The following is a 70,838-nucleotide window of genomic DNA, read 5'->3' as shown; positions in this document are numbered from 1 at the left end:
TCACTTAAAACCTCCCAAAACTCACACTTTGTTTCCACTGCCTTTCCTCTGTTCCTTCCTTCCCCCTCCACCATGTGATGCAGCACACCCTCGTCCTCCCGCAATACCTGTGTTTCCCCACAAACATCTTAAATCTCAAATCCCCCTCAGCATTGTCAGGCACGTCCCATGCTTCCAACTCCCATATCCCTTGCAAACCCCAGTTCCTTTCTAGGAGTCATGTGAGGGTTCATCACAACAGTCCTGCTTTCCCTCATGCTCCAGCTGCTGCCTTTGGGTGGTTGCTCTACAAGTTGTGTGGGTACCACAAGCTGACTCAAACTGAAAGCAACAGAGGCTCTTTCTTCCCTACTTGTCAATGAAGTTTGAGTAAGGTAGTATCTGCGAGCCTTTCACCTCACAGCTTCATTCAATTTAGCAAGCAGATCCATGTAACAGGAGAGGAGATGGCACCATTGCACCATTGCCTTACTTCTTCTGAAAACCAAGTGGAAACAGTCAAGTTAAAACTGAATTCATAAGCAAAGAGAAGGACTTGAATCCTAAAGCTATGACCCCATACATTCCAAAATAACTCCCTTTTGAAGTTTATCACAGCTGTGGTGGAAGCTGCAGAGAAGTGAGACACTTGTTACAACCCAGTCAGAATGGAGAGGGGCAGCTGAGGGAATTCAGTCATCACAAGTGGCATGGAGGTTACAGAGGGACATCGCATTGACAGCCCAAAGCCAATACCTGGTACCTCTTTAGAAGATTTAACAAAAGGCAAAAGGAAGCTGAAGTGGCTAAAATGTTGAGACAAAGGGATTATTGGTATGCAGTCTTCAACACGCTGACATTGCATCCAGATGAGGAGAAATGGAAAACTGAAAATTATCGCGATGGCCATTAAGTATAAAACCATAACAAAGTCCAGGTAAAAAAAGAGTCTGAAAAACAAGTAGCCAGCAGAACTAGCAATAAATCCTTTCTTATAATTACTGAAAGCAGAAACTTTTTTACAAGCTTTGAAGATAACTGAAGAGCAGAGTATACAAGAAGCGGTCAGAGAGAACAAGGACATAAAAACCCAGCTAGACTAATAATTTGTGACAGTGGAAGACATTGGAGAAATTCCCACATAAGAACCCTGTTCTTTGTGGGACTAAACCAAAGGACCTGTCCAAAATAAAAGTGATTGTGCACAAGGTATTGAATTGCTAGGTCAGGGCAAGACGGTCCCAAGGGTTCCCAAGAAACTCAGGGGTGAAACAGTTCTGACTTTTAATTGGCAAACTGCAGGATGGCAAGGAATATGTCAAAGAGGGGGAAGGGGAGAAGTCTGGGGAAATTTGGGAAATTAAAGGTCTGATATTTGCAGTGGGCAAGGTAATAGAAATGATAACAAAAGAATAAAATGAATAGACATGTGTAAGTATGGTGTAATTTGGGAAGAGTCATGTAGCCATTGCAAGGAAATCCTGTCCGTATAAGTCCTTTGAAGGGGTCAATAGTCATATCCATGAGAGTAGTCTAGCTACCTTGGAAGTTCCTCAGCAAACACTTCTAAGCAAAGTAGAAAGACATAGGGCAAGAAGCCAGATGTTTTCACGGTAAACAGACCAGAAAGGTGTGTAGGAATTAATGGTCAGTTCCTTGAGTGGAGGGAAAGCACCTACAGAACTCTACCAGATCTGTAAGAGGACACATGCCAGCATTTCCTTAAACAGCATAGCAGAGGAATGATCTAACAAAATCTGCTAATGATATCAAATTATTCAGGCAGTTATTCAAGAGCCATTTGTGAAGGATTGCAGAAGAATGAGACTGAGGACACCTGCATATGTAAGCAATGCTCTTTAGTAAAATGGAGAATGCAGCAAAATACTTTAGGAAAATGAGCCCTAACTTTACACTCAAAATAACAGGCCCTGAGATAACTGTTGTCACACATAAAGCCAAATGTCAAATAATAACAGCTGTATTTAAAAAATATGTTCAGAGGTAGAAAGAACAGCAAATCAAACATCAGGAAGAGTGAAAAGAGGCACGAAGAACAGAAAATATTGCTATGGTGCTGTATTGTTATGTTTTCGTAACTCAAATAATCTCAAGTCCAGAAAAAAAGCTCAGAGAAAGGCAAGGCTTAAAAAAGGCATAGCATGACTGCCACACAAAGAACAACAAATTAAGATAGGACATTTCCACCTCAAAGACTGGAGGAGACAGAGGTTTACAAAATCATCAAGTAAAGGCAGAGTGAGGACTTAGTAATTTCTGTTTATTTTATCATGAAAAGTATGGAGCATTGAAAGACAAAAACAGGAGTCAGATAATGAAGGCAGGTGGTTCTTAACAAAATAGAAGGGGGCAATGGACACCTTAACCCAGGATGCTGATCACCCTGAAAGCTTACTTGGCTTAAAGGTGGAAACTGGTTCCCCACCACCTACCAACCTCCTATATCAGACCTCTCGTCAGACAGTGCTGGCCTACCATCTGCCTTGTGCTAGGAAACAGTTCAATTTGGAGCTGCAAACGTTGCTTGAAGCAGGGCTACTTCTGAAGCAAGACTTTGCTGTAAGCAAAGTAAGTAGTAACCCTGCTTCTGTATGGAATATATTGCTGAAGGACTTTTTCTGTTATTCTGCCCAAAAAGTATGCAGGGGTAACTTCCAAGCATGGTTTGTATATGTACCCATGGTATTAACTAAAGCTTTCAGCATTAGTGACAGCAGCCCCTAACTCTAGGCCAGCCATGCAGTCTATCTTTCCGTATGTACAGCCCTTTAGCACATATTCTCCACAGAAAATGCTCTTCTCCACTTCTCTTTTCCAACTGTAAGGGTTCTATGACCCCTACTGGCATTGCTGCTCACCAGAATCCAGCCCCTTGACCCTGACAGCTGACCAAAGCAATGGTTTGTGTAGCAATACCGATGTAGCATATCTATACATCTTTGAACAGTTTCCTTAACACGATAATCAGTGCTTATGGACAAACATTTAGACCTCATTTCTAAAAAGACTGGGAGGAGTTCAGTCTCTCTGGGGTGAACTTTAGAGACAAGAGATATCCACACATGTATGCACACATACAGACCAGAAGAGGAGGTATGTGTCTGCCCAGGGTCATCTCAATTCTGGGCCTTACACGATGCTGTCTGTGTGTGAGGGCACTAAAACACAGAGCATGTTATGATATCAGAACATGCCTACATTTAGCATCACAGAATAGTAGGGTTGGAAGGGACCTTTAGAGATCATCTAGTCCAACCCCCCGGCTGAAATAGGTCTGCCTAGGTCAGGTCACACAGGAATGCATCCAGGCGGGTCTTGAAGACCTCCAAAGAAAGAGACTCCACACCCTCCCTGGGGAACCTGTGCCAGGGCTCCTTCACCCTCACAGGAAAATAGTTTTTCTTTATGTTTGGAACATAATGTTCCATTACATTGTTCCAATGTTCCATTAACATTATGTTTGGAACTTCTTGTCTTCCAGCTTCATCCCATTAACCCTTGTCCTGTTGCTAGATACAATAGAAAAAAAGGGATGTGCCAACCTCCTGACATCCACAATTTATATGCTTGTAAATATTAATGACATCTCCCCTCAGTCTCCTCTTCTCTAAACAGCCCCAGTTCCCACAGCCTTTCTTCATAAGAAAGATGTTCCAGTCCCCTGATCATCTTAGTGGCTCTGCGCTGGACTCTCTCCAGAAGTTCCTGTCCCTCTTGAGCTGAGGAGCCCAGAACTGGACACAGGACTCCAGATGAAGCGTCATCAGGGCAGAGAAGAGGGTGAGAAGAACCTCCCTTGACCTGCTGGCCACACTCTTCTTGATGCACTCCAGGATGCCATTGGCCTTGGCCACGAGGGCACATTGCTGGCTCATGTTTAGTTTATTATCAGTTATGACTCCCAGGTCTCTCTGCAGAGCTGCTCTCCAGCAGGTCAATCTGTGGAGGAGTGGTTAAGGGAGAACGGACATGGACCCCAGGGTATAATGTTAGGCCTGACGGGGCAAGGCAATCTGAGTTCTAGTTATATGAATTTAATGCACAATAAAGACCAGAGTCAGAGCCATGGTTAAAACAGTTGCTGTCACGTAGTCAGTGCAGACAGCAGGCCGCTTTCTGCTCCTTCAAGGTCGGGCTGTTTTCAGCTAACGAGCTAACAGCTCAAGGTGGAAAACAACTACGGGGGAAAAACAAGATGGGAAAATGTGAGGGAGCTTGCTTATCGCAGAAACCGCAAGTAGGATGAACATAAGAATGTAATCTATTAGCTGCTGTTGCTGAGCTAGCTTTGAAGCTGCTGGGTATAAGTTAGAGCCTGCTCTCAATAAAGCGAAGATTTCTGCTATCACTCACATTGAGTAGGACCGATTTTTTCCCACCCAGCTGAGAATCGGACCCTGGGTTGATTGCTGCATGAAGTAGGCTTGGAGCTGGTTGTTCAGGCTTCGAGCCTGGGTTTTTCAGGCTTCGAGCCTGGGTGTTTCAGGCTTCGAGCCTGGGTGTTTCAGGCTTTGAGCCTGGTTTCAGGCTTCGAGCCTGGGTTTTTCAGACTTAGAGTCTGGTTTTTCAGGCCAAGAGTCGAAAACTTCGTGGCATCAATCCCCAGCCTGTACTGGTGCAGGGGGTTGTTCCTTCCAAGATGCAGGACTCTCCACTTGTCCTTGTTGAACCTCATGAGGTTCCTCTCTGTCCAACTCTCAAGCTGCTTGAGATCCTGCTGAATGGCAGCACAGTCTTCTGGTGAATCAGCCAGTCCTCCCAGTTTGGTGCCATCAGCGAACTTGCTGAGGCTACACTGTCCCCTCATCCAGGTCGTTGATGAAGATGTTGAACAAGACTGGCCCTAGAACCGATCCCTGTGGAACTACACTGGCCACAGGCCTTCAACTTGATTCCATGCCTATGCTCATCACCCTCAGTCATTCAGCCAGCTCTTGATCCATTTCACTGTCCACTCATCCAAGCCACACTACTTGAGCTTTCTGATGAGGATGTTGTGGGAGACAGTGTCAAAAGCCTTGCTGAAGACAAGGTAGATGACATCTGCTGCTCTCCCCTCATCCAGCCAGCCAGTTATACGCTCAAAGAAGGCTATCAGGTTGGTCAAACAGATTTCTCCTTGGTGAATCCATGTTGACTCCCCCTGATAACCACCTTTTCCTTCCTATGTTTAGTGATGACACTCAGGATGAGTTGTTCCATCAGCTTTCCAGGGATGGAGGCGAGACTGACCAGCCTGTAGTTTCCTGGGTCGTCCTTCCTGCCCTTTTTGAAGACTGGAGTGTCATTGGCCTTTCTCCAGTTCTCAGGCACCTCGCCTGTCCTCCATGATTGTTCAAAAATGATGGAGAGATGCTTAGCAACCACATCAGCCAGCTCCCTCACCACTCTAGGATGCGTTACATCAGGACCCATTGACTTATAAGTCTTAAGTTTGCCCAACAAGTCTTTAATCTCTTCCTCATCCACCCAGGGTAAGTCCTCTGTTGTCCAGACTGTCCTACTATCCTTGCTGGACTGGGCTTCCCAAGGGCTGGCCTTGACTGTAAAGACCAAAGCAAAGCAAGTAGTTCAGCCTTCTCTGCGTCCTCTGTCACCAGGGCATCGTATGTGTTCAGCAGCAGGCTCACATTCCCCCTAGTCTTCCTTTTGCTCCTGATGTACCTGAAACCTCCTTCTTCTTTTCCTTAACTTTCCTGGCCAGGTTTAATTCTAAAAAGGCTTTAGCCTTCCTGGTTGCACCCCCTGCAATAGAAGCACTATTTGCATTACTGCCAAACTGTCACGAGAGATGAAGGATAAAACAAAAGTCTTCAAATCGTGCTTCTGTAAACTTGACCAGAGGCCTGAAAACTATTTGAATGACATATTATGACACTGGTGCATATGAAGGCAAAGCTGCTATTGGACTGGGGGGAAGCATTCAATAAAAGCTGATATAAACTCTGCTGTCACCCAAAGCTGTTCTGTTCCTTTTTAAACAGATCCACCAATGTTCTTGTTCTGGCATCTCTCAACTGCCTACCTCCTCCTCCTCATTTGTGCTACAGTCAAGACAGCTTTTCTTTTTCCCTCCACTTCAGACACTCTGGAGGACATCTCCAGTTGCTGCAGTTCTGCCTTGTGGCTTGTTACATACCCAGGTCCAGCCCTTGTCAACATCCCTGCTAGGAGGTCACTGCAGGCAGTCAATCCACAAGTCAGCATGCCCTTGCTGACAGATATCAACTGCGATTTCTTTATTTCCAGAGAGCACTTCACCAGTGTTAGCCAGGTCTCAGATGACATTTGCCTGCATGGCTCCCTCCCAACTGCTGGGAGACCAGATGGTCTGTGGAGATGGTGGCTGAACCCAGGGATTGCCAGAAGTCTCACAAGGGGATTCAGCAGCAGTCCATAGCATGTGGTCACAGGTGAGACTGAACTTGCAGGCCCCCACCACATGTGGGCACCAGCCCAGCCAGGCCTTTGGACCAGGCCAGCAGGGCAGGGGAGCACCACACCTCTTCATATCCCTAAAACATAAGACCCAACAAAAGTTACACATAGACCCCCTCCTTCAGGGAATGTCTCTTCAGATTGTTTCAAGGATTGAAAAGTTGGTCTGCTAAGCAAGCCAGCCGCCTCTGCTCCAATACGCAGGAGTTGCAATGGCCTGCTTTCCTTTTTTTGCAGGCATTGCAGGATCACAACTTACCTGTTTGGCCTGCCCCAAACACAAGTGATGCAAGTTCACCACAGGGTCCCAGCAGTGACAGATGGCAAAATATGGCTCTAGTCAGGAGCCATCAGATGCTGCTAAATGATCTTCCCATACTCAGGGGCAGCTTCAAGGAACATCTGTCAGAGGCCCAACTCATGATGAGTACACACAGCTACAGCTAATAGCAGCTGGATTAAAAGATTCATCCTGATGGTCACCAAGAAGGAGGGGAGGACTTATACAAAACATCAAACTACTGCATTCTAACAGACCTCATTGAAAGATATGGGGACCAAGACCTCCTGAGAGGACCAAGGTCTCCCTCATGGACTGTTTCCCAGTCCTCTATCATAAACAAGAGTATATCCCAGCATGCCCCCTTAGGCACACCTCACCTGAAAATCCTCCTACTCTGGAGAAATACCCTTAGGCTATTCAATCTTTTTTGCTGCAATTTACCCTAGTCATCAAAACTGGATAACAGTTTTGCTCCTAGATCTGAAGAAATGTAGAAATATTTTTTTCTGGACACCATAAATGCTAGAATGTTTGACACCACCACCAGTATTTACTGCTGTCAGTCAAACAAATTACTTGAAATGTTAAGACTTCTCATCTTACCCAAGCCACAAGACTTACGCATTTTCAACGCAATCATATGTAGAGCTTTGCTTCCTGGCAGAGGAAAACCAAGCCAGCGTGGCTGTGCACAAAGAGATGGCCATGAGCACGCCTGGTAAAAGAACATCAGGGCCCTGCTCATACTCACCATCTTCTGGGGGACTGGCTGTGGGGACTTGAGTCCAGCTTAAATTATACAGGGGTCTGGTTTTGAGAAACCTCGGCCAGGTTTGCCTGCCAGCTTATATCAGATAAAGTCCTCTACCTATCCCTACCTGAGCTAGTGCAGCCATGCCCATATACCCTCATCTAAACCATCCCAACCTCCTCTGGTTTTCCTGCTTAAGTACTGTGGGACTGCTCCTTTGTTGGCAAGGCCACTGCCCTTGCCTGCCTTACTGTGGCTCAGCTTGGGGCTTGCTCTCCTTCTCAGAGCAGCCTGCACTTGCCGCTCACTGACAAAGGGCCTACTCAGCTCACCATGCTCATCTCTGCAGTCAGCAGAGAGTACCTGCTTCCCATTTACAAGTGTGGCAAGAATCAATTCTGAAAAACATATCCAGGGTGTAGAAGCCTCTAACATCTGAAATGCTAAACAGAAGGGAAGTTTTATCACTTGCTAGTTTTATCCACATTCTTATCGAGCACCACATGCATCTACAATTTCCATGTTGTTGTTTGGGTTTTTTTTACCCTGTTTGGAGCAGTAGTAGATAATTTTTGGGTCCTTCCTTCATGCTTACTTCTTCATCCAGACAGCCTGAGCCTATTCCCTCCTAAAGCTGCTCTTGTCCAGTGTGCAGGCCTTAACATATCTGCAGAAGGATATGCAGGCTACTAGTATCTTGCTGGAGACATAAGGACCTTCAATTTGCAGGGCTTCCAAAGTAACAACAATCTGACAACTTAGAAGACTCATGACATCCTTTCCCCATTATTACTTGTTTAATTACCATTTGCACCAGTACATCTTATGCTTTATATACATATATCTTTAATTTTTGCTTCTTCAGTTTTTCAAATACATAATATATTATCTCCAGAATACTAAGACAATACAGAAGAGGCTCCTAGTTAGTTGTTATGGGTGCCATGAACTTCCTTTGTTTGGGGAACTGATACACAGTTGAAATGACAGGACCTTACATGATTTGAGGGGGAAAAAAAAGAACAACAAAAAGCTCACCAGCAGAGTCCACGACTTTGCCAGCAGATTACAGCCCCCCCAAATTCAGAGGAGGCCAGGAATTTAAGCACAATGAGACCACAGGAGTGACTATGAAGGCAGGGGGAACACCAAGAGATCCAGGGGATCAGGATTAAATGACTACTTAAAATACATCCAGTAGTCTGGTCCCCACTTCCACAAGTGGAACTGCAGCAGCTTTAGAGCCTTATTTCAAGAATTTTGCTTCCCAGAGGGAAGTGGTGCAAGTGAAACTTTGTCTCCAAAATGGCCTCAGTGTAGTAAGACAAAAGAAAAACATACCTTTGCAAGTATAAGGTCCATATAGCTAACTACTCTTGAAAGTCTCACCAGGAAATCTTTGCCCAAAGGGAAAAATATTCTTGCACAGGTGTGCGAGCAGAGCACATCCCAGTTAAAAAAGTGTTACTGCTGGCTGAATGTTCAAAACAGAAAGAAGCCTTCCCAGAAACATACCAAAACCCTTGTGTTCTACTGGGTGGGTATAGCTGTAGATGAGTCACTGAGACCACCTCCCCAGCTGGTATTTTGGGTTCTCAGCTAGCACAGAGGGGAGGGCAGGGCAGTTACCACCGGGAGGTTTCCAGCCTGCCCGTGGGGCTTGGCCAGAGAAACTGGCGGACTTATGTCCCAGATCACCTCCACGGCTGCTAAAGAGGGAATAGTGTCCAGATCAAAGGCCCTCAGGAAGCTCTCCCAAAGGTAACACAGAGAGTAAGGGCCTTTTACCTCTTTTAACCCCCTAAGCCACGCAGGAAATAGAGGGGAGTTGGAGAAGGTTAAATTTTTTTTTAGAAGCACAAATAAAAGAATCCAACTTAGAATAACTGGCTTCTATCCCTGGAAAGTCAGTGTCAGAGAAAAAACCACCAGAAGGAACGCAAGTGGGAGAATTTCACTGCCAGAGTTCTCAAGATCAGGCCTACTACACATTTCTTGCCCAAATGTAAATGTGAGCTGCCAAGGGGAAGGAGACTGTCCCTTCACCAGCAGCTAACCCACTGCCCCACCACTGTTCTCACTCTGGTGTGGGTATGAAATATTTGTAACATGGTGCCAAGTCACAACAAAAGGCCAGGGCTCAGGATAGTGACACAGGAATGTGAAATGCCAAATGGGATTACCAGGTTGTCATCTAATGCAAGGAACTACCAAATTATAAAAACAGGGCTGTGGGTTGGTATGGGTTTTTTTAAGCTATTTCCAATTAAAACAGCTCAATGACAATGAGGCTTTTGCATGAGGCAGGGAGGAGAAAGGGCTGCAAATGACAAGTTCCTCCAGTAAACCTGCAAGCCAAACAAGGAGCCTTAAGATGAGGCACCCACCTAGAGCTAAATAGCAATGGCAACAGGTCTATCCAAGGACTTTCATGACTCCTTCCACAAGAGCACAGGAACATCCAGCACTATCAGGAATTGCACCAAAGAGAGGAAGAGTAGTGCATGCATGGGAAGGCTCTCGCCTCACCGCAGATAAAATTAATCAAAGAGGGGTTTGTGCTGACACAAGACCTATTACCTTACAGCTACCATTTACAAGCTGCAGCCAAATGCAGTTGTCTTCCATCACTGCAGATCAAGCTGCAGAGACTCCAGTTACAAGTGAAAGCAGCCACAGAAAGCAAGTCTAACCAGAGAAAATTTAAAGGACAGGGAACCCAGAGGCACCTACCCAGCCTCCTCCTGTACCCACCATTTTCAGGATTCTTGCTTTCCCTGTAATGGAAAGACAAAGAAAAAAAAAGAGCTGGAATGTACCATGGAACAGCTAAGTGAGTGGAAGAGATGAGACTACCTCTTTCCTCCTTGCTCATCTCGTGAGGAGTCAGCATGTTCTCTTTAGGTTCAGTAGTTTCATTGTGGGATCAAAAATAGTAAGTTTTGACTGAAATGAGCATCTGGTTTAAAAAAGAAAAATTGTCCTGATTTAGTTTTGATTGAAGACTTTTGCGTCCCCTCTGATCCCCTTTGGTGCCTCTAGAGCCTCTTGGTTGTCCCATTCCACTGCTTTGACCATTCAGAACTGGACCCAGTTGGACTGCTGAGGAGCCTGATTGGGAACAGCACTGAAATAAAGAAAGGAGAATCAAAGGAGAAGATCTAATAAGACTTCTTAACTTAGGGCTCCTCCAGTGCCCGTCAGGACACTATCCTTCTTGTGTGCAAGGAGATTTCACCATAGTTTACCTGGATGCAGTGCTGAAGTCTCCCCAGAGGTCTGTGGTAGCTGATGCTGGTGTCTTGGATGCAGATGCAGGAGCATCTAAGTCTAATAGAATATCTAAGGCAGAAGAAAAAATTATTTTTTTTTAAAAAAATCAAGTTAATCAAGAAGAAAACCCCACAGGAATTTGAACCCAGTTTGTCACCTTAGAAAAACTGCTGGATGCATGGGCATAGAATCATTGAAGGGACTCCAGCCCTCCCTTCAGAAGGAAGTTAGGCTTTTTAAGGATTTTGTTACAACAGCTCCTGTTGCTGAATGTGCACGGAGACCCCAGCTTATGCTGCAGGGGTATATTGTCTTCAAGAACTATTCAGTCTCCTCCCAGTATACCAACTAGCAGGTTTGTGACATTTTACCTCTCTAGTAGACTCAACCCAAGCTCAGCAATCATAACTGTTGCCAAACAGGCCTCACCTTAACACTAAAAACCACATACTGGAGCCCAGACCTATTCAGAAGCTTGTGGTCTCTTCTCACACTGATCTCTTTATAGCACTACTAAAATCTCTCCCTTTACAAGAGTGGCATCAGCTCTCCAGACACCTCTGTATGGTCACTTTTAGTACAGCATCGAGAAGACTGCAGCAACCTCTTTGCTATAGAATTACAGAATATTTTGGGTTGGAAGGCATTTAAAGATCACCTCGTTCCACCCTCTTGCCACGGACAGGGACACATTCCACTAGACCAGGTCGCTCAAAACCTCATCCAGCCTGGCCTTGAACACTGTCAGGGATGAGGTATCCACAGCCTCTCTGGAGAAACCTGTCACAGGGTCTCACCACCCCCATTGCAAAGAATTTCTTATATTTAATCTAGATCTAGCTTCTCTCAGCCTAAAAGCTATGCCCCTTGTCTTTTCACTAAAGATGCTTGTAAAAGTCTTTCTCCATCTTTCATGAAAGGTCACACTAAAGTCCCTCTGGTGTCTTCTTTTCAGGCTGAAGAACTCCAACTCTCTCAGCCTTTCTGCATAGCAGAGGGTTCTCCAGCCCTCAGATCATCCTTACATCCTCCTCTGGACCTGCTCTAACAGCTCCGTATCTTTCTTGTACCGAGGACACCAAAGCTGGATGCAGTACTGCAGGTAGAAGGATCTCAAAGAGTGGAGGAGAGGGGAAGAATCATCTCCCTCAATCATCTGGCCACACTTCTTTTGTTGCAGTGCAGGACACAGTTGGCTTTCTGGGCTGCAAGCACAGACTGCTGGCTCGTACCCTATTTTTCATCCACCAGTATCCCTAAGCCCTTAACTGTCAGGCTGCTCTCAACCCATTCATCCTCTAGTGTGTATTGATACTGGTGACTGTCCCACTGCAGGTGCTGGACCTTGAATTTGGCCTTGTTAAATTTAATATATTAAAAGTCTGATGTATGTAAATTACATATATATATATTTATGTGTTTTATACATAAATATTACCACATACATATTTTTAAAATAATCCACTACACTTCCCACATCCTTCTGCTGCTCATACTACAGCTTCCTCTCTTCCTATTCAAAGCCATTCAAGATTTTTTTCTTGCATCTTTCAACAACCACTACAAGTCTATCTGTACTTTTCTGCAGAAAGCAAGTGACTGTGCAGTATTTTTCTGGACACCCTGAAAAGCTTTGCCAGTGTCCCTAAAACACACACAAGTTAAGAAAAATCCCACTATTTAAATTTCACAAACTGCCCCAGAGGTGATTTTGACCAAGTCACTTGGTCAAAGGCTTCTCCTTTTGCATGGACAGGAGTTACAATGTTGTTCTTGCAAGGAGAGGCAGCAGGTATTATAAACAAGCATGGAGATCCTGGGGTCAAAGAGAACAAAGTCCTATGGACACATGATGTCTCACAGGCCACTGCTGGCACTGAACACTGGTTCCTCTGAAACGGGTCTCAGTCCCCTCTATGTATCTACTAGTGTCTGACTGACTGCTTGCTCTATGCTGATATTTACCTGCACTGCTCACATTACTGGATTTCTGCACGGGCGGTGGTGTGACATGGTTGGCAATGGCTGTGGAAGAAGGGGGAGGTATAGGAGGGACTGCAATTTTGCCTCCTGGTGGGGGTGGTAACAGGCTTAGGCCCCCTGATCCAGCCACACGGGGCTTGGCTGCTCCTCCTTTCTTTGTCGTCATGTTCTGTATAACAAGAAAGGGCAAGTGAGGAAGGGTCTCCATTGGTATATCCAGAGAAAGAAGCAGGATAAGCTGGGCTGCTTACCCCAATGTTCAGTTTGATGGTCTGCCCTTCCTTAAACCCTAAGTCTAATTTGGGACGTGTGTCAGCCTCCTGGGACTCCTTAGATATCTCAGTCTCCTGCTTCACCCACCTAAAAAGAAGAAAGGGAGATATAAGTCCCTGTGGCAAAGGGGAACAGAGTCTCAAAAAACCCACATGGCTCCTCTCCCCACCCCATCAAAGAACTACTTTGTCTTGTCAAAACAGCTACCTCCTTACTCCCAGTGTATAGCAACAAAGCTGGAACCATCACAAACCCAAGACACTGTCTAACATTGCACCTGTAGCATCACATGACCTAAGCTTAAGGCTTACAGATCTCACTCTGCAGGGCTTTCAACTTGCACAGCAGTTGGTGGCATACTCAAGCATCCCTGATGGAGTCAGAGTAGGGCTTCGTGACCATCCCAAAGTAACTTGTGCTAAGTGAACATGCACCACCACCCGCCATGTTCTACAGGCCAGAGTTAAACAGAATCCCAGAAAAGCACAACTCACTTGAAGTGATCCTGCAAAGAGACGTTGAAGTCAAAGGCATCACCACGATCCGTGAAGCCAATGCCTATAAAAGCACTTCGTCCTAGCAAGGAGACAGGAGGAGTCATTGGAAGTGCCCTGCAAAAGGGTCCCTGTGTTCATGCATGCCGAAATCCTTCTGCTTCTCCTTAACCATGCTGTGCTGCCTCTCTCTGACACACCTGTAGCTGAATACCAACAGCTCACTGCAGTTCACTATTTCTAGCCTTCAGGATGCATCCTCCTTCCCGTGTGGCACTCTCAGAACACAAACGTGTTCTGGGCTCTGTGAGATGTGGAGAACCCTCCTCTGTTAACCTTGCCTTCCTACCCCTCCAGGCACACTACTCAGCCTATTCAGTGCTCCCAACACCATTTCAATCCACCTGGCATATACCCAGCTCCATCAGGCTAAGTCTCCTCCACCCCTACTTGCTTGTCACATACACAATCCCTCAACTTACCAGTCCCATCTTGAATCCGAATGACAAAATAGCGGCTGGAATCTGTCACAGTCTCTACCGCGATGCCGGGGTATTGATCTATAGGAGCCTGGGCGAAGAGTTCTCCTGCAGACAAAGAATCAGGTGTGAAGGAGAGTAACCTCTTGCTAAAGCATGGCCAGGGCTGCTGCACACAGCTCTAAGCAGGCTTAGAAGCACAGGCTTATAACCAGGAATCACAATCTCAGTCTTGCCAAGCCATGGCCTTTCCCTTACCCGAAACCTTATCCTCCAGCTTTATGTATGCAGTTTTGCCTTTGGAGGTGACACGAAGCCGCCCTGTCCAGTCTGGATGGTCCAGTTTCCAGTCAGATGCCCTAAAATAGAAAAATAACAAAACAACTGTTTGTTGACCACACATTGACCCCTCTACTTCTGCCCAATCGTCTCTGTGAAAGTCTCTGCTCCCAAACCTTCAACACTTGCTGCTGCCTTATTCCACTTCTCAAACAACATTCCACTTCAAGAAGAGTTCGTGGCTCCTCTCTGTTGCTGCCACTTGGCATACATAGCTCTGATTGGCCTCTGTATCCTCTGGGTAAAGGAAAACAGATATAATCCAGAGAAAGTCAACTCAGTCTTTACCTTTATAAACTTATTAACTTTATAAACTTGAGGGGAGACTGAAACTCAAAAACTCACTTGGAACAGTAAACCTAAAAGCAACTAATAAGTGACTTGTGAGCATCAGGAAGATCCCAAAAATTAATCAACAGGATGCTGAAAAGTCGCTCTATTATTCTACCCTATTTCTGTAAAATAACATCATGTACTTCTGAAGCTAGAGGCAGCGAGCTTACGCTGGGTAAAACATCATACACACAGCCATCTTGACTAGCTCTCCAGTATCTTTAGACTCAATCTCTACAGACTGTTGTGAAGATCAAAAATAACTGGAACAAAAGAGAGCTGAAACCTGCAACCTACAGGACTTTATACCTGGAAACAAACCCCCGTGGCCAGACACAACACCCAGAGCAGCCACAGTTTGCTGAGTTCAGTCTGTACCCGCAATATCCATCAGAGCACAAACCCCTTTCTTCAGCACAGCTTTGAGAGTCACACTCCACCGTCTCCCATCTAAAGCGAGGGAAGGCATTTCTGTACTGCCAGTCCTACAGCCTTCTCTATAAAATCATGCTGAGCTCCTTCTGCCTCCTTCCCTGATGCTGCGAGAGCAAACAGGGCCCCATTCAAGGCTCCAGTTGTACCGCATCAAACTCGCACCCCAGAGAAGCAAGAAAACTGTGAGCGGAGGTCAGCTCTCCCTCTGCAAAGGGCAAGTCGCTCGGCTGCGAGCTATTACCGGAGCAGCCTCCGCTCCTCCACGGCACGGAGCAAGGGCTCCAGGTTTTTAGGCACTCGTCTCCTGCCTGCAAGGGACACCTCGAGCTTTGAGGGCCTCAGGGAACAGACCTGACCTGCCTGCGGCCGCGGGCCACGGCATCTCAAGGCGAGGGCACTCCTTCCCGGCCCCAGCCCCGGGCTGCCCTGCCCGCCCTGTCCGCGGGGCAGTGTCCGCTGCCCTGCCGGCAGGTCGGGCAGGGCAGCCCGGGGCTGGGGCAGGGCAGCCCGGGGCTGGGGCCGAACCGAGCCAGGGCAATCCCGGGCATTGTATGCTCCCCTCACCTGTATCCGCGGTTGGAAGTCCGCGGCGGAATGCGATAGACGTTAACATCGGACTTCACGCAGAGGACAGACTCATACTCCAGCTCAGCCGCCGCCATCTCGGCAGCGATCTCTGGCAAGGAGAGCGAGGGGTGGGAGCCTAGTAACCAGGACCGCTTCCGACCGCCATCTTTGATGAAGGCGGACACAGCCTAAGGGTGCCGGGGCGGCAAAGCGAGGGACGTCGAAAGCGCGGAGGAAGTCATCTTGGACCCTGGCAGCAGAGCGCGCGGGGGCGGGATGGCGGCCATCTTGGAGTCGGTTCTGACACAGCAGCGGGGATCCGGCGCCATCTTAGCGCCTGGCAGTTCCCCCCACGCAGCCTGGCGCGGCCATGTTTGGTTCGGGCTGATGATAGTGGTGGTTGCCGTCCCGGACCGCAGTCGTGCCAGGAGCGGGAAGAACCGGGCGGCGTGCTGAGGAGGCCTGGAGCTGCACGGTGGGGGAGGGGGGCTGGGCCTGGCGAGGCCTTCAGCTGCTGGCCTGCCGCCAGGCTGCGGTGGCCCGGTGCGCAAGGCACTAGTGTCACGCCGAGAGCTGGGAAGCCACAGCTGGGTCGTGCCCAAACAAGGGGATGGGGCGTGTGCCACCGCTCCAACATCGCCCGGGGAGGGGAACCTTGTGGATCCGTGCATATGCTCAGCAATGTGGGGCTTTTATTCCTGCAGCCTTGTGCCGAAGGTTGGGTTTTAAGTAAAGATGGCTTTTTGAGTGGCCTGCGGTGGTGGGATTGGGAGGCCTATGGTAAAACAACAAACCGAAGAGAAAGCACGGCATGAGTGGTTGCAAGTTTTGCAGCTAGAAGCAGTGAAGATGCCAGCTACAGAAAAGTTAATCTCAGGAGGTGTGGCTTTGCAGAAGTGCGTCCAAAATAAGTGTACAGATCCACGCTTATTTATGAAAGATGGTCAGACTGGTAGCATTTAAATAGTTTTTTTTTTAAATAGTGACTTCCCAAGGAAGACTGATGCTGACATTTACTGCTATGCAGTAGCCTGTGAGACTGCATAAGTGCTAAATGCTGGAAAACTGGAGGAAAAGGCATAAGAAAAGTTGGAAACAAGGTTATATACCAACAGCCAGGGGTAGGCATAGCATGGGCTAATTGTGCTAAGTAATTTAAGCTAAGTAATAGAAGGCTGAAGAAGCACAGATTATTGCTGAGTGAGCAGAGTTTATTGCAGTTTATTATTTTAAGCAAAAAGTGAATGAAGCATCACTAACTTTGAGGAAACTTCTTTTTTTTTTTTTCCTGGTGTAGAACAGTGTTAGTTACTGCAGTGACAGCTAAAGCAGTGTCTGGAGATTTGTTTCTTGCTGCTTCCAGGGATAAGTGGAACAGGATGATGATGAACCTCAGTCATAGTAGTCCAACAAGCCATCCTTCTGTTCACAGCACTGTGTTTCTGACAGTACGCAGTGCAGAAAAACTTTGAAACAAAAGGAGAGTCTGTGCTGCTGATCCCACAGATCTGGTAAGTGAAGCTGTTTTTAAGCCAAGGACAGGAATGATCTGGGATCGTTAAGTAGGATACTTGTAATTTAACTAGTATATCTAACTGTAACTGGCATCATTTTCCCTCAAAATTATGTTGACAGCTGTATGAGTGGAAACATAGGAGAGATGCGTGACTGGTGTGAGCCAAGTACCAGAACAGAGAGGGAACGATGCAAATAACAGAGCTTCCTTTTCCCTTTCCCCCCTGTCAGCTTGCTCTGCCTCCCTGCGGAGGGAGGGAGGCACAGGCTGACATGCTTGGTCTGACTTGTGGCAGTTCTTGATACCCCAGGAAGAGGAGGCACACCCTGCTGTGTGGGTGCCCTGCCAGGCTGCACGCTAGGGCAGACAAATACCTGCCTGGGAAGAGATTTGAAGCCTTTGATGCAGCCTGTGCAAGAACTAGCAGGAATACACCCTCCCTGGGCAGCCTGTGCCAGGGCTCCTTCACCCTCACAGGAAAATAGTTTTTTCTTATATTTAAGTGGAACTTCTTGTCTTCCAGCTTCATCCCATTAACCCTTGTCCTGTTGCTAGATACAATAGAAAAAAAGGGATGTGCCAACCTCCTGACATCCACAATTTATATACCTGTAAGTATTAATGAGATCTCCCCTCAGTCTCCTCTTCTCCAGACTAAACAGCCCCAGTTCCCACAGCCTTTCCTCATAAGAAAGATGTTCCAGTCCCCTGATCATCTTGGTGTACTGGACTTTCTCTAGAAGTTCCCTGTCCCTCTTGAGCTGAGGAGCCCAGAACTGGACACAGGACTCAGATGAGGCCTCATCAGGGCAGAGTAGAGGGGTAGCAAAACCTCCCTTGACCTGCTGGCCACAATCTTCTTGATGCATCCCAGGATGCCATTGGCCTTCTTGGCCATGAGGGCATATGGCTGGCTCATGATTTACCTTTTGAATAGTGGTGTATGTTGACACGTTTTTTCTTAGAACTTTCTGCCATGTTTTTCTGCTGTTTTTCTCTGAATGATAATAACATCACTCTGTACAATCATGGTTGCAAATCTAGTAGTTCTCAATTAGCAATATTAATTTTTGCTTGCCTCTTTATTATGCTGTCCTTTGGTGTGACACAATCCTCCTGGAGTTCTTCTAGAAGGAGAACATTCAAGATGAGAGAGTGGGAAAGGAACAACTTTTTAAAGGCACGTGAGGAAAGGTGCACAAGCAGCACCAGGACATTACGAATACATGTCCCATTCAATTCCACTTAACCAGCAAAGAAGGTAATGTTCTTCTGTCTTTTTTGAGCAAGTATCCCTGGACCAACAAAATACAAAGCACTGCCAATAACAGCTGAAGTTTGGAGTTCATTATTTGAAAACTTTTTTTAAAGGGTTAAACTATGAGGTTGAAATCTTGAAGGAGAACCTATTTAAAATCTGACCATGAAAGCAAGGGAGGATCCATATTCCTCTCACATGTAAGTCTTCAGTGAATGAAACTCAAGGAAAAGCGGAAATCTTGGATGGAACTCCACAGTGTTCAATTGTATAAGATATGATGAATAAACAGGCTTACACAAGTAGGGTAGGATGCAAGGTTTGTGTCAATCTGTAGGCAGCCTCATAATAAACCACGAAGAAGAATCATTTGGGCTTTTGCTTTTTTTATTACTTAAGAAAAAAACATAAGGTATTGTCCAGGAATGTACTTAATGGACAGACCCAACGTTGAGAGTTTTCCTTCTCTGCACAGAAGAAACTAGTCTCACAAAGCTACTCATTAGATAGTTGTCCTGGTTTAGCAAGGAGCAGCTTTTGGCTTAGTAACAGGGGGAGCGGGTTGCAGTGAAGACCCGGTAAAGAGTTTGCGGACTCTCCCCCGGCTCCTGGATTCAGACCCACCTCCGGCCCGTCTGGGCCAATCTGGCGCCTCTGCGATCACTATTTAAGGGACGGAAATTGGAATGTGAGTCAGGAGGTGTAAGAGTGATACAAGATGGAGGCGACCACGCGGACTCTTCAGCCAGAGAAGGAGGAAGGAAGGAGGAGCAGTAGACCGGAGACCCTTCTGCAAGCCGTGGTGAGAATGCAAGCTGTGCCCCTGAAACCTATGGAGATCCGTGGCAGGACTGAGAGCCACCAGCAGCTCCATGTGAGTGAGCCCGGACGGGCGAGGGACTGTGTCGGGAGACGGCCATGGCCCAGGCTGTACTGGAGAGCCTGTGTGCCTCAGAGCAGCCCCACACGAGAGGCAGAGAGGAGCTGCAGCCTTTGGAATGGGCGCGCGTCGGAGCAGCCCGTGCAGGGCTGCCATGTGTGTGAGTTACCCCACGGACTTGCAGGGAGGACTGGTGTGGAGTTCACCCGTCCTGAGGAGGGACAAACAGCAGAAGCTATCGGGAACAGACTAACTGAAACCCCCACTGCCTGCCCCCCCGAACCGTTCAGGGGGGGGGGCAAGGTAAAAACCCCAGGATCAGGGCTCTGAGCCCGGGAAGAGGGGAGGTGTGGCGGGAAGGTGTTCTTAAAAAGGCTGGTTGGACTCTTCATTGACGTATTCCTCTGTGTTGTTTCGTTTTGGTTATGTTTTGGGTTTTTGTGGGTATGTTTTAGTTGATGTTGCATTAAATTATTTTCTGTTTTCTTCCCCAAACCGAGTAGCCTGGTCTGTTTTGTCCTGAACCTGAAGCGGCAATTAAGCCCTCCCTGCCCTTGAGCAATTCTCAGCCTCTTCACTCGAGGCTAATCGTGGTCTTTGTTCCCTGATGGGCCTAAACCACGACAATAGTTTACAGGTTAATCCCAAGGTGAGCATTTTTACAAAACACTCCAAATACTGTTTCAAATGGTTCTTCCTTGGCTGAAAATGCCCTGGCAAAGCATCTGACCTGAATGCTCACCAAGCACTGACAACCTGTTATTGTCAAGAGCTACTTTTTAACTGTGTGTGTTCTATTTACGCAGCAGTCTTGGCAAGCTTTGTTCTTTGCTTGGTGTGCAGCGCTGTGCTTGCCTGAGCTTACTCAGCAAAGTAGTACAAAAATGCTTTGGGGTTACTCAGTGGGTTGTCTAAAGAGGAGAGTCTGAGGAAGACTGCTGAAGGGCAACCCTGCCAGCACTTGGTGTCACTGGAGAGTCCCTGTGAAACTAAGTGCATGGTTGTAGCAGTGAAAAGCACAGAGCAAGGCCTGGCTGCAGAGAAACAGTTCTGCCAGCTGTGGCTGAGAGTTTTGCACGAAGGTTGGTTTGCCATATATGCAAAGAACACTAGGGGTCTGGGAAAGATGAAAGCTCTCTAGTCACACCACCTTCAGAGAGACGAACGGGAGATCTACAAAGCATTGCAGCACTGCAGAAATAGTAGTAGATATATGAAATACAATACTCAGTCCTTTCCAATGTGTTTTGAAGACAACCTGCATACTCTTGCAGGAGGGAGACTTTTGCAAATACACAGACCACATTTTTAGAGCTGTATAGGGGTGTGACTGTTCAGTGACTGATAGATTGGTGCGAGAGACTGTGTGAGGAGGTGGCCATGGCACAGGCCATGCTAGAGAGCCTGTGAGTCCCAGAGACCCACACGAGAGGCAGAGAGGAGCTGCAGCCCTCGAGATGAACACGTATCAGAGTGGCCCTTGCCAGGCTGCTGTGTGTGTGAGATACCCTGCATTGGAGCAGGGAGGACTGGTGTGGAACCCACCTGCCCTGAGGAGAGACAAACAGCAGAAGCTATCAAGAATAGACTGACTGAAACCCCCATTCCCTGCCCCCCTGAGCTGTTCATGGGGGGAGACACTGGGATCAGGGCTCTGAGCCCAGGAAGAGGGGAGGGCTGAAGAGAAGGGGATTTTAAAGGGCTGGTTGCACTTCCATCATTTGCCCTACTCTGTATTTGTTTTCCTTTGGATATTTCTGTTATGTTTTAGTTTGAGGCTGATTAAATTAAGTTTTGTTTTCTTCCCCAAGTTAAGTAGCCTTGTCTGTTTTGTCTGGGACCATAAACAGCGATTAATCCCCCCTGTCCTTCGGGAGTTCCAAAGTCTGTGGTACTGAAGTCTGATCGTGGTCTTTTGTCCCTGAATGGGCCTAAACTATGACATACAAGAAGTGCAAAGTCCTGCACATGGGGAGGAACAGCCCCATGCACTGATACATACTGTGGGCTGACCACCTGGAAAGCAGCTTTGCAGAAAATTATGATGTTGTGGTCCTGGTGGACAAAAAGCTGAACATAAGCCAGACACAGGGTGGTGAAGAGGCTGCACACCCCTTGCCCCTTCTGTCAGCGCTTTCTGTCTCACTCTGAGGAGTCCTCCAGCAAAGATGGCAACTGAGAGTAAGATGCAGCTAGAAGAATTTTCCTGGCAGACTGCTGACAGCCTATCCATCTGTTTCTGGTCTCATGGTTTTTGTGTTGGAGGCAGCGTTTGTATGTTTGACAGCGACATACTCAGGAGCAGATCTCTGCTCCGACCTGGTTCATTTTCTCAGTCAGGACCAAAATAGTGATGCTGACTCTTGCATGTCTGGGCTTTGTCATTTCTGCTAACAGTTTTGATTTCCCAAACTGGAAGGGGTGGGGGAGAATCCTATTGTTGCAGAGTTGAAATGCCTTGCCCTAAACTTCTTTTTATAGTCTTGCCACATTTTTCTGCTATTAACTTTTCAGTTAACCACTTTGCATCAGTCAAGTTCCTTGTTTAAAAAAATAACCCAAACCAAGCCAAACCAAACCAAAACCAACAACACTTTAAATATCCTAGAACTAAAATCAGATTAAATTTGCTTCAACATGCCCAGTTACAGTTTACTGTGTGCAGTGTTCTGTGTTTTGTGAACTGAGCTATCTCAAGAAGGTACAGAAGCTGATGTAGGTTGATAAGAATCCCAGAATTGGGATTAGCTGGGGGAATGTGCTGTAGTCAAAGTAGATGACATCCGCTGCTCTCCCCTCATCTAGCCACAGTTATGCCCTTGTAGAAGGCTATCAGATTGGTCAAACAGGATTTCCCTTGTTGAATCCATGTTGACTCCCCCTGACAACCACCTTTTCCTTCATATGTTCAATGATAACGTTCAGGATGAGTTATTCCATCACTTTTCCAGGGATGGAGGTGAGGCTGACCAGCCTGTAGTTTCCTGAGTTGTTGTTCTTGCCCTTTTTGTGTTCTTTTGATTTAGGGCACTATTTTATTTTGATGGTGTTCAGACAGCTTCTTTTGGTTTGACTGTTTACTTTATCAGCAGATTGCTTCTAAAACTTCAGATAAGTATCATTCTCAGCCTTTCTATCAGGGTGAAAGAACATACTTAGCATAGATACACAAACACAGATAAAAAAAACCAGTTCCTAAAACGTCATGTGAGTTTCTTTACTTCAGTCACTTCAGAGACAAGACTGATGGTACATGCTTCCTGACACACTGGAATATCTGCTTCACTTGCAGAGGTAGGTATAATCAGAGGCAGAATTCTGTTTTCCTCGTCAACTTACAATTTCTTATTCTTCACTCCTGAAAACCTCTCTCCTCCTTCCAGTTCCTCCTTCCATTTCCATAGCCACATAGCAGCCCTTACCTCTTGAAAAACATACCATGGGCTTATTGATTCATCGCTCGCTTTCCTTTTGAGTAGGATTTATATTACTAACTCTACAGCATTCTTTGATTCCCCGTCCCCTTCATACCATCTTCTGTAGCTGTCTTGGGAGGCAGCAAGGTTCCACTCCTGCAGCGCCATTCTCCAGTTGTCCTGGTAAAAGTTGCTTCTGCGTGTATCAGCAAAACTACAGGACATGGAACAAACTTGTTAGACTGTTAAGTGAAGCCCTCAGCAGCCTTCCAGTGACTTTCATAGCTTTCCTTGGAGGTCATCCTCACCTAAAAGCTTCTTAGCAGTTGTCACCAAAAAGTGGTAAATTCCAGTGTTTGTTAGAACTCTTTTATCTTTGTGGTGAAGCAGTTCGGACACTTAGGCATTGCTCCACATTCAGGCTATATCTTATGCCAGAAAGAGAGGGATGGCTTGGAATTTGTGTGTGTATTTAATCCTGCACACAACAGTCCCCGACTGGCACTGAGGTACTGGAACATTAGAATCAGTCTGGGTTTTCCTGTTCGTCTCCCCTCAGTTGCTTCTGAAGGCTGTATTCAGCTCTTACCTATGCAGTTTCCTTGCATTCTGAGAATGCTTTTAGGGACCTTTCATCAACGCAACTTCCTTCATTGATTTGGCAAGGGTCTAGTTAACAGAGATTCTATAAACAATTCTATTAATGCCTAAAGGATGAAGATCAGGCACTCTTCCTCAGTTCTGTCTTGACTTTGCTAGATTTTCTTTACTTTCAAAATTTACTAATACCCAAGAGTAACTGAGCAATTTAAGTTTTGCCACTACTATTCTCATAGTTTTAAAACACTGCTTCAGTACTCTGCAGCTCAGCTTCACTGCCTTGCAATAAGGCACCTTTCTTTATATTATATTATTTATTTATATTGGCTCAAGAACATTACTACTATTACTCTGCATTTTATTTTTTCTTTCTACAACTAAATCTCTATCTGTTCTTTTTTAACCATTCATTTCTTGCCTTTCCCCATATGAAGACTAGCTTTCTAAGGAGTCAGCATAGAGCTTGTAAAAAAAGCAGGGAGGAGGAAGTGCTTACTGAGACTTCCCTGAAAATACCCCTTAGCTAACAGAGTTGCCATCTTATCTGTGCTATTTATAACATCCAGAAAACTGAGCAGGGTTATTTCATTATGACAAGTCTGGCTTTCTTAACCTAAACCCATTTCACTCATTTTAAAGGAAAAAAAGAACTAAAATGCTGACTTCGCTTTCTTGAGAAGTGTATATAAAAGTGGAAGTCAAAGCGGTGACAGCACAGGGAAGTAAGAAGAGAGCTCCACTTGAGAAGGGGGACTAACCAGAGCCAGACTGAAATCCAAGGATGTGACAGAAAGAGAATCTCAGTGTTTACAACCTGCTGTTTGACTAGTAGGGCTCATGCAGCTAAGCCACCATAAGAATGCTGAAGGCGTATCATGGCCAGATTCATAAGCCTTTAGCACAAACTTATATATATAAAGCCTTTGTACCCTGTCAGCTCTCTGCGGTCACCTGACTCAGAGGTGCTTCAGTACAGCTAAAAGAGAAGAAACTGGGGAAGAGAGTGTGAGCTGCCTACTAATTTGCTTCCTGTTTTACAGCCACAGAATGCCTCAACTGCCGGGCAATAGCAGCTTGGATGAACAGGCTGCTATATATTATGCATCAGAATCCATCGCCTCCATTGCCATCTTCAGCATTGTTTTCCTCACAGGTATCCCAGGCAATGGCTTGGTGATCTGGGTAGCTGGTCTGAAAATGAAAAGGTCTGTGAACATTGTCTGGTTCCTAAACCTTGCTGTGGCTGACTTCATGTGCTGCGTGTCCTTGCCATTCTCCATTGTTCACCTGGCCCTTCATGAACATTGGCCCTATGGTTGGTTCCTCTGCAAAGTCATTCCGTCAATCATCATCTTTACCATGTTTACCAGCGTCTTCCTCCTTGTGGCCATCAGCATTGACCGGTGCCTCCTTGTGACGAAACCCGTCTGGTGTCAAAATCACCGAACAGTGAAATTTGTATCGCTAATATGCAGTGGCATTTGGATCCTGGCCTTCATTTTCTGCTGTCCTGTCTTCTACTACCGTGAGACTAGTGCTCATGATGGCAAAAGGGAGTGTGGGTACAATTTTGGAGATGATGAGGCGCTAGATTATGATTCTGTAAATGAGCTTGGAGAATATTCACCTTTAGCCTACAATGGCAATGACTCATGGGGAAATTTCTTTGAAAGTGATGATTCTCTGCCCCTTTCCTTAGCAGCAATAACCATCCCTAGGGCTGTCTTTGGCTTTGTACTCCCCTTTTTCACAATGGCAGTGTGCTATACCCTCATTGTTTTCAGGACACGTGCCAATCAGTTTCGCAAGCCACAGGGCAGAATGCTGCGAACAATTGTGCTCGTGGTAGCTACATTCTTTATCTGCTGGGCTCCATACCACATAGTTGGGATTCTGTCCCTTGTACCTACTCTTGGAACCGGACTGAGGGAGTCACTGATTTTCTGGGATCACCTCTCTACAGCACTGGCCTATACCAACAGCTGCATCAACCCCTTGCTCTATGTTTTTGTGGGACAGGACTTCAGGGCAAAAGCACGGCAATCAGTGCAGGGAATCTTGGAAGGTGCCTTTAGCGAGGACCCAACGCATTTGACCCCTTACTCCCCAGACAGAAGCAAGACTTCAACAGAGAAGGATGCTAGCTGCACGTTGTAACGCAGAACTTACCATAACCGCATAGAAAGAGCAACCTCTGGCTCTGCACATCTATCACTCTCTACTTAACACTTTTTTTGCTCCAACACATTTGATTTATCTGCAGAGCCACACACAGGGCCCTGAGATGGTTCTGCTGGGAACAGCTCATCCCCTTTATATCCTGCTCTAGAGAGATGAGGAGTTGGAAGTACTGAGAATAATCATCTGAGGGAAGACCTTGGTGAAGCAGTAGACAGAGGGTCCTTCAGCCTTTAAGGAAGAATGCAGGCTTGCAGAATTTGTGGTGGGATCACATAGTTTAACCTCTGAATTGCTGGATGAGGATACGGTTAGTGTTCTTGGCATACGTCTGTGTTCTGTCTCCTGTCTCTGATAAAATGCAGATGAAACTAATGTTGCTGTCACTCCTTGGAATCTCTCATCCCATCTTTCCTCTCCTTTTACTATACTTGAGGGCTGAGGGTTTTTTTCTGAAGGTTCCCGTAGAAGGTATTGCTACATTTTCTTACAGCAGTGGGTTAGAACAGCACTCACTCCAGTCAGCTACATTGAACTGATTTTCATGCCCTAGTAGCTGCCCAAGATATCTCTTTTTCCCAGCATATACCTGACTGTACAGTAGTAAGTGGTCCAGTGCACAGGCGGTAGCTGTGGTCATCAGCATGCACTCACTCGCTGTCTCCCTCCACCACCAGAGTGCCAAATCTTCCCTTTTGGATGTAGCCCGAGATTAGCCAAATTTACCTACTGCATTTTAAGATGGCACATGAGCAGAATTTGAGCAACTGTGGTCACTGATGCACCAGATTAGGTGGCTGCTGGACTGTCAGCCTGTTGACAAATCCTCGGAACTGAGAAGTGATAACCTCCTGTCTGACCCCAAGAAGGTGGAGAATGAGCCCACTGCACCGCAGCCCTGTCTTTATAAGATGTGCTTCTAATCTATTTCTGGTGGAGGAAGGTATCAATTTTGTTCACAAAGGCTATTTGGGAATAGCCAAGCTTGACTGTTTCCCGCTCTTTAAAAAGTGGAAATAAGTTTACTACAGAAGTGGTTTAAAGTCTGCTTTTTGCATTCATCCTTCCCTACATCAGCAAGGCTAGCAAATGACACGGCAAACAGCCACAAGCAGCCATTGTAGTTTTCTCTTTCTGGCGAGCAGGAGTTGAGAGTCTCTGATCTCGGTGCCCCATGAGCAGCCAGCTGGGGGAACTTTCAACTCGGATTTCTCTTGACCCCCTCAAGTGCCTCAGCTGCATGCACCAAGTGCAGGCTGTCAATTCAGCGCTGCCCACGCGCAAGTGCTGCCTCCGTGGTAGGCAGGCACAGACCGAGCCCAGCCATCAGGCGCCGCTGAAAGAAATGGAACACCAGCACCCAGAGAGTTAAACCATAAACATTCACTTTTTGTTTTTATTAAGAAAGCATGCACAAAAATAAACTCGTGAGACCGCGCGCCTCTCTCCCTGACAACTGACACAAAGCACGGGGGTGCGCCAGGCCGGCCCCAGGGGCCCACTGGGCCCCGCACCCTCCGCGTGCTCACAACGCACATGTTTACTTCAGGGGCAGAGGAACGAGGCTAATTTGCACACTGACCGGCATGTATTTACAGATGCAAACGAGGCGCAACTTAATACACAAATGAGGCAAATATGCAAATGAGGAGCACTTGGATAGGCAGAAGGAGCCATCTTGGGTTTGGTTTTCTTTCAGTGCTGTTTTCAGACTTCCACAGGGCTGGCTCTCAGTAACACCCTCTGCAAAACACTAGCTGGCACCTACCAGAGGTTGTCTCTCGTGGTTGTCTCTGGTGCCACTTTCTGCAGAAACCCATCACAAGTGCTTCCAAGCTGTATCATTCCCACTCGGAGGCAGCAGAGATAACAGCTGACTCCATGTAGAAGTTGTCTGGGATTCCTCATTTCTCTTGGAAACACTCAATGACGAATTCCCCCCCTCCCCAACCACACACTTAAAAGAAAAAAAAACCACAAACAGAAAACAAACAAAAATGTCCCATCCCATCCCCCCCCCATACAATGAGACTCTGTCCACTTCCTTGGCAAAGATCCAATTAGCTTATCCTGACAGCAAATTTAAGAAGCAATGCTAGTTCTCCACCTTCCTGCAGTCAGACTAGACATTATCACTCCCCTGCCCCAGGTCTGTCGAGCAACCATTGCATTTTATTTCCATCTTGGTTCCCTTCACTCGTAAACTGGGAATAAGGGCTGGGGGAGAGGCTTTACAAAATACAGAATAGAACCAAAAAGGGGAACACAGGACACAGCTTTGGGAGGAGGCATCTCAACACACCCCTGCTCCTGCACCTTTTCCACCTTCCTGATTTGCATGTGCTGACAAAACTCACCCTTTGTGATTCACACTGGATTCCATTGCCTCCCCAGCTGAACTGCAAGGGCTCTGACCCACCCTCTTCCCTTTTATACTACACTCTTTGGCAGTTTGCCTTAAAAACTACCCCACTTCATCCTTTCATGTGCCTCTTAAAAAACCACTTGTGGAGGCCTCCCAGTTAACTTGACCAGAGGGTCCAGCCCTTCGACCAGAAGTGCCCTCAGTCAACCTCACTACAAGCAGCAGCTTCCTGTCCCTGCCAGGAGCCTGTTCACAAAGCAGAGCCATGGACAGAACTTGGGACTCCCTGTGCTGCAGGGTACTTGCCACCCCCAACCAGGACAGTCTCTGCAGGAACAGGAGGGGCAGATGGAAACGTAACAACCCAACAAATGCTGATGGCAGGAAACTTCCAAATTTGCGAGTCAGAGCCTCACCAGAGACTTTGAAAGGGGGTTTGAAGGGGTGGGGGGTGAAATGGAAAGTTCTGGGGAATACAATTTGCTGAATCACACGTGACACCCCTGACTGCTTCTTTTACCTGATGAGTATGTAAGCTGCACCTGGAGACTGCAAAAGGCAGTGCTGAAAATGGGTCAGGATTCCCTCAGAATTGTTCTCAGTCTTCACAGATGGCCCTGCATTCTGAAACCCAACTTCTCTGCTGAAATACCATCTCTGCCACATCCTCCTTCTCTCCAAACTCAGGTCTACCCTCCCAGCTCAGCTCAGCTCAGCTCTCCCTACCCCAGGGATAACCCTCTCTTTGTAGTTGGGAGCTCTTACTTCTCTTCTTGCTTTTCCTGCTGGCTCGAGAAAGTTCACAGAGCTAAGACCCCCTTTCCAGCATCCCTTTAGCCCCCCGACCTTTATAACATTTATGAAACAACGTAACTACAGGTTCCCCGGGTCCACGAGTCTCTCTCACTCCAGTAGCCAATACGGCAGATTCACCGGCCACCTTGAAGGGAAAGAGGGATTGTTAAACGCAAAATGTCGGAGGCAGAGAAAGATGCACTCAAGGATTCGGCCTTCCGAAGTCTTCTCACAGCACCAAGGACCAATCTTTCCGCCCTCCACAGGGCACCACGCAACATGAAAGAGCCAATCTGATGCGTCCGAGGCCACCAGAGGAGGGGGAGGGCTGTGCTCAATTATTGGTAATAATAATAACAATAATAATAATAAACAAAAGAAGAAAAAGAAGATAAAACAGGACGCAAGGAAGGATTATCTTCGGCAGCATCTTGCGGTGGCTTCTCTGGCGGAGATAGAGAATATATATCTATATACAGGCAAGGCAGGGAGGCTGGGGAGGGTGGTGCTGGCACCATTGACCCCGTGTCCCCCTCCCTTCCTGCATCCCTCACGAAGGATGGGCTATCGAGTCTGTCACTTGCTAGGTGATCAAGTCCCAGTCAAAATCATCGGGGATTTCTTCATTGGCACCTGGAGGCGGCCCTGGAGGCCGAGGGACCAGATGGTGAGCTAAGCCAAAAATAAGAATGAAGAGAAGGGAAAGAGAACAGATTAAAAAACGGCATGCTTTTTCACAGCAGGCCCTTGGGCAAAAGAAAGCATAAGGGGTTTGGGCCTTCTCCCTTCCAACAGTCTAACAAGCAAGAAGATCACTAGCTTTAATTTCTCCATCAGGCAGCACCTATCAATGTCTGCAGGTGGTCCACTGTGAAATCCTCCATAGCAGCTTCTACAGAGGTTGAACTGCAGCTTCCTTACAGCTGACTGCTGACAGAGTGCAAATGATTTCATCAAGAGATGCTTCTCACAAGAAGTTGCTTTCAAGCAACCACCTGAGGGTGAAGCTAAGCTAGAAGACTCTTTACGTGAAGTGAAAAAAATCAGGCCACTGAAATGCTAAACCTTGCCAGAGCTATGGCAGATCCCTAAACGAAGGGTCCAGTCCAGACTCCCTTTCTACCCTCACCGCTCCACTGGATTCATAAGTACTTTGGGAGAAATGCACAAAGGGCTTGAGAAACGGTTCTTTCATGTTCACTAATATGCCTGAGTCAGCCCTTACCTGGGCGATTATATCCTGGAGAGTCCTGGGTGGAAATCTGGTACATAGGAGATGGCCCAGAGAAGAGATGGGGAGGCTGGGGCTGACCATAGGAGTTCACTGTGAAAGGGAATGAATAATAACAAAAATAGCCGTTAATGTTCTGCTCAGCTGACTGGGCCCTGACTGAGTGGCAGCTCAGCCACAGAGCAACTCACTCAGACCCATGGGATACTGAGGAGATGTTCAGCTGTTGAGTCCTAACTGCAAGCTATAGCTTGTTCAGGGATCTCATTCTTGGAACCAGCAGGAGTTTCTCTATTATTGTAAAACAAGAAAGTTTTCATCCAGAAATGCCACAAGCTGGCTAAATATAACCCATTTAGTTCAGTATTAGGTGACACACACTATCACAGTTCCACCAAGACCATGATATCCTCTGTACTATCCTCACAGTGCATCATCCTCCTCGTTGTCCAGTCAGTATTTCTCCAACACAGATACAAGATCTTTCTTCTTTATGGCTCCTACCATCTAGAACAGCCATCTCTCTACCTTGCCTTTGCTTTCTGTTGGTCACCTATAAAACGCATCATCCCTTTCTCCTTTCATGAGTTTACCTTTTAAATGCATTTCTGCCTGGAGAGGTTGCCTGTCAATGGCATCACATAATATCAACCTGTCTAGGCCACAACATAGGACAATCTTAATTCTTTAGAGGCAGAGGAAACCCAGCTGCTACAGAGAGCTGTAACAACCTATCCCCAAGCTGCTCAGTGCTAGGTTGCCTGGCAAGGCTGCAAGTAGTTTAGAATATTCACAGAACTTGGCCTTCATTTACACCTCATTTTAGTCTCCCTCTTAATTACCTTGGTTCATGGATTGTTCCTGTTTGCCACTGTTCAGGGCACAAGAATCAGAGATCCGAGGGGGCTGCTGTGGGCCAACTAGATGAGGGAGCTGACCAGTCTGGGTAAGGAAGTGATTAAGGGAGTCACAGAGGTTGGCAATATGGTGTTGATCCAGCGTCCAGTTCTTCCGCTCAGCCTGGCGCAGACTCTCCATCAGCTCTGCAGTGGACAAAGGGCAATGTCAGAGCCAGCACTCACACTGTGGCCTTCCCTCCAAAAAGTTTCTTCTCCCCACAAACGCAACTTCTCCACCAAACTCCTGGAGAGACACCATATCTAGGATACTGTCTCACTGACTTGGGTAGGGGAGGGAAGAGCAGGAGGGAAAAATAAAAAGTTAGCTTTCTGATGTACTTTTATTAATTCCCCCTGCCACCAATTGCTGCAGTGTTCAAGAGCTTCTGGGTCTTTAGCAGGACCTATGAAGTAAGACACCTCATTTTACAAAGAGAAGAGAAGCCCATGGACTCAACATAGCTACGCTGACAAAAAGACCTGGGCACAGCACTCATATTCTAGACTAGTCACTGTGTCACTAGACCTAGTAACAAGGCCCATACTGACCTGAAAACTGGGAGTGCTCAATGCTAGACCAGTTCAGCCGGTTTACCATCTTGAAACTTTCCTTCAGGGAATCAATGTTGGAGCACCAATCAGGGGGAAACACTGCAATGCAATGGGGACAAGATTATTCCAATACAGACTGCCCTTTCCCTCCACCTGCTCATACAGGTTGATTTGCCCTCATCACCAAGGAGCCTGATGCTAAAGCAGCTAGAAATCCTTTCTCCCTTGGAAGACCAGGGATGCTGCCTCTTTCATTTAGCCCAAGTTCACCTTACGTCCCTAAACAGAGTCCCAGTGTGGATATACCCCCTTTCTCTTGGTAAGGACACAATCAGACTTCAGTCATAACTTACTTTCACCCTTTTTCCACACAGGATGCAGATGCTACATTGGGAAAGCTCTCTTGGGGAATTTCAATCTGGGGGCTCCTCCCTGCTCCTTTTTCCCCAGCTGCTCTTTCTATCACCCCTGACTCACCAAAGCCAGCATTGTTGATTGAAGCCTGTGACTGCTGCTGCTGCTGGTGCTGATGTGCCTGCTGCTGTGGGTGGGAATGTGGGTGATGTTGTTGATGCTGGTGGTAGCCTCCATGCTGCATTGGGGGCGGGTGCATGGACATCACTGGTGGAGGGCCATAACCTTCACCACCCTGCTGCTTTCCCCCTTGGGATGGGCAGCCTTCTGGGGTTGGAGTGTGGAGCGGGGGAGCAGTGCCCACCGACGAGGGGCCTTGCTGCTGCTGCTGCTGGTACATGTAGTAGTTGTGGTTGGAGGGCTGCATATCACCAAGGAGAGAAGAGAAACCTGCCAAGTAAAAGAAAGAGAAGGGAGCTTTAGAAGCTGCCTGGACAAAACCTCTGCTTACACTATCCATCTCTAGTTTGACACTGCTATTTATGAAGCTTTTGGAGTGCCCTCTACAGGCTACCAACAACTGTGACCTGCAGTTATGCCCTCGCTGTGCTCCAATCACTGCTCAAAACAAAGGGATTTACAACAAAGCCACAGGAGGATTTAAACTTCTAGTACACAGTGAGGCGCTTAAATTCCTTCCTGGATTTTTCTTATATATACCAAAGTAACCAATGCTCCCCAAAATGTCATGCACATGTTGTTTTCCTAGGAACAATGATCAAGTAAACTTAAACATTTAAAAAAAATCAGACAATTTCATCAATCTGACTTGCTGAGCTCCCTTCAATTCCAGTCTCATAGGCAGCTTGGTTGGTAACCATCACAGTTTTTCTCAGGCAGATCATTAGAGGTCATGTGTTCTGCTGCTTTCCTACACTGAACACACTGCATGCACCAGGGCTCCTTTATTGCTTTCATTCCTCCTGACTCATTGGGTGTGTCATTCCTATCCTCTTGTACTTTGGGCATCCCCTACACAGAAGAGGATCAGGTGCTCTCCAGTCTTCCCCACACCAGGAGCTCCGCATCTCTCTCATGTCTGCTTCCCCAGTTATTCTCCCTTTATGTCATGGAACCCTGGGGAAAGCCAGAGTGAAGGGCACTCTCTGCCACTGACCTCAGGTACCCATTTCTTACTCTGACTGCCATTCCTTGGCCATCTGCAAGCATACCTCAGGTCTGCACTAGATCCAAAATCGACCATTACAGCATCCTATTGCTGCCACGGAGCAAAGGGGTGAATGCTGACCTCCTAACTCAAAAGTTGCTCACAGAATTTCCCCCCAAACTGCCAGTTTATAAGACTATCTTACAGCTGAAGACATGCAGGAAAAAAGAGCCAGAGTGATGGTAAGCTTTTACAGAGGCATACACCAAGTCAAGGTTCTTCTCTACATTTTTGTAGCTTGCTCATTCTACGCTCTCACCTTTTATTTCATTGAAGCTACAAGTGCAGGAGGCTCCTCCTAAAGTATCAGACTGCACTGCATACTGCCTGACACCATAGGTGAGATGCTCATCTAATAATATTTCCATTTTACACCAGATTCGAACTTGTAGAGGCAGGAGTAACGTCTGCAGCCTTCTCTGCCAAGTTCTGTGTGGACACCCATCCCCCCTAATCCCTGCGCAGCCCTGCCCTCTGCTGGCTATTTCCTCGACCCCAGCGAAGCGAGCCACCCAGAGAGGTGAGAGCTCTCTGCAAAGTTCAATTCTCCAAGGCTTTCTACACTCCGAGTTTTAAAAGATCCGAGCAATGATGACTTCCCACTCTTCTTTTGGAGAGACTGCACACGCAACAATCCCCTCCCTCTTATCGTTTCTAGCCTGGCAGGTTGTGAATGCCTCTCTGACATGCTTTTCTTCATTTCTCCGAGCTTCTGCCATTTTAGTATTTGCTTTTTTATCACCACAAGGTATTTTTAAATCACTATCGTCTTTATTCTGAGAGAACCAGGGGGAGCAATAGATAAAGGACATGCAGATTTCTTATCTGCTCCTGGCAGAACTAATTACAGCATGCCAAAGAAGAAAAGTCTGTTTGCACAGGCTCCTAAACGAGGAAAGATCTCAAACATACCAAAGATAAATCAGTGGACGAGACTGTGTGGGCAGGTACCTGCCTACCCCACACGATGCATATAGTTACTCACCGTGCTGAGAGGAAGATGATTTCTCCAGCATGGATTTGTAGAGGTTTCGGAAGGACCAGCTAAGATCCTGGAAGTTGATCTCAGAGTAGGAGAATTTGAAGTCATGGTTGGCACTGTACAATGGTGGTGGCACATCAGCCCCTTCACGGCCCTGCCCCCCTGCTACAGAAGAGGCAACATCCACAGGCCCTGCACTCTGCTAAGGGAAGGTAAAAATATGGCCTTTAGCTTGTACTAGATTTTGTAGCTTCAGATAGAAATCTAGAGACCAGATACAGGTAGAATGTTCACTGATAACCTGTACCACTTATCTCCCAGCAACTCTTTCAAATGACATTTTCCTTGAGGAAAATTAACCACCACCCTTGGAGCAACAATGGCTCCAACATCACCCTTGAAGGGGTGGCTCCAGCCTTTTCTTTGGCTAATACCATTATGCCTTTATACTCATCCTCATCCAGGTTTTTGTTAAAATTCACTTCCTCCTCTCTCTGCAATTTGAGTTTCTTCCCTTCTTTTTATTTTTGCTGGTATCACCATTTGCACAGTTCTCTCTCTTCTCATCACTTGGCTTTTCCATTCACGCACTCCTCCCCCTCTCCTTTTTCCACACTGCAAGGCTTCTATCCTGTTCCCTCCTCACCTGACTGTAGTTGGCAATAGGGGTGGTGCTCTGGAGCGACAGCTGAGGGGTGGCCTCAGGTGGTAGAGAAGCTTCTGTGCTGACTGGAACAGCCCCTCGGGGGCTTTTACTTGCCTCTTGCTCTGGTGAGTCTTGTGGTATCTGTGGATGGGGAAGAAAGAGAAAATGAAAGCGGCAGAAATCAGAAACAGATGGAGAAGTGAAACTGCATATGAGATGCCTGCTCCCCTACCGTAGAAGTTTGTGGCTGATAAAAGACAAGGACTGCACCTTAGTCACTGAATAGCAACAACAGCAGCCAACCATCAGGACATGTGCTAGACAAGTCCTAACCCTTGTCTTCCCATCAGTACACCCTGCCCTCGAAATGGTACCATGGTCTGGTGCTGGAAGGACTCCTTGGAACAAAGAAGGATTTCCCCCTCCTGATCCGTGCTGTCTGGAAAGAACAGTACTCACGTCATCATCTGGAGGATGCCGCCTCTTGCGAGATATATCTGGACATGTATCTATTGTCCAATAAGAACCCTAGAAAGAAGACCCACTGGTGAATACATTATCAAATCAGATCCTGAAGCAGGTGGTTACTGACTCAAAGAATGCAGCACCAACTAAACATTAAGGACCAGAAGGACCACCTGCCAGAACATCAGTCAATTGAGAAGTGGGTGTAGGAAAGATGTTATGCTCCTGCAGTGGGTTGTACTGAACGACAAGGTATGATGCTACTGGGTAGAAGACAGAATGCTCTACGTTTCCATCACTCTTAGAGTCAGGACACCAAGAAGAGCAAAGGATGTTTTCATTCAAGCTAGGACAACAGTTTTGGACCTGCACACCCCCTTTGATACCTTCCTCACAACATCAATTTGCTACTGACTGATAAGAACCAATCTGATGTTCAGAGTGGGCACAGACAGCTAAAAGGATCGCTCCTTTTCCATGCTTGGGAGACTCCACGTGGAGTACTGCGCCCCTTTGGGAGGTTCCTCAGTACAAGGCAGACACTGGCATGCTAGAACACATCCAAAGATGAGCTACCATGATGGTTAAGAACTAAAATACATTATGTACAAGCAGTTCACACAGAGAGATCTGTTTAGCCTAGATGAGAGAAGGCTAAGGGGATCTAACCATTGTCTTCAACTATGTAAGGAGATTACAAAGAAGTCAGAATCAAACTCTTCTCAAAAAATTCACAGCATGAGAATAAGAGGCAGCAAACCCAAGTTACAGCAAGAGAAATTACAACCAGATGTAAATAAAAAATCTCCTCACAATGATGCTGGTGCAGCAATGAAAAAAAGTGACCAGCTGTGGTGTCTTCATCCTTGGGAGATACTCAACAAAGACCTCAGCAACCCAATCTAACTGTCCCTGTCTGGGAGAGAAGCTGGGGGGTTGCCTGTTGACCTCCAGAGGTCTCTTTCAACATACAATAGTTTATAATTATATCTGTTGTTTTCTGAACAATTACATGGTGTGATTTAGCTCATTTTAACATCCAATTAAAATCTGAATAATCAGAGACAAACAGAGGATGACTTTTCTTTATAAACCCAGCCCAATATGCCAATGAACAGTTGCAAACATAAACACTGAATTCAGTTAGGATTTCTCAGAATAAGCCATATAAATTAATAGTATTTTTGAGCAGTCCTCTTCAAAGATATACTGATTCTACATATAGACACCAGCTGAGCATTACTTAGTCCTTTAAATATAATCTGAAATAAAAGGCCTGAGCAAGTGGGGCCTTTCCAGTAACTTTAGGATGGAGGGAAAGAGAGAAACTTTCTGTCTAAATACATAGCTTCTTGTCCTCACCATCTCCTTTTGATTCTTTGGTTACTTATTCAACAGTAATATCATCTGCATGCCAAGTCTTGTTTTTGCCAGCAATTCCCCTTTACAATCTATGTATACTAACAAAGCTTTACTAGCCCTTACTCAGCCAACAAATTCTTGAGTTTTACTTGTAGATGATTTCTACATATTTGAACTAACTGATGGTGACACTTTTTTCCATCAACACCAAATGTTTTGCAGTCTAAATAGGCAGTAGTTCTTCTCTCGCTTCCGTGGATCTTGCCTCCACGAAATTCATGATGTCACATCCCAGTCCAGTCATTCACCAGCAGCCACTACAGTCTTTCATAACAGAACAGGTTGGACTAGACCCACATTTTACATATAAAGATTGAGAAGAAAAAGAAAACTAATAATGTACATTCAACCCCATTTTTGTCTTCTTCCGATATATTTAAAGCCAAACGAAGACCACAGAAAAGAAAAATAATTGCTAAAACCATTAAAGCCCTTTCACAGGTTCCCTTTAAGTGAATGCTTCTGTAGCCAAAGCACTGCAGTAAATCTTACTACTGCTTCCATTTTTGCCTGCACTTTAGGTTTCAAATTCCACCCTTGAATTAGAAAGGGCAACCCCAGCTTATTCCCTGCAGTTTTAAATTGCTTGCCCAGGAGCATGCAGATTTCTTACCTTCCCAGGATCATCTCTTGGCCGAGGCACCTTTCGAAAACATTTATTCAGAGAGAGGTTATGACGAATAGAATTCTGATGAGAAAGTAAGAGATACAGGTAAGTGCTACAACAAACAACATTGACAGGAGGTCAATTGTGTCAGGAGGTTGGGACATCCCTTTTTTCTATTGTAGTTAGCAACAGGACAAGGGGTAATGGGATGAAGTTGGAACACAAAAATCTCCACTTAAATATAAGAAAAAACTATTTCACTGTGCGGGTGAGGGAGCAGTGGAACAGGCTGCCCAGAGGAGTTGTGAAGTCTCCTTCCTTGGAGGTCTTCAAGACCTGCCTGGACATGTTCCTTTGTGACTTCATCTAGGTGAACCTGCTTCAGCCAGGGGGGTTGGACTAGATGATCTCTAAAGGTCCCTTCCAACCCCTATCATTCTATGATTTTATGATTCTTTGACAGCCTTCTCAGTATGCCTGGAGGTGGGTAGAGAAACAGAAAGATGGTACACATTTGAATGCCAAAGCTCACCACCTATACCCAGAACACAGCAGAACAGAAGCTGTGGAAAGGATGAATAATAGCAGGCTGAACCACCTATACATATCTCTACAGAAGGTGCAAGGAAAACACTGTCAGTGGGATGCATAGATTGGTAGCAATGTGGGGTTTATGAGAGGGGTAGTTGGTTTGTTTTTCTTGCTTGTTGATGATGGGTCAAAAACCCATGCTCCTTAAGGACCCTCCTTGCACATAAAAAAAAATTTTCAGATAAAATGGGACTTCTGTCTCTGCGCTTTCTCCAGCTGGCCAACTTAAGTTTAAAATCTGCCTTTTTATTTTGCTCAGTGAGAATATTTTGCACAGCATTAAGAAAATAGGTCTTGTAATTAGACAAAAAGAGTGCTTCAGCAATGCAAGTCCTCACCTTCCAACCAATACCAGCATTTTTGTAGTAGGGAAAGTTGTCACAGATCCAACGGTAGATCTCACTAAGCGTCATCTTCTTGGCAGGTGATGAGTTGATGGCATATGTGATCAATGTGGCATAGCTGTATCGTGGCTTCCCATCTTGGTGCACTGCAGCCTCATCCTTACTCAGGGTGGCATTGGGATCTGTCGGTGAGCCTGGGGGACACTTTCGGGCAGCACCTGGAGGTCCTGCTTGTGAGGAACCCCCTAATTTTTCAATAGTAGCCCTTAAAGTAAGCTGTGGGAGCCAGTCTATGGAAGTGAGGCTGCTTTCCAGGTCAGAGGCCATGATGCTGGGAGCAGGAGTATCTGTGAGGAGAAAGGAACAGCAAAGGAACTCCTTAGATACAAGCAAGGTGAACTCCAAGAACAGAAATATGCAATTGTATTCCTCCCCTGATTCCCCCACTATCACAAATACCTGTGTGATGATCATCCTACTTCATACACCTTATTCACAGCCAGACAGAATCATCCAAAGTGCCCTATGACCATGTATCTGGGAGGACCATCCTTGCTGGACAGTGGCTGGGACAGTGCTGATGGTAACATTGCAAGGACAGTCTTACCCAGAGTATCCCGATTGTTCCCAGGTAAAGATTTATTCAAAGGAAGTGGAGCCTTTTCAGCAGCTGTATCACATTCACTCCTTTACTGTCTAAGTGTATAACCTTTTTACCTTTAATCAAAATTACCTGTAATCAGTGGCTTTACTGGGTTCAGGTAAGAGGAAAACCATAGCTAAAAGGGAACATTCCTTCATGCTACATACAACCACAATTTCATCAGATCATCTGGAAAAGTCGGGACTGTGATTATCTTAATTTGGGGGGCAACTAATTTCTCTCTGAGGCTTAGTCTCTCTTTTTGTGTTAGATGATATTATAATAAATCTTATTCCTTACAGCTAGGATTACATACCTCATTTTAAAAGACCAAGATCACGCATAATACTATATATAGATAATTACATCTACCATGTCGAGGTGGAACAGACTATATTAAGCACATAATAGTTAAAGCTTTGCCTACCATAACACGTTTTTCCTAAATATACACATAATTTTATTGAACTAAGTCTTGTTTAATTCACAATGTAACAGGCAAATATTTTCCCCTGATTCTGAGAAACAAAAAAATGTACTTGTCCAAGGTCACACAACAAGTTTGCCACAGGGTGGAAACAGATTCAGGACTTTTCTTCTCATAAATATTATATATTTCCCCTCATAAACCACACTTGTCCAGCACACTTAGCACTTCTACCCAAGGTTTCCTACTTAACAATTATTTTATATGAAGAAAATATTTAATAGCACAGACTTGTATGAACTTGTACACTTAGAAACTTTTGTATGCTGTCTTCCATAGTAAAGGCAGTAGAAAGATCGTCATCCTTACTTATAACTGGCTGCATCACTATGTCAGGAACAATCCCTTGAAGTCTGGACTGATGTAGCTAAGTTTCCATGGCCACAATCTGCACTGTTCCACACTTATTCTTTGCATAAAGAGAAGAATCAAGTCTTGAAGGGCTGCAAGTTCTGCATTTTTAATTTTTGAAATTAGTCTTTTTAAAGGATCAAATGATACTATCTTTGAGCATGATAGTACATACAAAAGGTAAACTCAAAAACACACACACACATACTGATGTACACACTCAGGTAACGAACATGCACACAAGTGAGAAAGAACAGACTGACTTGAACACACACTGCTTAGAAGAGATTCATCAGCAGACACCTCTCACCAAGTGCATCACTCATATGAGTGGATCAGATGAGACAGGGAGACACCCATCTGCATGAATACCAATTAGATACTCATTCTAAAAATAGGTATTTGACAATAACACAGTATGATAGATCCAGAGACAGATGCACCCAGCATTTTGACACAGGAGCTTCCCATTCTTCCCCCAGAACCATATGCATTATACCTTACCTTGTACTTCTGCACTGAAGTGCTCTCACAGCACAAAAGCACTTAACAGTCTACACTCCAACACTTTCGTATGCAATAAACCTTTCATTTTCATGCATGTGCTCATCACACCTCTTAGGGCTCAAACAAAATTCATCCCTGAATTACCACAGCAGCAGCTCCAAAGCCCTGGGCTCGGAAAACTCCTAATTTCATAGTTAACATTATCACACTAATACACAGACTAAAAAGCAAAATTGCAGTACTATAATATCTGTAGCAAATGGAAACATCTTCTGTCTGTGAAGGAAAGGAAAAGCCTAACTGCTACTGACTTATCTATCTAGTCATCTGCCACACTATCGCATATGATAGCAATGACTACTTGCTACACAGCTAACTAGATGATCAGAGTTGCAAAAAGGCAACCCTCCTCAAGTTGTTTATTAAATATAGCTCTATTTTGGCTGAATTGATCTAATCTCAAACATTTTAAATTAAAAAAAAAACAAACCCAGATGCAGCACTATTTCTTCCTGAATTATAGAAGGGAAAAACAATATTTTTATCTAGTGGGGGACTGACAGATGGCTGAGGTATCCATGTAACTGAAACACAGCTACATTTGCATGGTAACCATACAGGTACAGCCCTCATTGAAAGTAGTATTCGGCTTGGGAGAAAACAAACATGAACTAAATTAATCAGCTGAATGCTTTTTAAGTGTGGCTCATATCAATTTTAACTTCCATAGTGCAGAGAACAAATTTCTGCTGCTTACCATATGTTAAACAATTACAAAATATCAATTGTGCAAACAATACAAATTCAATGTAAAATAAATACAATTTCCCAACCACCACTCTTTATATTTTTTTCAAGACAAGCATAGAAGTCAAGAAAATTAGGTTATATAACAGATCAAGAAACCCTATTTCTTCTATTTGAACAGAAGAAAACACCATGGTTTTCACAGAGCTTCAGATTTGCCCAGGTTATGTCAGTAGAACATGTGGGATGGTTAGCTATGCAGCAAAACTTGAGGTTGATAAGCCACATGCATATTGTCAAATACACAGGGTTTTCTGTATATGTGTAAAATACACTTGTCAGGGAGACATGCAAGGTTAAAACTGAGTCACATTACACTCACACTAAGAATATGAATATTTTTATTCCCTAGTTTAGAAAAAAAACTCTGATAAGAAAACAAAATCCAAACATCTTACATAAAAAATAAGTCTGTGCATACATACACACTAATCGCCCAGTGCTGTAACAACTGTTTCTCAGTAAAATATATCAGCTCTTTATGAACATGTAAGCTTAAGACAGTAATTTAGGACAGAAACTAAAGACTCAGAACCAATAGCGATCACATGGGAAATTTCAAAGCAGTGGAATAACATTTTTCCACCTTTGAACCTGATCACGTTACTGGATTTATAAGTCTATATCCTGTCAATATGGGGTCTGTAATAGCCAGGCATAATCAAACCTTAGGTAAGGTGGCAATTCCAGAACACTGTCAAAAAGTGTAAAAATAATTTGGTATAACTGGCTAAATACTTCATTATTTGAAAGAATAATTATACTTGCTATAATTTGTGCTGTATTTCTCATTCACCCAATCCAAGTAGTACATCAGCTTGACACCACTTAATGGCACAATAAAACAAGACTGCAGCCAAACCAGAGAAGCTGACAGTTCTTCCAACTTTCCCTTCCCAGTTTATTGGCTGGCAAATCTTTCAAACTCTTCTCTTATGGTCTCATCCAAAAAAAGAGGGGGGAAAAAAAAAAAGCAAACCACCAAACCAACAAAACTAATAACTAACAAACACATTGAAGTGAAATCAAGGTTGTTTAAAAATAAAAAAATCCTACCACATTAGCAAGCCAGAATTAACTTTAAAGACAAAAAAAAAAAAAAGAAAGTTGAAGACAAACATTCATAATTGCCTCCTTTACATGGCAAATGGTTATCTGTTTATGCATTTGGTTGACTTTAAAAACCAAGGGTAAGGTAGCCAAGTCATCAAGTCATAATCACCATCAACAGCTGCAAATTGACTGCAGAGTTGTTTTTTCTGAAGCACTAACTAGTTCCAGTACAACCCCAAGTCAAGACAGGTCAGAGAGATACAGAAGTAATAGCTAAACACTGGTCCAAAACTACAATTAAACAGACACAATCTGTGTGATTCGGAACAAAAATGTATTAATCGTTAAAGCAAATCCTAGCATTGAATACCTTTTAATAACCACTAATTCACTTGAGACTAGTAATACTCCATTACAGCTTTCCAGGAAAACTACTGCCTTGCTTTGAATATTTGCAACTAGCAAATCGAACCTCAGGCTGAGAACACAAGCCAGCCGGAATGTCTATAAGGCAGTACTATCCCTGCTGCTGGACTGAAGAAATCTGTACTTTGTCTGCCTTTCTATTTTGCAGATGCTTGCTCTAAGCCAGTCAGATCTTATCCAAGATCACTGCTACTTATATATCGCGACTGAAAAATGTCTGAAATGTGGGGAACAGCACTCTAAGGGTCATATTGAATGCAGTTAATAAACATTTATAGCCCAAAACATTATCTAAGGCTGAACTCAAAGGCTGGTCAGTCAGAAGCAGTTAGGACTGAAGCAGAGTCATTCAATGAATGAAACTACACTGTGGACAAAGATGAATATTCCAGAATAAATCCCTACATTTACTTTTCTGTATTTACTTTCGCTGTTGGTTTACTTGCTGCGACTCCAATCCAATGAAACACTACTGGCAAAACATTCAATGGAGACTTAACTTAGGCTTCTCAATGTAAGCTTTCAGAAGGAAGAAGTGCACAGACTGCCAAGCAGTGACGAGCATGGCTGCAGAACACCTATAAAAATAAGGTCACTTCTACAGGGATGCCCGAAGCACAGATCCTGTATCTAACAATATCTATTTAGTATACCCAGAGACACACCCAGCTCCTACGATATTTTAACAAAAAAACCTCAAGCCCAACAAACTGGTAAAAAAAATGAACCATTTGACGGCAATTTTTCTGAAACAGGAAGGTAAGCACAACGTCAACTAGAGGAAATTGCCTCCAAAAACATGGCAAAGTGACGTGCAAGAATAGCACATGCATGGAGAAGCAGACAGCTTCTAATTTCATGGGAAAAGGCAATTTTTACATACTTGTGTAAATCACACATGGAACAAACCTGTAATCTTATGCCAATACAGAAAGGGAAAAAATCAATTTTGCTAACTCTGGCAAGAAGATAAATTTGCCATTTTAAGATACGTGCTTTCCCTCAAAAATAAGGAGGTGTGAACTAAGAGGGAGATCCAAAACACGTAGGGATCTTATCTTCTCTAAACAATCTGACTGAGAGATACTTGTTTCATGTAAGAAACTTGAAAAAATGGATTACCTGCATAGTCTGAAATTGTTATCCATCGTTTTAGTAACTACCTGTGAGAAGTCTTCAGGAAACATTTATCAAACCCAGAAGGTTTAATCAAACCCAGAAGGAAGAGAGAGGCTGCTGGGTTCTGTCCATAAAAAAATTAAACTTAGCGTGCAAGAAGCAGTAGGTATTACACTAGTATAGCAAAAGAAAAGCACTGCGGTTTGAAAGTACACTTCTCTCTGCAGTGCGATATGAAAGGAAGAGAATCAATCCCTAGGGCAAAGTGGTAAGAGAAATCATTATAACCTAGAACCATGTTTCCCTTCTTTGGGAGTGGTGGAACAAGCCAAAAAACATTTTCCCAATGAACTATAGGCTTGCAAATGTGGTAATACAGAGCACATGGCTCTTGCTAGTCATGAACCACAAAGAAAAAAAAAATTCAACCAAACGAAGTTACTGACACCTAAGGGCATACAGCCTGGTATCACCTATATGAATACAGACTGTCACAATCAGCGCCTGTCCACCTCTCAGTCATCTGACTCTACTCAAAATCACTTACTGTGCACAACAGAATAGCTCTGAATGTTTGCTGCTACTTTCTATAGAAGAACACAGCTGGCACAGTAATTATGGCACCTTGAACTGGAAATTTGCTAAAAGTTACAACACAGCAAGATGGTACTGAAAACTCAGAGTCAGAGGAAGATGAAATTGAAAACTTTTAGGTCCTGTATAGCCTAATATAAATCACTGGACTAATTGTTTTGCTGTAATTAAATTGTTATACAGATATGGTTTTCCTACAACAAACAGAAATCTCAACAACATGAAGTTTCAAGGAAAAGTAAAAAAAAACCCAAATGTTTCCATAATAGTTACTAAATACATAACTATAATATGGACATGTTTTAACACAGGGCCTTTCAATTCCCTCAATTTTGTGAAAAATACACAAGCAAGGCATAATTTTGAATTTAGTGAATGAAAGGCACTGACTGCACGTGCATTCTTGGTACTAATGAAGCATGAAGACGTGGGGACTGAAAAGATCAACAAAACCCCCATATTGGCAGTGCATCAGGATCCAATTCCAAAAGCAGTTATGTTCTAGTTTTGGATAAAACTGACAAAATTATATAGTTTACAAAACCTGAGCTGCTTATTTAAACTTTCAACAGATGACATTAAAGCCAAAGTCTAAAATATTCTCATGTCAAGGGAGACAGGATCAAGCATAGCTAGTTCCTTGCCAGATTTCAATAAGACCAAGTAATCAAATACTTTTGTTGTCTACTATATAAACATGTAGCAAAAATGCATCCTGCACAAACACTGCAAAGACCTCTCAAGACTCTGAAAACATAAGTTTAAAGCTAAGATTAGTTTGCTTACTTATGGTGCAGCATAAGTGAAAGTGGGAAATACGTAACACCGGTCAAAAGAAACAGCAAACAATACTGAGAATACCAGTGTGCCTAAAACACATTGGAGCCGAAATTTATTTTCTTTGTAATAAGACTACTATAAAAGATTTATTCTAATAATAAGCCAAATGTCCCATGACAACCCTCCCAATAACAGATCTGAGGTAAAAAGTAATCCAAGCGCTTTGAAGGAGTACAATGAAAATACATCACCACAGCAGAAATGTCTCTACAGCATCTCTCCAGTCTCTGTAACACTACTCAATCTTTTACCGTTGGAAGTAGGAGCTGTAATTCTAAATATGTGTCAAAGCAGGAAAGAGAAATCTTTTGCATTTGCCTTAAGAATTAGTAGAACAGTCACTCTTACACTGAGAAAGGTATTGGGTGTTGGTTTTGGAATAATTCAAATTTATAAGCATATATCTGGAACAAAATTTTCCCTTGGAAATCAGAAGTCTGTGGTAGATAAGCTGTACCTAAGAAAAGGTGTTTCACTCAGCCTTGTGGGAATACCCAGATATATAAGGATTTAAATTTTAGCTGCCTATCAGAATTACATGCAGTAGCCAGCCTTTAGTACAGGATATGCAAACACTGATACAATACCCAGATTGTCTCTGAAGTTACATCAGAAGCAGATCAACATGCAGAATATCTTGCTCATAAGATCTTCACATCATTGCAAAGATAGGTATTCCAAACTAAACTGACTGAACTGTCTTCCAGGAGACAAGACATCTGACAATCCCTAGCCAGGCTCACAATTTGTAAAGATTCATACCAAGCCTGAAGGACAAGAGGATTTAGAACCACTCTTACAAGGAACACACACCCATTAACAGTTTCTTCTGGCTTAAAATGCTAGTATCGTTAGTTGCGTCCTACTGCATCCTACTCAATTTTGCCCCATCTTGTTCATCATCCTCAAACCAAATGTCCTGTTCATTTATTTATACTGATAGAAACTCTTCCACACACATAACTTGCCACTGTTGCCACCTTGCAACTGCAATTAAGTATTATTCTGCTCCAAGTCCGACTTTCCTAATCCTTGAGATGATGTCTCTTTGGTTATGATGACATTTATTTACTTCTGAAATCACGCTCTTTACAAAAGAAGACAGAGAGAGGAAGATACATGTAATAAGACAACTATCTCCAAGTATCAGTTAGACCTTTTGAATAATTCTCAAATATGCAAATAAGTAGTTTCCAGTATGACTGGCCTCAATTGGCTGGCAATTTTCCTATTTGTGTCAAGGTATGAGTCAGTAAGAAGAACGTGAAGAGATGCTCACAAAAGAAATGGAAAAGCACAAAGTCATGCTTGTGTTGCTGGCAAAGGACAATTTGAGATAGTGACAGGTAGAAGAAAAACATCAGTGCGGAGGCCTCAAGTGAATACAAGTAGCTGGAACCTTATGTGGTGGATGATAGCCAAAGAACAGGCTTGTCAAGGAGGAGATGGCAACATGTTGAGAAGACATGCCAGGATAACTGCAGTAATTGTGCTTTTAACAAGATAAGACGGTAATACAGTTGTCAGAGGCCAGCAAGAACAGCTACCAATAACCAGGAAAAAGTGTAAGAGTTACCCAAAGAGACTAAGAAAGACAAAGTGGGAGATTCAGGCCACACAACTGAAAGATGAGTCCCTATCTTGTATGTACAGAGCAAGAAGAATGCAAGAAAACCCATGTTATAGGCCCAGCTGTGGAGGCTTGCAACAGATCAAAGCAGGAAACAAAAGGGAAATCTCAAAGGAGCTTCATGGAGTTCCATCTTGGCCTCAACGATCTTAAACTTGCAGCAAATCTTTCAAAAAAGATATTAAGGTAGTATGCCAAGTTGCATAACTTAAAATCACTGGCATGAAGGAGGTAAAAAAAGCCAAGAGAGGATACCAGAAGTGGGTCTTTGTGTCTAACTTACAAAAAAAAAAAAAAAAGGAAGGAAGGAAGGTAAATAGCTTAGTGCAATAGCTACTGAATGAATGACTAGAACAGTAGGAGGGAAACCAGGAAAATACTGACACAACAGTCAAGTGAGGGCAAGATTTCAAGACTGGATATGATCAAGTGTCAAAAACAGCAGGGAAGCCAACAGGGATGAAGATGGAATAGAGACCCTGAGATGTGGCCAAGAAAAGGTCATTAGAGATCCTGGGAGAAGCTTCAGGGACTCAGAGTATCCATACTTAAGTTGACTTAAAAAAAAAAAAAAAGCACAACAGTTCATGCTAGACTGCGCACAATGGTACAGGATCTTTCAGCTTTGGAGCCACAGGTCTTTCCATGAATCAAAAATAAATTGGAGCATCATGCTTTCATTATCTCTTAATGCCACAAAAGGAGGTACATAGAGGTTTTGAGTTCAATATCACATTGAAATTAAGGTAATCAACAGCAAGAACAGCCAGCCTTAATAAAGTGTTTCTCATCCTTATACTTTGGAACCCTTAGAAAAGATCAATAACCTATTCCGGAATAAAGGGGAAGCCATGCATGGAGAAGAGCGCAGCCCAAGGTAAGCCAGCAAAGGAGCAGCAGAACCATGCCGAGCACACAGGGTTCCCAAATCCCAGACTGGTTCTCTACATTCAAAGCTTGGCTGCGCTATTCAAGTAGAGGTAAAGACAATTTTCAGTGGTAACTATTTTAGCAGCTTGTTTAGTTCCTGATGGAGAGGGAGATTGTTTTGGTTTTATGGAGATAACTGAGAATTCAGAAACTTTGCTCCTTTAATTTGCGACCACAAAGAGTTCAAATTCCTTCCTAATTATTCAGATTTGAACTTTTAACAGTAATTACATATTTCTGCTATAATCAGGCACAGTCTTTATACAGCAGGGAGCATAAACAAAATTTGAATTGCTAATTGTAAAAAAAAAAAAAGCAAGTATTTTTTTCCTCCAGGTATAAAAGCTCTCACTCATCATCTCCCCCTCTCCTTCAGTGCTCAGTCTCCCTTACACATAAAAAAGACAAAAAAGAAGACACATTCCCTCATTTCAGATTACTTGATGTGAAGTCAAGATCAGCTTAAAAAGATGAGGAATGAGGTACTGGACATTGCACAAATTCTTCACCCCAATTCTCAAAATCGACATCCTGAAGTGAGAACATAATGCAAGGGCTTTTCATTCTAACCAACTAGTATCCATCTGTTCCTGACGAAGGGAAGGGGACAGAGAAGAAGGAATGGTGGCAAAATGAATAAGTCAGATGGATTGCAAAGTGCCATTTCCCAGCCTAGCAGAACCAGGTATTTTCAGAGGAACAAAATTCTGTTATCATACAGTGGCAAAAAAGAGCAGTGCTTGACATAACTTCAGATAAAAAAATGCTATGTGTCCACAGCCATATAACCTAACAAAAGCTGAACCAAGAACAGGTCGAAATGCAGGTGGGGAAGTAAGAGCAGGGCCTGTGAAATGTAGCAAGAAAGGATTCCTGCCAGCGAAGAATCCCAGAGAGGAGAGGAGGGGTGCTTCCTTGATGAAGAGAGAAGCAGCATTTTAGGCTTATAGGACCACAGGATGGAATGCCAAAGGGATGGCATGGAAAACGAGATGCAAACAGCAGTACAGAGAGAACTGGGAGGAGGAGTGGGGTGTAGGAGGAAATGAGAGTAAAGAAGTAGGCGGGGTGGAAACATGCTGGGCCTTAAAGGTACAGGAAAGGAACCTGACTGCAACATGATGCTAGGAAGCCCAGGACAAGATTCGGGAAAAGGTTCACAAAGGTAAGGAACCAGCAAAATCTGTGCATCTACCTTTAAGACACTAACTCCAAGGTCCATAATGGGATGGGGCAGAGGATGGGGCAGCTCAAAAACAGAAGGATAAAATGACAGTCTAGTCCAAAACTTGGCAATGATTAATTAAATTAGTCCTAAACTAATTAGTCCTAAAATTAAATTTGCCCTAAACTCTGTTGCAAGGTCTCCAAATTTGGAAATATTTCCAGTATTTTACATTTTCATTTCAAATTTTAAAATGAAAATTTGCAATTAATTAATTGTGAAATTATACTGCAGCTTGCTTGCTCTATCTCAGCAATACAACATACACAGACTGCCTTTAAAAGTGAAAACAGGAGTACAGGGCAGAAAAACATTATATATTTTTAAGTTCATCATACATTCCTTGGAAGAAGGAAAGAAAAACAGCAGGATACAAGTAGCAATACCGACTCTTACCAAGATGATAAACGTTTGGGGGCTGAACACTCAAGTGGATATTCTTGCTAAAATAACATGATGTGCCAGAGCCAGCAATACAGAGACTTAAATATTTTTATATAGGCTTCAGAATTAACACAACTTGAGAGTTCAAATATTTTGGGGGTACCATTTTAGGCTGTCCATTAATCACTACTCATATTTCCAAAGTTGTCTTCCGGGCTGAAAATACTCAAAACTTTTTTTTTTTTTTAAAGTTTCAATTCAGCAGCATTGCTCAGCAAAAGATTCTGCAAATGGACTACTACAAAACATAGAAGGTTCTGTATGAAAGTCACTGGTCACAATTCTACCCAAGGCTGTGAAAAACAAATTGAAAAATTAGTTCAAAAGCAAATCATCTTTTGGTTGCTAATGACTGAGATGTAATTCCTGTCTGACAGATGTGTAAAAAGAGACAGCCCAATCCTGCTCTTGAGAGACAGCTGTCTTTAACACAGTTGCCATTAACTGCACCTCCTTTCTGACATTTGAAGTAAAGGGCTGTGGTGGGACCTCTCACCATATGAAAGTCAGATGAAGTTTAAGAGAGGAGGCAGTAAGCAAAGAGCAAAGCTACCTGTACTTCTGTAGTAACAACTACTTTTTTTCTGGGGGGAGGGGGGGGAATGCAGGTTAAAAAGAAAGAAAGAAAAAAAGTACTACTACGATTCTATAACCCCATTTCAGACTGGGGAATTATAACCACACTCCTCAAACTGTTTATTGTCTTTCATTCCTACGTTTCTATTCTAAAAACTAACCAACAGAACCAGATCTCACAGTAAAATACAGGATCTTACAGAATACATACTTGAACACTAATATAACCCCATGAGTTTTCAGCAACATAATCCTTTTCCCATAACTCTCTAGACCGTCTCATTTCACTCGAGAAAAGTTTGACCTGAGAAATGCCACACACTCAGTTCTCAGACGGAGGCAGAGTGCCTATAGGACAGGATATCAAGATGCTTCAACTTAAAAAGTCAACTTTTGGAAGCATGAATGTCCAAATTTAAATATTCAAACCCATACACACATAATTGTCTCTTTACTCAAGTGTTGAAGACTTAATTGGTTCTGTCAGTTAACTCTATGTACCTGGGCGTTTACAAGAAAGAATTAGGCTGTTTACTTAGGTACCCAGATGTGGATTTTAAATTCTAATTTTGGCCCCTCAGTTTTAACATTCTTAATGTAAACTCTTAAAGACTTCCATGTCAATGCGTCTATAAAGTACCTTGCGCTTTCATGAAGGCAACTAATACTCTCCTTTTTTCTTTTATGGTTACTTTTGTACAAAATAAATGGTGCAGAACAGCTGCAGTATTCCACCTCAGAGGAAACTGCATTTTTGTCTGTAATAAACATTTGGTGTAAATACCATGATCACACTGAAGAGCTATGCTCTCTAAAAATTATTCCCTTAAATTTATTATTATATCCTAGCTTTTGTATAGCTGTGTTTTAGACTATGAGATCTTCAAAGCAGAGATTGTCTTAATTTTGAATGTCCTAGTCAGCACTGAAGGCTTTGACAGCAATTAACAAATAAATACCAATTACTCTACAGCACAAGACTTTCAGCCTTGTAGGTCTGTCATGAATATTTAAAGCTCAGGCAGCAAATATAAAATCTTAATCATTAATTATGAAGAAAAAAAAATGTTACGTATACAGAAAGATAATTGTGGGAGAGAAGAATTTTGTAAGGCTGGCATATATGTGCTGTAAAGTGCCCTGGCATCCATTAGAGCCAAAAGCACTTGAAAAATGTCAAGTCACTACTGTGAGGAAGGGGGCAGCGTGAGGTAAATTAACCTCAAGAACAGGAAAAGTCAGTTACCCTCTTGAATGTACAAAGGCCAAAATGCCTTAGTTATCTCTTCCCTTGTGCAAGATAACATAGCTGTACTCAAAACAGGCTGATTGCATAACTACAGGGCAACAGGTAGGAGAGCATCTAGCAGTACCCCCAGATCATATGTACGTTTCATGGTTCAGCCTTCCCTTAGAAAGAGGCCTCTTCTGAAGCTATGGATGACTGTCAAAATTCTCTGCCAAAATGGGGAAGCACTGGAGTGTCCTGGCATCTTTTGTCTGATCCTGCTAGCAAATTACCAAGGAGTTCCTTCTTCAGGGACTCCCTGTTAACCATTGTGCTCCCAAATGGATTCCAAAAGGGTTCCTGTCCTGGCCAAGGACCCTTGGATTTCTTCACTGTTGTCTCACTGGAGAGCAGAAACAGGAATATCTCAGGTGAGGTAGCCTTAGGCATGATTCTTCTGTTATGAAAATCTGCTTTGGCTTCATTTGAGATGAAGACTTGATTTCTCAGGAAATTGCTACCTTAGTGTCAGAATACACATTTGTGACTGGAAATTAACTGCCTCATTTACAAAAAGCAGCCAGCTTGGCTCACCGTGGCACTGGCATCAGGACTGACATTCCTAGCTCCTGAATGTGGTATAAAACACAGATGAGGGCTGGTGGCAACAGAATGGCTTCTTTTGACTTTCAGAGAAGGTTCCACCAGCACTGTCACGATTTTCATTCCCAGGCTCCTGAGCACCAGAGAACTCACTCTCAAGGGCACTCTTTCCAGAACTAATCCCACAGTCCCTAGGCACATTAGGACACATATGTCAGAGCACTAGTAGTGGGATCTGTATGTCCAGCTCTAAAGAACACTGAGGTCTGTGTCACACAATGATTTTATTCCCCCAGTCATGAGTGTAGTAGGACCCACATGGAGACCAACTGACACTCCAACCCCACAGGTGCATCCTTGGACACTAGCACTACAAATCACTGCTCCTGTCTCCTCAATGCTTTTTTGGCCAGTGTTATCTTTCTTAATGACCCCTAAATGATTGGTGATAATAAAGGCTGAGCCTAGGATGAATACATCACTGAAAGTAAGCAGAAGGGAAAGGGCAGAGAGGTGCCTTAAAATTAAATAGGGATACAATCTCCCATAAGCTAAACAGTGGGAGAAATATGCTATACAGAATTGACCTGATTCTAAGGGAACTAAATGAGACTGAAAAAGACATGCAGAAAAAGAAGGCTGGGGAGAGGTTTAGAAACAGAAAGAAAATATTAAATTGAAAGCAGATACAGTGAGAGAAGAGACGTGGAAATCAAGGACAGAAGGTGAAATAGAAGGACAGCTAGGAATAGAGAGGTGATATAATGTGGTCACTCACGTTGTTTGGAAGATTTTCTGGAGGGAGGTGAATTATCTTCACTGCTGGTTTCTGGGGTCCTTCACACTCCTTCTCTGAGACCCATCCTTGCAGTGTTGCTGTCAGCTATTCCAAGAGCTTCTTCAATAAATATTTTGAGGGCGAAGGGATTGTGGATGAAATCAGGATCTTGAATATTAAAACAATCTGCCTGAGATTGTCAGTCCCCTAGAACTGTTGGGTTTATCCCAGGATGGAGATTCTCTGTCCTTTTTAGCAGCTAATAAAGGGGTATTTTCCTGGGAGACAGCTTTTTCACTGATTGTCAGATTATTTCAGAGACCAATTTTCCCAATCTCCCTACCTATAAATCCCTCCCCTCTTCAAGCACACCTTGTCCTTAAGGGTGGGCAAATCTCCTTCTCTGAAAGAAAAACTATTGCTATTTCTCTGGATATTATCAGCAAAATTTTCCTTTTCCCTGTAACTGGGAGGGGCGTCTTCTCTCCTTGCACAGGATATTTGAAGACAACCTCTTGCAATTAGGGGATGGGGGAATCTTCCTTGGGATGAAGGAGGATGAGGTTGGTATTGTAAATTATCTCCAATGGCTATCAGCAACTGGAAAAGGGAAGAATATCTAAATCTGCCTCTGCTTTCTCTCCCTTGTTTTGCCTTCTCTGCTGCCTGCTAATTAAAACTACTAGGTAAATTCTGGAGCTCCTGGTTATTTCTGTCTTGGGGACTGCCTTTCTTGGGCATATGGGGTTTCTTCTGTGAAGACTCCCCTCTTACTACGTCCTCTAGGAAAGAGCTAGGGAAGGGCTGTCTCCTGCTTCAGGGAGGAATTTCCCCAGTAGCAGGGGGAGTAAGTGGTAAGGGTTATTCTCACAATGCTCAGAAACTGTGGTCTGAGGATGCCTCTCCCTTGAAGTGGTACAGAGGGAGCTCCAAAAGGCTCTATTCCACAGCGAAGTGCAGACCTGCTTCTAGATAGTTACCAGGGCTTAGTGCCGGGGCCTTCACCCACCCTTGGCTCGTTAGCAGAGAAGAAGGCAAGTGTCTCTGCCGCCAGCTGCGGGAAAGGGGGCTGGCAGGCGGGTTCGCCCAGGCCTGCCAGCGAGGCGGGGGCGGCGAGGGGCCGCCGGGCCGTCCCCCCACGCCGGGCGAGGGGCTGCCTAACGGGGTGTCCCCTCACGGCTGCGGATGGGGCGAGGGGCGGCGGGCAGGGTCTCTTCCCCCACCCTGACAGGCTACGGGGGTGTCCCCCCCACCCTGGCTGCCCGGAGGCTGTCCCTGGTTTCCCCCCAGGCCCCAGCTCCTCTTGCCCGGGCCCGGCTACCGCGGGAGGCCGCGGCGGCTCGCGAGGCTGAGCGGCCGCCTCCGCCGCCTTCCGCCGGGCCTTGGCTTCGTCCCAGGAGCGCTCCCCGGGCTTCGGTGCGGGGGGCCCCGGCCGGCCAGCGCTGAGTCTCTCCAGGCCCCGCCGCTCCCGCGGCTGCTGCTCCGGGCTGCGGCTCCACTGCAGGCCGCGGCTCCTCCCCGGCCTCCGCTCCGCCTCCCCCGGCTCCCCCCGGCCGCGGCCGCCCCCGCCTCCCCGCGTTAAGGAGGCGCCGGTCGGGAGAAATCGCGGCTGCCTAGGGAGGGTCTTGACCATTGTAGCTACAGGAGGAAGAGTCCGGTTACCCGTCGGCACTGGCGGGGGCTGCGACCTTCCCCTGTACTTCTGCCCCCAGCCCAGGGGCTCGGCTCACCCCGGAGATGGCTGCCGTCCCACTCAGGCCTCTGTCAGCAGCAGGTTTTTGCCGCCCCTCACATGGCGGACCTCTGTTGGGCCCCTGCAACAGCCATCCACACACTCGGCAGTCGTCTCGTCCAGCCCGAGGGGGCTCCCTGGCCTACCCACCGGAAGGGACGGGGATGGGGCCTGGACCTCGAAGCCCCTGCCACGGGTCAGGCTCACTGCCGCTGGTGACTCTGGTTCACACAAGCCACCCAATGGTTATTCCCTGCTGTAGCCGAGGACAGTCTTTCACTCCTAAGAAATTCAACCTTTTGTCACTGGTAGTCTTGCCTTGCAACTTGTATTTCTCAATAACCTATTGCAGCAACATCCCCAGATCTTCAGAAGTGTTTCTACTGCAACCCTGTAAAAAGTCTCATGGCTATTTCTCCAGTGTTTACAACCAGCTAAAACCATATAGAAAACCCCAGGAATTTGTTGTCCTGATTTTACCCGCTTGGCTGGAAAATACAAGTCTCCCGTTGCTGTTGCAAGGGATACAGATGAAGGCAAGTGTTCATTATTTTACAACAGTAAAGTTGACTATACAGTGAAGTAAGCTAAATAGATCAAATATTCCAAAATGTGTGTGTGAGAAGGAACAGACACTGGCTAGATCCCCCCACATCTGAGGCCAGCATCAAAGGCAAATGTGGAAATCTGAAATGCACGACCATGAAACAGCCTCCCTTGAGGTCTCCACCTCAGTTACCTGAAGACTCTCTGTATTTGATTATCTTTCTGTGACTAATTTCACATTTACACCCCTCTAAATGGTAACACTGCTGTAAGGCTTGGAGTAGAGAATAGGATATATTCTGGAAGAAAATGGCATTTTTTGAGGTTTTTTTTTCCTTCCTTCCTTCTAGAAACTGTAATATGGAAATTGTTCTGACAGTAGAGGGGGTGTTCTAAGACTTGCTGCTTTTGCAGGCTTAGTTTACCGTTACACCTGCAATGACTCCATGCATTCCTTTAATAGGACAAAAGCTATGCCAAAGCCCCATGCCTTCATTTCAGGAATGGCAATTATAAATGCTCAACCTCCATCCTCCCAGGTTGCTCTGTGTCCTCATCTCCACACCTTTCTTCTGCTCCTATGCCATCAGCTCTGGCCATAGCACTTCTCCCTATGCTACTACCCGTTTTTCTTTCTTGTCAAGGACAGTATCCTGTCCCCTTTCCTATATTATTCATATAACCTTCTTAGTGTTCCTAATTATTAACAAGGGCTAACAACTCTTTTCCACCTTCCTAGCAGAGCTCTATCCTGTTCTGCTGATCTCCCTGGACTCACTCCAGTTCTGGGTAAACATCTTAGCTCTAGTTCCCTTGGCCTTCTGCCTCTCCTTGGACTTCTCTTTGGGCTAGGTGTTCTTTGAGTCTCCCACACCAAGTTCTCCAATTCCCCTCTAGCTAGGGTTTGTGTCCATGCTGCACACAAAGTGCGTCTTTACTGGGAGACAAGGCAGAAGCCTTGTGCTGGGGGGAACTGATGGGTGGTATCTGCAAGTTGTTTGATCTATTGCCAACTGCAGAGGTGTTAAAAAACTGTGGTTGGACTTGACACATGCCAGGCATCCAACGTGTGTTCCCCATTTATTTTTCCATGTGGTTTTTCAGGATCCTCGCCCTCAAATGAATGTCTGAGATATTGCCTGCTTTTAATACACAAAGAGAAAAAATTAAGAAAAAAAAAGAGAGATTTAACTATTCGACTACTTCAAAGAACGTAAATGCAAAAATGCTATCGAACACAGAAAAAGCCCTTTGGAGGCAAGCCACAGAATTGTTGTTGCAGAAACACACAGAAATGAATGGATTGTGATCCACTGTCATATTTAGCATTCAGAGAACAAAAAGACCCATCCCAAAGCCTTTGCAAGCTACCTAGAAGACACGGGATAGCAGATGGAGACATGAGGAAAAAAATAAAACTAGTCACCACATAACTTATTTTTAGATTATATTCAATATATGTCATCATTCTCACAGTTTTTTTGAGATGACATACATGATTGAATCCTTAATATTTGCCTAGGGAAAGCTATAAATTTTGACGGATGGGTAGCGGATAGTTGAGGCTTCTAGTATCCAGGAAGCTGTAGGAGATGGCTTTATTAGCAGTTAGGACATTGAAACTTACAATATTCAGAAAGGAATTCGCGTCCACATCCTGGCTGAAGGACTGTTCCTTCCATTTGCAACTAGTAGTAAACAGGTGCCTTACCAATGTCATGTAACATATAGGCATCCTAACAAATTTTTCTCACAAATAAGGTTTTGTGCTAGGTTTGTGGGGTTTTTTTTTTCCAAAGCCTCGTCTTACTCTCGAAAAAAAATATTTCTTTTATATTTGTGTGTGAGCATCTGTATGTATAAATTTAGCTGTTTATGTCCCTCAATTTCTCAGAGTGCTACACGAAAATGATCTATTTGCCCCCTTTTCAGGGTAACCCCATGTGTCTCATATGATTAAGCAGCTAAAACTGGGCACTTCAAAATATGCATTTAGGATCTTGACTAGACAAAAGGGTATGCTCCCTGCATGGTCCCCACGCCACCACTAGTGTCAACCACATCTGCTAGGAGCTTCAAAGGTGGGCAGGTGTCGAGAGATGTGTTTGTTGGCCCAGCCTCAGACACCTGGGCAAGCAGACACCTAGTCTTGGCTCGACAGCTCCCGCCTCCGCAGTGAGAAATCCCCTGTGATGAGCTCTTATCTCCCCCGGAGCAACCTCCTCTTTCACCTGGGCCTCTCATCCTGACGATAACGCGGGCTCACACCTCTCTTACCGCCCTGGAAGCGCTCTGGTGCAGCGATGCCATTGGGCACACCCATACGCCGCGTCCGCACCACACAGCCGCCGCTGCCGCCCGGCTCTCCGCGGCGGGGCTGCGTCCCACCTGGGACGGCCCCCTGCGCCTCAGTCAGAAGCCGTGCACCCCGCCGCCGCCAGCAACACGGCACGGCACGGCACGGCACTGCCGTATCCCCGCGCCGCCGCTAGCCGGACGGGAACATGGGCTGGGTAGAGTCGCGCGGCGGCTCCGCGCGCGCCACCTTAAGAGCGCGAGGAGACCCCGCACGCAGCGGCGTGACAGCTCCTCCCCGCCCCGTGTCGCATCCAGCAGGGGAACGTGTGGCGGGGAGCGGTGCCGCGGTGGGGACATGCCGCCGGGGCTGCCCCGGCCCGAGGACGGCGGGAAGCCCCCACAGCGGCGGAGGCGAAGACCGCACCTCCCGGGCAGAGGCGAGGGGCGGCGGCGACCGGCGGTGGCTCTGCGGCAGCTGAGGCGCTTTGCGCGGCCCTCTCCCCCCACCCCGGTCCCGCTAGCGCCTTCGTTCCACAGTGGCCATTGGCGGGCGGCAGGGGCAGGGCTGGCGCGCAGTCCGCGGTCTGGTTGGCTCTCGCATCCATCCATCAAAGGGCTACGGCGACGGGGAAGGCTTTGGCCGTCCGATTGGCCGTGCCCCGGGCGGAGGTGGGCCGGACGGGACGGGAGCGGTGACGCCCGTGGGCCAGCCCCAGCGTGTCACTCAAACGAGCCACAAAGGGCCGCGCGGGCCCGGCGGCAGGGCTGCTCGTCACGCTACGCGGAGGACACTTCCTGTCCGGGGCCGGCGCCTTCCGGTGGCCGCCGCCGTTAGCACCTGAGGCGGGCGTTGCTGTCCTTCGGCCGGCGCATGCGTCGTCGGGTGGCGTGTGTGCTACTGGCGGGTGGCGAGGCCTTCTGCCCCGCGGTCCCTTGGTAGCGGGTACCGTGCTGGGGTGACCCCTTCCCCGAGTCCTGCCGTCCCCCACGCTTGGGGAGAAGTGCCAGCAAAATGGCAGGGAGGGGCTCCATGTTAGCTCTCGCAGCAGCTCCCACACTGGAGCTGTCTGTGGGGCTTTGCCTTGCTGCACGGCCTTCACACACATGCTGTGCCTTGTAATCAGCTCCAACATAACATGGGGCACTTGGTTGGGTAGTGGTGATGATGGAATCATAGAATCTGCTGGAAAAAACCTTTAAGATCATCGAGTCCAAAAACTAAGCCATGTCCCTCAGCAGCTCATCTATGCATCTTTGAATATCTCCAGGGATTGTGACTCCACCACCCCCCTGGGCAGCCTATGCCAGTGTCTTAACAAACCTCTCGGTGGAAAAAGTTCTTTCCAATCTAATGGAGGAACATGGTATCCCTCTTGGTCTCATAGTTATGTTCATGCCGCTGTAGATGGGAATAGAAGAAGCTGTTACATTTAATTTAGTCTCTTGCCTGGCAGGTATGACTGAATTCACCGAGTTAAATAACGTTTTTTCTCCCCTTAAACTCCACTCAGGCTCTGAGCAATGGAAGCTGTTTTATCCTTTGCAACCATGTCTGCTAAAGGAGTGTGCCAGTGTAACTCTGCCAGGTTACATTTAAAAAAAACCAAATCAGCCTTGCTCACTAGATTTTGGTCGCTGGGAAAGATAATGGAATCTTTTGAGTAGACAGAAGTTCTTCTGTTTTTTACTATCCACAAAAGCACAGTTTCTACATGGACTATCCTGTCCCTGTACTGTGGGCCGGCCCCGTGCAAGCACATTAACCCTTCCCTGAAACTCTCAGAGGTCTTTGACAGGGATATTGGCTGCGCTTTCGATACAGGAAAGTATTTTTCAAAAGAAGAAAATCCCAGTCTTCATTTCTTCTTAATTTCTTAGACTGATGGTTTGCTCTTTGTTTCCTCCAAGACTGATGCCGTCCAGGCTCCATGCCATTGCACATGGTTGTGATAGCCATTTTTTCAGGCTACAGGTGCACTTTAATATGCTTTGAAGCAGATAGTACTGTAAATTGCAGAACTAACAAAGCCTGGTTCCTTATCAGTTTTGGTCTCATAATTGGACTCTGATGTCTGGTAAAGCACAAATTCTAACTGAAACTTTTCCTCTAATTGGTGCATTTGCAATGTCTCTTTTCAATCTATTTTTCCTATGCCTTTTAAATCTTTAGTTTGTAGAATGACCTTTCCTCCTGCAAGGACAAAAATAAAGTCTTTCTCCTGTGTTTGGTCTCTTTATTTTCATGAACCCTGTAGGAGTTCTTGGGTTTTTTAAATCTCTCTAGGGCACTTTCATTCTTTTCATAGCTTTATAGCAAAGGTTTAAACCTGGATCACCTGATTTTCCCTTGGTCTTTCAGACTGGCATTAGTGGATGTAAGTAGGTACCAGAGCAGAACAGGGTTCATTCCCTGAGGATCATGAGCAGATGGAGACCGTGCCTTCTGTGTCTGCCTGAAGTCAAATGCCCTAATTGAAAGGAAAATTTGCCGGTAGAGATCAGGTAAATGCTACTGTTACCCAACTTTGGGTAATTTGAGCTGGTTGCTTTTTAAAGGATTTTTTTTCTTGAAGCTATTCCTCTTCCAGTATATAGAAAATGCCAGAGAGATACAAAATGACAGATATTTACTGCAAAATACTTAATCGCATGTTCAGACTGCTGTCTCTTGACATAAAGCAATGCAGGAAGGCAAGAGTCTCTGCAAGCCAGTGTTTTAACTGTGCCATGCTTGACCTACCCCAGCCTGCCCTTATGGGCTGTGGCCAAGTTGTGCTCTGAATGGGCCTCTGGGAGCAATGTCTTCCAGTCAGATTGGTAGGGGAAAATCCTACTTAGCACTCTTGTTCTGCAGCTTTTATGCAAGCTGTAATCTTGGAAGAAACAGTCAGAATTGACAGAGTCAGCAAGTGCTTATATGAGAACTAATACTTAAACACTGGCTCCTGCACAATTTCAGTGCTTATAAGGCTAGAGAGCAGGGAATCCCTGTGAATGAGATTCCTGGCTGTCATGGTCTGGCAGACCAAAGTGTTGGGGTCTTCTGAAGCCTGAAGTGGCCTGAAGCCTGCTGTGCTCTGTTCTAGTAGACTTGGGTGAGACAAAGGAGCTTTCTCGGGAATAGAAGGGGGTGTCAGTGAATGAAGTGAACGTGTTCAACCTATGTTTTTAATCCCCATTGATTTTCCTTCATTGTGACATATGAAATATTTTTTCTGTGAGAAAAAATATTTCTGTGATGATTGCACTTGCATGACTTGGAAGGTTTACATAGTGTTACTATATTAAAGATTATGAAGTACTCACAAGTGAGACATTTTAGTAGTTAGACAAGCTGATAATGAGTATTAGATTCTGGGGCCCAAAAGCTCAGAGGTCCTGTTACACATGTTATGTTACTATAGGATCCATGACTACAAAGGAAAGTGCAGCAAAGTTATAAAGTGATTCTCCACTAAAAAACCTGTGTGAAAGGTACCTTCTTACTCAGCAGTGAGGATACTTTGCTGCCTGCTGACTAATAGTCTGACTTGATGGACTAAAATAATTTTTACTGTTTTTCCTGCTTATTAGCCCTACAGAATTAAAATGGCTCAGAAGCTGGATACTGCTTCTTCCTGTACTGAATTGACAAAATTGTATTCTAAGTTTCAGATAGTTATAGCAAACAAACCAAAAGATCAGTTAGCAGCTGTCCTTAGAAGAAAACCCTGTTTTGTTCCTGAAAGTCTGGATCTTCATATTAGCAATGGTGCCAGGAACAGAAAGCTGTGGTCACATCCCAGGGCTGGCAGCTAAGAAAGCTCTGTCTGCCTGTAAATGCAGACAGAAGTTGCTGTGAAACAGTAAATGCAGAACCACCTCAAGTCACTTTTCAAAGAGCCACTACACTTCACAGACACTGAAGCACAGTCTGTCTACCACTTCAAAAGCAGATCATGTGAAAATGCAGACAGGTTATAAAGTTTGATCGCAATAGCTCAAACTAATGAGCAACTCGTGTTGCTGCATTCTGACTGAGAAGCAGACATCAGAGTTAATAGTAAAAGATTAAAATCCTTAGAAGTGCTGCAGATACCTGTGATATCAGCAATAATAATAGTCTTGGATGACAAGCATTCCAGTGGATCAAAAGGAAAACAGCATACCCATATGACTTCAGTTATAATTTCCGAGAAACTGGGAGTCAGGTAAGAGATTCTTCAAAATATACAGCAGGGAGAAGCTTGCATTTGCAGCATGTAATAATTAGGAGGGGAGCTGGGAGTTACAGAGCAAAACAATGAAATGAATGAACAGTATAAAATAAGGATCTTCCAGGGTATGAGAACCAGGAAGCCTGTGGAAGAATTAGTGGATGTATTGGATCAAGGGAGGTTAAAGAGAACAATTAAGAAAAAATTCACTTTTTCATAGCCACCTTCCGTTTTGAGGATGTGGGAGGGTTTTATATTCTTGTCCTGCATCCACTTGGTTTTTCACAAGGAAGCAGCTTTTGGAGATTGAGATCTCATAAGGAGAAATGGAGGTCCAAACCAATCATTTTAAAACATAATACGGCATACCTCCAAGAATTCTAGAGATCTTCAAGTGAGAAGTGGCTAGGTATCTTGGCTTCTTGGGTAAGGAAAATATGAGGTCTCTTAAAGAAAGCTGCCATGGTACTAGAGCATCAGGGAAAGCCATGCAGACTGTAGCCACAATTTAAAAAAAGGTGCCAAGGGTGAAGCAAGGAAGTAGAATAGTGAATCTTTAAACTTTTTTTTTTGGCAGGCTGGTTGAATGGTAATTAAAAATATGTCAAAACACCTGGAAGATTATGAGAACTAAGATTAATTCTTTAAGCAAAGAATATCTCATAAATCCCCCTCTCAGTTTTCTGGATGTGTGAATAAAGAGGTTGATAAAAGAGAAACATTTAATCTGATATATTTAGATTTTAAAAAGGCCTTTGAGACTGCTTCACAAAGACAGAATCATAGAATCATAGAATGGTAGGAGTTGGAAGGGACCTTTAGAGATCATCTAGTCCAATCCCCCTGCAGAAGCAGGTTCACCTAGATCAGGCCACAAAGGAACATGTCCAGGCGGGTCTTCAAGACCTCCAAGGAAGAAGACTCCACAACCCCTCTGGGCAGCCTGTGCCAGGGCTCCCTCACCCTCACAGTAAAATTTTATGTTTAAGTGGAACTTTTTGTATTTCAGCTTCATCCCTTACCCCTTGTCCTGTTACTAGATACAACAGAAAAAAGGGATGCCCCAACCTCCTGACAACCACCCTTTAGATATTTGTAAATGTTAATAAGATCCCGCCTCAGTCTCCTCTTCTTTAGACTAAACAGCCCCAGTTCCTGCAGCCTTTCCTCATATGAAAGATGTTCCAGTCCCCTGATCATCTTGGTGGCCCTGCGCTGGACTCTCTCCAGAAGTTCCCTGTCCCTCTTGAGCTGAGGAGCCCAGAACTGGACACAGGACTCCAGATGAAGCCTCACCAGGGCAGAGTAGAGGGGCAGAAGAACCTCTGTTGACCTGTTAGCCACACTCTTCCTGGTGCATCCCAGGATGCCATTGGCCTTCTTGGCCACAAGGGCACATTGCTGGCTTATGTTTAGTTTATTATCAGTCATGACTCCCAGGTCTCTCTGCAGAGCTGCTCTCCAGCAGGTCAATCCCCAGCCTGTACTGGTGCATGAGGTTGTTCCTTCCCAGCTGCAGGACTCTGCACTTGCCCTTGTTGAACCTCATGAGGTTCTTCTCTGCCCAACACTCAAGCCAGTGAGATCCCACTGAATGGCAGCACAGCCTTCTGGTGAATCAGCCAGTCCTCCCAGTTTGGTGTCATCAGCGAACTTGCTGAGGGTACACTCTGGCCCCTCATCCAGGTCATTGATGAAGATGTTGAACAAGACATGCCCCAGAACCGATCCCTGTGGAACTCCACTGACCACAGGCCTCCAACTCTATTCTGTGCCATGAATCACCACCCTCTGGCCTCTGTCATGCAGCCAGCTCTCAATCCACCTCACTGTCCACTCATCCAAGTCACACTACTTGAGCTTTCTGATGAGGATGTTATAGGAGACAGTGTCAAAAGCCTTGCTGAAGACAAGGTAGATGACATCTGCTGCTCTCCTCTCATCCAGCGAGCCAGTTATGCACTCATAGAAGGCTATCAGGTTGGTCAAACAGGATTTCTCCTTGGTGAATCCATGTTGACTCCCCCTGATAACCACTTTTTCCTTCCTATGTTTAGTGATGACATTCAGGATGAGTTGTTCCATCACCTTTCCAGGGATGGAGGTGAAGCTGACCAGCCTGTAGTTTCCTGGGTCGTCCTTCCTGCCCTTTTTGAAGACTGGAGTGTCATTGGCCTTTTCCAGTCTTCAAGCACCTCGCCTGTCCTCCATGATTGTTCAAAAATGATGGAGAGAGGCTTAGCAACCACATCAGCCAGCTCCCTCAGCACTCTAGGATGTGTCACATCAGGACCCATTAACTTATGAGTCTTAAGCTTGCCCAACAAGTCTTTAACCTCTTTCTCATCCACCCAGGGCAAGGCCTCTGCTGTCCTAGCCATCCTGTTATCCTTGCCGGACTGGGCTTCCCTAGGGTCAGCCTTGGCTGTAAAGACTAAAGCAAAGAAGGCATTCAGTACTTTGGCCTTCTCTGCATCCTCAGACACCAGGGCACCCTCAGTGTTTAGCAGTGGGCCCACATTACCCCTCACCATCCTTCTGCTCTTGATGTACTTGAAAAATGCCTTATTACTGTCAACATCCCTGGCTGAATTTAATTCTAGAAGAGCTCTAGCCTTCCTAATTGCACCCCTGCATGCCCTGGCAATGTTCCTATACTCTTCCCAAGAAGCCTTGTTTCCACCTCTCATAGATGGCTGCTTTCTTCCTGAGTTGTCCCAGCAGATCCTTGCTCATCCATGGAGGCCTCCTACCTCCTTTTCCTCCTTTCTTGCGTATTGGGACACACTAATCCTAGGCTTTGTGGAAGCGGTGCTTGAAGACTGAACAGCTCTCATTGGCACTTCTGTCTTCTAGAATCATAACCCATGAGATCCATCCAAGTAGATCTTTGAAGAGGCCAAAGTTGGCTCACCTGAAATTGAGGGTCACGGTCCTGCTTTGTGTCCTGCTTCTTCCACAGAGGATCTTGAACTCTACGATCTCATGGTCACTGCAGCCAAGGTTGCCTTCAGCCTTCACATCCCCAACCAGGCCCTCCTTATTCATCAGTACCAGGTCCAGCAGCACACCCCTCCTTGTTGGTTCCTCGACAGGAAATTGTCTTCAACAATCTGTAGGAACCTCCCGGACTGCATGTGCTTGGCTATGTGGCTATCCCAGCAAATATCAGGGTGGTTGAAGTCCCCCATGTGGACCAGGGAATGTGATCGTGAGGCAGCTCCCAGCTGTTCATAGAAGGCCTCATCCACATCCTCCTCCTGATCAGGTGGCCTGTAGCAAACTCCTACAACAATTATCACCTGCCTTGCCCTGCCCATTAATTTTTATTCATAAGCACTCTACCCGCTCCTCATCCCCACCCAGGCACAGTTCGGTACACATTAATTGCTCCCTCACATAGAGAGCAACTCTACCTCCACACCTTGTTAGTCTGTCTTTCCTGAACAATACATAGCCCTCCATGGCTGTGCTCCAGTCATGGCAGCTGTCCCACCACGTCTCTGTGACTGCAATGAGGTCGTAGCCCCACATCCACAGCCACATCCACATCTCCAGTTCCTCCTGCTTGTTCCCCAGGCTGCATGCATTGGTGTAGAATCTTAACAGGGAAAAGGCATTACTAATGTAGGTCACTTTGGGGCCTTATCTTGTTTAATATTTGAATTCATGGCCTTGGCACAAATAAAAATAACATTTGGATGAAATTTACTGATGGCACAAGGACAAAATGATCAGGGTGTTATAAAGGAATACTGAAAGACCTTTGAGATTCGGGTAAGATGAAATTTTGGATGAGATTTAAGTATGCAAAATTTAATGCCATGAATGTAGGGATATATCAATTAAAAAAAAAAATTAAAAATTGTGTGTTTGTTTCCTGGGAACTCACCAATTGGAACTGGGAGAGAAGGAGGAAAAAAGGTCTTTGAGTATTAGCTGCTCATACACCATATACTGCTAAAAGGTAAACTGGATCCAGGAAAATATCAAGAGAAAATTCTGCCTAAAAAATTCTCATCTAGAATACTGTGAATAATTCTGATCAGTCATTCTCCATAAAGATTATTTGAAAATGAAACAAGTATAAGAATGGCTTATAGGATTTTCTGTAAAATGAAGATTCTATCATCATAGTTTTGGCTTAAAACCTTGGCTAGTGAAATAGAGACCGAGAAGGGTTCTGATGGCCGGCCACCTGACAGGTAGGCAACGGAGCTTTTAATTGGAAGAATGCTACTGGTTTAATAACAAATAGGTATAGAGTGGCCAAAGTTAGGCTGAACAGTGGGAAAAGAAATATAGAATTAAGTAAGGACTTTCCAAAAATGGCCTTTCCTAAGCAGTGCAAACAAAAAATGGCAAATGGCAAATGTAAGATGAGATGAATTGTCTTTGAACAAGAACTGTCCTATAAGCAGCAAGCAAGGGGTGGAATTTCTTTTCATTGTGGCAAAAGATTAAAACCAAAATATCCTAAGGCTTTATCCTGTGCCCTGTGTTGTGTTTATTTATTGTTCATCTGGAAAGAGGAGGGAAAAGCAAACAGTGAAGCACTAATCTTTGCAGAAAGAGTAGGCATATTAGAGGGGACTCCGGAAGTCCTAAACAGGGAAGGTGACTGGGCAATGCAACAGTAATTGGAATTCAATGTCAACAGTCCAAAGGTGAGGGAAAAGACTTAAGCTGATGTTATTTCTCCTGGGATTGAAATTAACTCTATAATAATCACAGACATGAGTGTCCAGTGCCAGTGTGGACAATCTTGTCAGAGAGCTCCAGGGAGGAAAAAGAAGCCTGCCCTTCAAGAGATCTCAGGAAATTGTGATATGAGCAATTAAGGCACGTGAAAACTCTGAGAGAGATATTAGAAAAACTAAGGCTGCTATTTTGGAAAGGAGAGATATAAAAGTGGATGGTTATTTTATTAAGTAATTACTAGAGTAGGAAAAGTAGACTTGACAGCTTCTGTCTTTCTGTATCATAATAGGAGAACAAAGGGAATGGAAGTGAGGAGTGAAAAATGGGGAAACAGTTTTCCATGTCATAAGATTACACTGGTGAATTCTTTGCTGAAGGAAGTGGTTAAGCCAAATACTTCACTAGCTTCCAGAAAGAACTGGACATTTATGTAGCTCTCATGAGTATCCAGCACTGTCATCAATGACAATACATTTGGAACAGGGGTATTTGATAACATTATGTCCCCGTGAGCTTTTCAGAGGTTGAGAGGGGTAACATCCTTGCTGAGGATACTGAATTATCTGGTAGGTGACTGATGCCCAAGGGAGATTGTAGTGAAGGATGTCCCAAAGGTGTGTGAGTCTCACTGAAACATAAATGAACTTAAAATGAAGATACAAGGTTGGAGAAGGGGACTGACTAACGTTTGCTTTCATGGACAGATATCTGCTGTCTCACTCTTCCACTCAGCTTGAGGTGGTAAAGTGGAAGCAAGAAAAAGAAACATAGTTCAATTTGAATTTAATTCAGTTTCCTCTCAGAACTAGTAAAACTTTTGGATCGGTTCACGTTTAAAAGTACAACATACTCCTTCAAGTGATGTTACCATTGGCCAGACACAGTCCTACTTACTTGCAAGATTTTTTGACAATATTGCTAATTGTGCTTTGAAGTTGTTGGTTTACAGAAATAGTCATCATCAGATGACCTTCTATACAAGGAACAAGGAACTGGGATAACTTGTGTTTGTATGCATAATCTGAAGATTTTGTCTCAAACATTTGAGGAGACACAGGGTGAATAAAAGGGGAGGGGGAAAAAAAAGTATTTACAAAGGCTTGTGTAAGGTTTTCAACGGATTTTTTGATAACTGCTGGCCAGAAAATACTGCCCTCTGCTTATGAATCTGTGTCAGCAAGATAGATTACTTGCTAGTTTGGTAATAAAGGCAAAGTCCCTGAACCACCTTAGGCTTGGTTCAATTTGTGAGCTTTGAAATCTTAACATGAATCATTTTTTTCTCTTCTTAAGAATTGGTATGAACCAGCAGTTCTGCTGTGAGTTGCTTAAAATGGCTCTGCTGCAGTTATGACATGCATTTGGTGCTGATGCAAAATATTCAGAGCTAAGTTAGCCTGCAGCCTCTGGAAGAACTATTATCAGCAAGATGAGTAACCATCTACTCAAAATGACCGTTTCTGGCCCAGAAGAATTATTTACCATTTATTTCCTATTGGATTTAAAACTTGTGTTCTTCCATGGCTCTAGCTTTGTAGTTTTTTTTCTTTTTTTCTCAAAGCAGCATTGGCTTTGGCACTGATAGGGAGTCTTTCTGTCTGAGATCAAATCAATGGGAGTTATGTGGTAAAGCACAACTCTGTGGCAGAGCAATGCACTTGACCTGTTAACCACTGTTTCCAGTAACTTGGAACCTGAAAACCAAGAACAACCTCTAATTTTCTAAAGGCATTGCAACTTTAAAAAATCAATGAATTTGTCATCATAGTGAATCAAGCATTACATGTAAAGAACATGCTAGTGAAAGATGACTTTGAACCTAAACTGCATTAGTCCCTTACCCTAAGCAACTTTGGTACCATGCAGAAAGCCTAAAGTAATTGAGAAGTATGAAAAGATAACAAAGTTTGCTTTGATCAGGGACCACTCAGAGAGAAAGGTTGACTCTGTGGTAATAAATGAAACAAGACTCTTCTCTATTTCTAAGGCGAACAGTCATGGAGTGGCCATGCTGTTAAACTCTTACTCTCCATAACAGGCTGGCTGCATGCAGACTTTCTTCTGGACCATTCCTTGCCGTGTGCTGACTCCTGTTTGGAAGATTGCTAGTTGACTGCTAACAAAACTTTAAACATCAAATTTCACTGTTTCATTTACTAGTGTGGTATGTAACCAAATAATCTCTGTCTTGAAATAGCTCCTGGCCTAAGATATAAAATCCCATTAATAGTAAAATTCCGTGTCTGTAAAGTTTCTAGAGGCTCCCATGTCTTTCAGACCCGTGTGACCACTGTAGTGGGAGTTATTTTGTTTTGGAGCAGAACAGTGGTCAGACACATCAGTGGGGTGTTTGGACTGCCTAGGTTTGTAGTATCTGTGGAATCAGGTAACTCAAAATGGTCTGAGGACCACCACCTGTTGTCCCCCCACCTTCCACGTTGGCAAACAACTCTTTAGTGCCTGTCTCTGCTCTGTGGGCCAAGTAACCATTGTGAATGTACTGGACTAAGCATGAAGCTGTACAGAGGTGAGTGAGAGAATCACTACCAGTTATGAGCCTCTCAAACAGCCTTCTTGGCTTGGCAGTGGATGTCAGTACTGATGTAGAGAATAAAAACCAAATTAACAACAGTGAATGGTATTTACAGCTACACCAGGAGTTTTCCTGTTGGCCCCTGTTAGAAGTGGAGACACTGCCTTGCAGAGTTCCTTCCTGGGACCACTGTGAGAGTCACAGTACTGCCAATACACCCCACCCCCTTCAGCCCCACTGCTTTTAATATTGTGAGTGCAGCTTCTCCTGACTGCTCTCTCCTGGAGTCTACATAAATGTTTAAAAGAGATGCCTCACCTTTTGCAGTGGAGGATTTCTTTGAGCCCTCATGTCACCACCAACAGCATACACAGGAAACAGAGTCAAAACCAGCTTATGACAGATGAACAGCACAATGATGTTTCATTGTTAGTCTTCATTAGTTTTGTGTTGCAAGAGAAGATTCAGCTGTAAGATGGGGCTAGTGAGGCACTTGCACAGACAGTTTCACAAGGGGCAGAGGCTGGCTGCTCCTGGGATATCCTCAGCTGAGTTACTGGAAGTGACAAGATGTTATGAGTCATCCCTGCCTTCGTGAACACCTTGGGGCTCGGTGCCTGACTAGTAAAGTAAGTTTGTTGGAGTTTAGGTAAGATGGTCATGGGTGGTTTCAGCAGCAGATGTAGCTGGGAAAAGGGGCAAGAGCAAGGCTGGCACAATGGGAGGCACAAGGGCAGGACTCCAACAAGAAACTAAGCTTAGGTGGGAGCAAGAACCAAAGGAGGACTACAATCGCATGGTTTCAGGATGCCCTGCTTCTGAATTTGTTTTAGGTTTGGTGCCCTCCTGAAATGAGAAGGGAATGATTTTCTACCAGGGAATAATGAGATGACAATAGAGTTGATTTTTGACTACCTGCAGAAACTCCTGTGCTGCAATTTAAGCCAGGGTCCAGCAGAAGCTGCAATAGTGCCCACAAAAGTAATGTGTCAAGGCAAACCATCTGATGTGAGATCTCTGCCTCTTATGAGGCCTCTGCCCTTAAGCCAGTGATGGGGTCCTGGACTAGATAGAAAGGGAGTCTGAGGCTGGCTGGTGGGTTGCATGTTCCTCAATAAGCAGGGGTACAATCCTATAAGGAGATTTCTGCAACAAACAGATAAAGTTGGTCATTTTACATTCATTAACTGACCCACTGCAGATGACTCATTCAGCAACTGCCAGGGCTAGAGTGAAGATTTTTCATTGAAGGTGAGCTAAACTGCAAGCTTCAGAGGTTAGGAGAGTCTTGATTACAGCATGTGGAATAGTCAAGAAAATGACCACTGAGTTGAAAACTGTGCAGAAGGCTTGCGATGACAGGTAGAACATGGAATCTAGATTAGATTAAATAATAAAGAAATAAATAATAGAATAACATTATTTTTTCCCCTCTGCTTTCTAAAGTGAGGAAATCGTGATGTGGCCAGAGTACAGGCTTGTGGAATAAATGGAGGAGAACAAGCCCCGCTCGGAGAATGGTTCGGGGGGGATGAATCTCGGTATTTATTCTACGTTTTCAGGCGCCCTTCATTAGCCACCAGATGGCAACAGAAACCGGTTTCAGCACAGCAGGATTCTGCGGCGACTTCTCCATGCCAGCTGCTTTACTGGCTGAAAGCTTTCCAGAAGGTCTGCAAAGGCTGCCCGCCTACCAAATAGACAAAAAACACAACCAACCAACCAATCAAAAACCTCCAAAACAAAAAAGAAACACGCCGACTTGATTTTATCGTCACTAGGCATGTGTGCGCTGTTTTTTTATGAAGTTAGGTACTTGAGGACAGTGACAGAGTGGTGACTGGGGTGGGCTGGAGCAGCCTGCCGTGGGCAGCCCTTGCTCGTGATGAAAAGGAGGGTGGATGTGCCAGCCCACGCGGCAACCAGCCTCTGCTGGCTATGCAGATGTGCTCTCGGTGACCCAGAAACAAAAATAGCTAGGGGTGAATTCAGGACATACATTGAGATAGATGATCAGGCTTTGGGAGAGCCCCGAGGAGCAATGCGGTCAGTTTTGGGGGCGGGGGGGGTAGGGGCGGGAAGAGGGAGGTGCAGGGCTGCTCAGGCAGCCGGAGCTGGCAGACTGAGTCAAGCAGCCACTGCCGTGGGATCGCATCAAAATTCATTTTCTCTGGCAGCCTTAGTCATCATTTTGACCTCACATGACTTGAGCATGGTTGCCATGGGAACTAGTTTGCTCTTCCCTCCCTGCTACCCACTTATTGTCTCTAGCAAGCAACTAGCCCGTCAGTCAAACACCCGCTCTCTGGCATCTACCGCTGAGCAGGTGCTCCTGCCTGTGTCTGCCCTCTTCTTTTGCGACAGGTCACTCCTAAGAGAGGCGCTGCCAGATCTTCTCCGTGCTCCCCCTACCCGGATCGCTTAGCAACCCCAGCCTCAGTTAAGCGGGGAGAGACTGTTTCCAGGGGCATCGGGCACGTTTTTACATCGTAAATAACTGTTGGGGGACATCACCGCACACCTCACAGCTCACTCTGTCAGGGCAGGGCAGGATGTCAGGACCCGGTTCAGAAGCAGACATCATCAGACAGCTAAATGACCAAAGAAAACTGAA

The 70,838-nt window shown here is 45.0% G+C and overlaps 3 protein-coding genes and 1 long non-coding RNA gene across 6 annotated transcripts; 2 read left to right on the top strand and 2 right to left on the bottom strand.

Annotated features, from left to right (window-relative positions):
- Positions 1-8,295: 8,295 nt before the first annotated feature.
- Positions 8,296-16,172, bottom strand: NECAP1 (NECAP endocytosis associated 1). Its single transcript, XM_062007876.1, has 8 exons — positions 15,646-16,172; positions 14,233-14,333; positions 13,978-14,082; positions 13,496-13,577; positions 12,980-13,088; positions 12,711-12,897; positions 10,721-10,814; positions 8,296-10,599 (listed from the first exon to the last, which is right to left on the bottom strand). The coding sequence occupies exons 1-8, from the start codon at positions 15,741-15,743 to the stop codon at positions 10,551-10,553; spliced, it is 825 nt and encodes a 274-aa protein (XP_061863860.1). The 5' UTR covers positions 15,744-16,172; the 3' UTR covers positions 8,296-10,550.
- Positions 15,524-19,797, top strand: LOC133626782 (uncharacterized). The gene is made up of 2 exons (XR_009819759.1): positions 15,524-17,159; positions 17,688-19,797. It is a non-coding gene; the product is annotated as an uncharacterized LOC133626782 (long non-coding RNA).
- Positions 19,798-24,365: 4,568 nt separating this feature from the next.
- On the top strand, positions 24,366-25,552 carry C3AR1 (complement C3a receptor 1). Its single transcript, XM_010205319.2, has one exon. It carries the CDS (start codon positions 24,366-24,368, stop codon positions 25,473-25,475), a length of 1,110 nt encoding a protein of 369 aa, XP_010203621.1. The 3' UTR covers positions 25,476-25,552.
- Positions 25,553-26,864: 1,312 nt separating this feature from the next.
- Positions 26,865-53,731, bottom strand: FOXJ2 (forkhead box J2). Of its 3 annotated transcripts, none has more exons than XM_062007843.1 (11): positions 52,219-53,731; positions 37,972-38,324; positions 37,049-37,123; positions 35,008-35,076; positions 34,549-34,689; positions 33,906-34,104; positions 31,816-32,142; positions 31,336-31,437; positions 30,730-30,930; positions 29,882-29,980; positions 26,865-29,328 (listed from the first exon to the last, which is right to left on the bottom strand). In XM_062007843.1, exons 2-11 carry the CDS (start codon positions 38,302-38,304, stop codon positions 29,240-29,242), a joined length of 1,635 nt encoding a protein of 544 aa, XP_061863827.1. In that variant the 5' UTR covers positions 38,305-38,324; positions 52,219-53,731; the 3' UTR covers positions 26,865-29,239. The 3 variants fall into 3 exon arrangements, with proteins under 3 accessions (XP_061863827.1, XP_061863837.1, XP_061863847.1); XM_062007853.1 differs by having other exon boundaries at positions 33,906-34,101; XM_062007863.1 differs by lacking the exon at positions 35,008-35,076.
- Positions 53,732-70,838: the final 17,107 nt, after the last annotated feature.

Source organism: Colius striatus, chromosome 1, assembly GCF_028858725.1.
Source record: "Colius striatus isolate bColStr4 chromosome 1, bColStr4.1.hap1, whole genome shotgun sequence".
NCBI lineage: Eukaryota > Metazoa > Chordata > Aves > Coliiformes > Coliidae > Colius > Colius striatus.
Note: the sequence above shows the minus strand (reverse complement) of the source record. Positions and strands in the feature narration are given on the sequence as shown.

What these genes read in the sequence shown, in the direction of transcription:
- FOXJ2 (XM_062007843.1), bottom strand. Translation starts at nt 38,304, where the DNA reads ATGGCCTCTGACCTGGAAAGCAGCCTCACTTCCATAGACTGGCTCCCA. An exon ending in ATGCTGGTATTGGTTGGAAG is followed by an intron (nt 37,124 to 37,971) that starts GTGAGGACTTGC and finishes CTTTCTCATCAG; the next exon opens with AATTCTATTCGTCATAACCT. An exon ending in GGCATCCTCCAGATGATGAC is followed by an intron (nt 34,690 to 35,007) that starts GTGAGTACTGTT and finishes CCCCATCCACAG; the next exon opens with ATACCACAAGACTCACCAGA.
- NECAP1 (XM_062007876.1), bottom strand. Translation starts at nt 15,743, where the DNA reads ATGGCGGCGGCTGAGCTGGAGTATGAGTCTGTCCTCTGCGTGAAGTCC. An exon ending in ACTTCCAACCGCGGATACAG is followed by an intron (nt 14,334 to 15,645) that starts GTGAGGGGAGCA and finishes TTTCTATTTTAG; the next exon opens with GGCATCTGACTGGAAACTGG. An exon ending in CAGTAATGTGAGCAGTGCAG is followed by an intron (nt 10,815 to 12,710) that starts GTAAATATCAGC and finishes CTTCTGCCTTAG; the next exon opens with ATATTCTATTAGACTTAGAT.
- C3AR1 (XM_010205319.2), top strand. Translation starts at nt 24,366, where the DNA reads ATGCCTCAACTGCCGGGCAATAGCAGCTTGGATGAACAGGCTGCTATA.